The 72089-nt window shown below is 40.0% G+C and overlaps 2 protein-coding genes across 9 annotated transcripts in view; both read left to right on the top strand.

Moving 5' to 3' along the window:
* The first annotated feature begins 17759 nt into the window (after positions 1-17759).
* ppfibp2a (PPFIA binding protein 2a) lies at positions 17760-69680 on the top strand. Of its 8 annotated transcripts, none has more exons than XM_064336142.1 (27): positions 17760-17940; positions 29753-29857; positions 33793-34001; positions 42508-42599; positions 43980-44088; positions 48956-49087; positions 53151-53339; positions 54285-54377; positions 57120-57231; positions 58989-59050; positions 59938-60013; positions 60494-60540; positions 60637-60704; positions 61194-61265; positions 61567-61627; positions 62622-62663; positions 63229-63370; positions 64279-64311; positions 65072-65207; positions 65856-65984; positions 66693-66843; positions 67011-67122; positions 67219-67307; positions 67448-67570; positions 67823-67948; positions 68194-68382; positions 68860-69680. In XM_064336142.1, exons 2-27 carry the CDS (start codon positions 29794-29796, stop codon positions 69085-69087), a joined length of 2886 nt encoding a protein of 961 aa, XP_064192212.1. In that variant the 5' UTR covers positions 17760-17940; positions 29753-29793; the 3' UTR covers positions 69088-69680. The 8 variants fall into 8 exon arrangements, with proteins under 8 accessions (XP_064192212.1, XP_064192216.1, XP_064192213.1 ...); XM_064336143.1 differs by having other exon boundaries at positions 17761-17922; XM_064336146.1 differs by lacking the exon at positions 53151-53339.
* Positions 69681-71966: 2286 nt separating this feature from the next.
* The window catches only part of LOC135255245 (rab15 effector protein-like), a 3175-nt gene continuing 3052 nt past the window's right edge, over positions 71967-72089 (top strand). Inside the window, exon 1 of the mRNA XM_064336141.1 lies at positions 71967-72089. This exon is cut by the window's right edge and continues 430 nt beyond it. The gene's annotated coding sequence lies outside the window, so the exon portion shown is untranslated.

The raw sequence follows: 72089 nt of genomic DNA, 5'->3' as shown, positions 1-72089 counted from the left end.
TTTCGCATGGCAGCACATCTTTTGAGACACATTAAATGTGACAGGAACAGCATGATGTACGGTGCATGTAGGTGCTCCAGAAAACCGCTTCAGATTGCACTGTCGGAAGCCCAAATGAATCATCTGGTGAATTCTACTGACCAGAATCCTCACTTCACACATTTTAGCATAACCTGAAAAATATTACTCAACCATTTAAAAAAAAAATACACAGAGTAATGCCACTAGGATGAATCAACTTTTGCTTGAACGAGATACAGAATGGTGGACTGCAATTCTGAGTAATACCAGCCCATCTAAAATAAACTGCTGAAAACATAAGGAATAAACTGGAGGTTATCCTTTGTTTGTGAAGTGGCTTTATTAAAACATACTTTATCAATGAAACGTTTGCTTTACACCATTTTTTGCTTTTGCTTTACACTAGGGCCAAAAATAACAAAATGGCTCCACATCCTAAGTTGATAAATGCGAAATGTCTATTTTGCGGTTTCCTAAAATAAATGTCAGTGTTCTGGTGGATAAATGGTGAATTTCTCATTAACGGTAGTGATTAATCTGCTTCCCTGATGGGCTCCTACTTGCCAGCCTACAGTCAACCTATACTCCCTCGAGTGCAGTGAACAGCCACACTTGGCAACACCACCCTGACCCTGGCAGGCTTTTTGGCATGTTGTCAGTTTCTGCAGCTCTGGCTTGTTAGTGACAGGGAGGAAGGGGAGGGGCTTAAGGGGGCTCTCCACTATATACACCACATTTGAAAGCTAATGCTTTTTGAGTTTTGTTGTATCACCCAATGGATGGGAGAGATATTGAAACCATTCAGCTGACACATTCTGTAGCACTTAGTTTACCTAGATGAGATGAATGATAGTCACTTAACCACCATCGTTCATCAAATGATTCCACAGGTTAGCTTTCTGATGATAGTTGCCTTGAAGAGCATCATTTCAGCTGTGTTCCCAAGGTTAATATCCATGTATGAAAGTATGGCTGTTTGTGTGGCACTTTTTGCAATATTGAATGTAGCAGAATAAAATATATATGTCGAATATGGCACTTAATAGAGCACATACCTCAGCGAACACAATGGAATTGTTAAACTGTGAACACTATGAAAGATATGCCAGTTCTGCATGTTGGATATTCACTAGAAGTTAATCATTTCTTTGTTTCCCTTCATATCAGGAGATACATGGATGTTTGTTATTGTATCTCAAATTGGGCATATGCCTGTTTAAATTCTAGTCACTCTTAAGCATTTTAATTGGTTATTGCAACACCACGTGTCCAATCAGCATTATATGTGTTCAGTGAATCCGCTCAGAAGTTATATGTGTTTTTGTGAAAAGCCACACTCACTGCCATGCTCCCCTTTCATGGCAAATCGGAGTGAAACGTTAATCGGGTCTCCCTTGCCCCATGACCAGGCTTTTCATAAATATAATTTTCAGAGACATGAGGCTAACAGGCAGACAGACAAAAAGATGGACAGAAGGAATAGGGCAAAAACATTTCCCTCGACAACTCAGTGAGAGGAGGTAATAATTAAATTACCCCTGAAAGCAATAATTTAAAAGTTTTTTAAGAGCTGAAAAAGCTGGTTGTGGCATTTTCTCAGAAATCTTCACCATAATATAAAAATATGTTTCTGCTATACCATCTGACAGATGCATGTAAATCAGGCAGCAGATGTGCTCTGGATTTATGATGAGGGAAATTTAATTCAATCGTTTTAGAAAAGGTCCTTGCAAGGAGAAGATCCTTGGGGTAAGGGCTAATTTAACATGAACTGTGAAGTCCGCCAATATGAAGTTGGTCCCCCCTTTACTGCTATTACTGCTATAACAACCTCCACTCTTCTAGGAATGCTTTATACTAGATGTTGGAGCATTGCTGCAGGTATCAGCCAGAAGACATTTATCCTGATTGGGTAAATGGTAAATTGACTGCATTTATATAGCGCTTTTATCTATATATTTATATATCCAAAGCGCTTTACAAATGCCTCTCATTCACACACACACTCACACGTCAAATGTGAAAGGCTGCCATGCAAGGCGCCAATCAACTAGTTGTGAGCAATTAGCAGTTAGGTGTCTTGCTCAGGGACACTTCGACACTCCCAGGGCGGGGGATCGAACAACCCTCCGACTGCCAGACAACCTCTCTTACCTCCTGAGCTATGTCGCCCCCTGACAAGACCTTGCTCGCAATCGGTTTTGCAATGATCCCAAATGTGTTGGATGGAGTTGAAGTTCTTTCCCACTGTTCTTGACAAAGACACAGGGAGGGCCATATGGAAAAAAACTGTTGGGGAAGCACAGAATCATCTAGAATGTGATTGTATGCTGTTGCATTAAGATTTTCCTCACTGAACCTAGGGGGCCTAGCCTAAACTATGAAAAACAGCCCCAGGCCAAGGGGTGTCCAGATACATTTGGTCATATAGTATATGATAAAACAACTCTGTGCAGTCATTACTGTTTCTGGGCGTGACCATTTTTTCATTGTGGGCTGAAACACATGTGGCCAATAGAAGAAGGAGAAGAAGCGTGTGTATCTGGCTGGGATGGTGCATTTTCAGCTGGGTTAGTGCTATTTACATTACATTACATTACAGGCATTTAGCAGACGCTCTTATCCAGAGCGACTTACACAACTTTTTTTTACTTAGCACTTTACATTGTATCCATTTATACAGCTGGATATATACTGAAGCAATGCAGGTTAAGTACCTTGCTCAAGGGTACAACGGCAGTGTCCTTACCCGGGATTCGAACCTGCGACCTTTCGGTTACAAGCGCAGTTCCTTACCCACTGCGCCACACTCCGTCCTTTTTAGATATGGGGCGACATAGCTCAGGAGGTAAGATCGATTGTCTGGCAGTCGGAGGGTTGCCGGTTCAAACCCCGCCCTGGGCATGTCGAAGTGTCCTTGAGCAAGACACCTAACCCCTAACTGCTCTGGCGAATGAGAGGCATCAATTGTAAAGCGCTTTGGATAAAAGTGCTATATAAATGCAGTCCATTTACCATTTACCATTTAGATATGGCCGCAGTGTTCCCCAGGACAGCCTGGAGCTTGTAGCAGTGGCCCAGAGAGGGTGTCCCTGAAAAAATTCCCAGCTCTCACAGGACGAAAGACATGAATAATTCAGGTCTGTCTGCCTTCTTCATTAACATAGTGTCTAGTGGCTCTGGGATAACCCAATCTGAATTCCCATTTTTAGCACTTCAAAACTATTCCTCCCAGTCCTTTAGACATCTAATGAGGAATAACGGGAATATGGTTAGACAAGGGCCGGTATAATTGTTCGGGAACTCTTCAATTTCTTCATAATTCTATTACGGCAAGATTCACAGATTCACAGTTCACAGATCTAAGGGAAATAGCTGTTGGATCAGCAAAATACACAGCGAGTTGTTTTATGTCTGTTATGAAAAAGGACTATATGATATCCGAATAAATACTAATTAAAGAAAGGCAGTTGAAATACATGTATTTCAAACATCACAGCTCAAAGTAACATGCCCAGCATTTCTCAGTATAAAGGGATATCAAACTTCTTTGAGAAAATGGTTGGCAGACAATGATCACTGCTCCCTAATTTGTTCCACTTGACAAATGAAGTCTGGTATTCACTATTTGCCTCAGAGTTAAAAAAAATATAAAATAAAAGTACAGCTCTAAAGAATAGCTTCTCTTCACCATGGCGACCCCCTGTTGTGCCTCAAGGTACGCACCCAATCCCATTTATTAGGGCTTAGCAAATGATGTTCTTTATTCGCTCCAATGGCCCATCTTCAGTGAGGCACTGTACTGATGTTTCTCTGAGCTCTAAAGATAGGCCTTTCAAAGGCTGTAGGGTTGTTTACTTGAAATGAAGCTCAATAGAAGCAGGCTGAAAATGAAAAATAAAAAAGGGCTTTATTTGCATGTCGATCATAAGTTCCTGTCTGCCCCATTGATTCTTCATAGGTAGAAAGCAGGGGAGGTAGAGGCTGGGTGATTTTGTATCTGGGTGAGGGCTTTATTCTGAGAAGGATTAAAGCTTCTACTCATTAGCGCTGCTTTTGTTGGCTCTCAGGATTAGAGAAAGGGGGAAGAAGGCAGCATGGAAGAGCAATAAATCAATACTTCCACCCATATTCTAATCATCCTTTTAACAGCAGCCCTAGTCAACAGTTTGGCGTGGGGGTGTGATTTGTGATTGTGATTGAGGGGCTTTACTGTGGATGCTGTCTTGCTTCATTGCCTGTTGAACGTGTGTTTTTTTTTTCTTTCATGTGAAATCCGAACTTTTGGAAAAGAGTAAAACTGTGTCAGAATTGGTCTGTTGATGTAATGCTCTCAGATGTCCTCAAAGATAGAATGAATAAATAAACGTTGCTTGCAGGAAGCACAGATGGAGTTTTGGGGACTATAAAAAGCAGAAATAGTGTCATAAATAATATAGAAGTTACTTTTCTGTAAATAGAGGTTGGGGAACATCAGGGACAACATATTTTACAACCAGATTTGACGCCATGTTGACACAGAATTTAAACGGGAGCATTATGTGTCATCATCGTGTCTAATAATGGTCTGCATATGCTTTGCTTTGCCCACAAACAGGGTCAGCTCTTAACTATTGGAGTCCCAAGGCAAAATCTTCATTGGACCCCTCCACCCCCTTGTGAGGTCTTGTGATTGTAGAGGGGAAGGGGGGCAGGGGAATGTCCAAGACAATGACCTATTTTGGCTATGCCCAGAACCGCCTGTGCCCTCAGACACTGATGCCAATTCTGTAGTCACTGTCCTGTGGTTCTGGTTTCTGTCTTTCAAGTCACTTTTATTCAGCGCATGCAATTACTGTAAGCTGAGTCCCAGCAACACACTTGGAATCTGTGTGAGCCTATTATCTGACTTGCAATGACAAGAAACCGGCTGTGACTTAAAATCAACAAAGCTGAATTTAAAAGTGTGAAGTGACATTTGTGTGTGTGTTCACTGCGTTTAAAGACCTGGCTTAATCGGTTGTATAATTGTACTTGAAGCGCTTTGTCAAAGCTCCTTTCTACACGCAGCATTTGTAATTGATAGAGGCCTGTGTGTGGATGCAGTGCATGCTTACAAGTTGGGATTAGTCCTGCTTTGTAGGCCTAATGGAGTAATTACCAGGCTGATGGGAACAAAGCATGGATTTGTAATCAAGTGACATGAGACACGGATAATGCCTTGTGTTAAGTGGTTACATGAAACTACCCGGGGAAAAACAATCTAATGTAGTTGTTTCATTCATTGCTTTAATTTACAGTTTTTCTTTTATGTACCCTGTAGTGCATTGTGTGATTACTATGGTGGTTGTTTGAGTGTATTGGTTTTGCATGGAAAATTCAACCCCATGTGTTCATCAATCAACTTGTAGTGAGATATGTAGCAACTGTTGGAATTTAGTATGTGCAATCTGGACATTTCTAGCTTGAATCAATTGGCTATAGGCCTATAGTTTGTTTCTCATTCTATAAGAATTCTCCAGTGTCATCTTTGCCTTTTTTACATATCACTTTAGTACAGTTGATATCTCAATGCAACAGAGGTCACTCGGTCAGACTAATAATTGCTGGCCAATTATTAGTCTGTTGAATTAGCCTATTTCCCCTGCCTGTAATTAATAAAAGATTACACCATGTGTTCCTAAGAAGTACACTGTGTTTCACCCTTCCACACATACGCCTGCTTTCTCTCACTTTGTTTCACAGTCAGCAATGAGCAATGTAACGGGAAGTCTCTTTGCATGGCAAGATCTTACAGACTAGCACTATCACATTGTAAAGGGTGCAGCAGCACTCAATTAGCATTCCTTGATCATGCTCCCCTTCTGTGTGTCCTTTTGTGTGTTCTGCCAATGAGGAGAGAGAGAACATACAGGAAGCACTACACAGATTTATTGAGAACAGACGAGTGGAACGGTAATGCTGGTGGCATATAAGGAGGGGGAGTATAGGGGTGCGTATGGGAATTGGCTGTGTCCTTACTGGGATAGTCCAGAAAGCATCCCAAGGTCACAGCTAATTTCAGTTTGATATTATTCCAGTTTTAATGTAGGCTTTAGATTGACCCAGACAATTTTTGTGTGTGGTGAAAGAGATTTTAAAGAGTTTTCTCATGACTTGTGAGCTTTCTAATTGCTGGTATAGGGGTCCTTGTAAGTTTATGGTTCAAAGCAGGAAAGTACAAACTACTTTGGAAGTAAGTACAATGAAAAACTCCTCCATTTTCAACCCTGCCTACAACCCCAAGATGACAACACTCATGCACCATCAAAACAATTAGATATAGCTCTGGATAGCTATATCAGTACCTTTTTAACGTTTCGTGTTGCCGGCTAATCAAATCTTGTCTCTTTCAGAATTATAACAAAATGTGCATTGAAAGCAGTCAGGCATTCACGAGTATGCCAAATTGCTCCACTGACATATCCGATGGCAAAAACGTCCACTTTGCTGCCATATGCTGCTTTGGCTGACTGACCTCCCTATGACCAATTAAATAATTATGGAAGGCTATGTTTGAATAACACCACTACAATTTTTGTCAAATATGAAATGCCTCGCATTCCAATTTATACATGAAACAAATGAACGAATAAAGTTTATTATATTTTCTGCATCATCGACAGCATATAAAAATGTGCAGGTGAAACAAAGGGGAGCCCAATACAGTGTCTGTATCATTGTTAGGGCTCGCTTCAAGTTGTGCACTCCTATTAATTGTTGAAGGTAGCAACTGAATCGGTAGCGCTCATAAAGATAATCCTCCAAATGCCTCAAAGGATCTTGTCGGTCTCTTATCCCATTTTAAATGCTCTTCTTAAAATGATGGCTTGTTTATTGACAAGAACCTCTTACAAACAGAGTGGTTTAAAGGCTATGTTCACATTATCCAGCTAACTTGCTTAAATGGCAGTTTCCCAGGTTTACTGAATTATGCTGGTAAAAATGATATTACTTGACCTCCCCTATTGAAAATAATCCTGTCCAGACAGGGCTTTAGATGCATATATCGCTCCACAGAGATTTTTGTATAGAAAATATCCTTTAATTCAGCTCTGACTAAAACATCCAAATTCAAAGATCTCCTGCTTTTTGTTTACAGGATATGTCCTAACCTAAGAAATATACTGGCACATACTAACATCACCTCAGACAACCCCAGACAGATGCTACTTGGTCTCCTTAGAGATGGTAACTACCCCTGTGGAAATTGCGTTCAATCCAATAACTCCATTAAAACCTCTCAGTTCAGACATCCTACAGTGTAGGTCTGGTTTAAAAAAAAAAAAAACATCCTGCAAAAGGTTTTATTACCTGCTATATAAAAATGTTCTTTATTTCTGTGCCCTCGTGAAAAGGACTATGGTGGCAAAACTACTAGAAGTCTTGAGCAAAGAATTAATGAACACAAGAGCAACATTAGACATTAAGATGAAAACTATCCTTTTGCATGTCATTTCAGTTGCTGCTCCCATAGTGTCTCTTCTCTCCCGTTTTGTGTATAGAGCCTATTCATCTATAAGGAAGGCCTAATATTGACAAAAAACTATCTGAGAGAATTGTTTTGGCTCTTGACACTCTGCAGCTCAGAGGTCTCAATGATGAATTCAATATGAAAGTGATCGTTATCTATTTTTCTGTTTCCTATTTTGTATTGCACCTCCTTTTCTATTTAGACAATGCATGGTCCTGCATTTCATGATGGATTAGCCTGATATCCTATTCAGGTCTTTAAGTTGCTAGTCTAGGATCAAGTTTTTTTCATTTTTTCAAAAAGTTTTCATTTTTGTCATTTTTGGGGATGACTTTTGTGGGATATTGAAATGTGAATGCATATTTTTCTTTTGTATAAATGTGAATCACTTTGAACAACCTTCAAGTGCAGACTAAAGACTCATCTCTTCAGGCTGCCTCCCTAGCCTCTAGTTTAGCTCTACTCTATTTACCTCAATGTACCTAGTTAGGCTAATGCGATCTCGTTAGTTTTGCATTTGGTAGGATTGTTTTGTTTGATTCTGATTAGACAAATGTGATTTCAGTGCTAGTTTTGTACTTGGCAGGATTGTTTTGTTTATTTGCTGAACAGGTTACCTTACAGGGTTGGAGTCCTGATCTATGTGGTCACTTCTGGCACTACGATCTTTACTTCACTCTAGTGTGTTTATCTGCACCTCTGCACTTTGAACTGATGCACTTGTTGTACGTCGCTCTGGATAAGAGCGTCTGCTAAATGCCTGTAATGTAATGTAATGTAATGAAATGAAGGAACAACAGGCTATGTTTTGTGTATCTGTGTGTTTTATTCTCTGATGAGGGTATTTGACCAAGCTCAGCACTAGCCCTTAATGAACTTTGAAACTAGCAATAGAGAAAATGTACAGAAGTTGTTGAACGTATAGTTTTGCTTCCAGCACTTTTCCTGAACTTTCGAACTTGTGAGTGCACAGTATGCACTTACTTTCAGCACATACAAATGATACACCACTCTGTTAGCTACCCTGATAGCCTTTATTGTAGGTTGTGCTGAAAGTAATCTAACAAAACCTGTGCTTCAAGATAATTTAAATTACAAAATCTGCACATGGCACATCTTTGCCATAAATATTTCTCAGAGTGTGGACAGCGAAGAGTACATGTATCCACAATTTTAAATTATGTTAAAATAATTGCAATGTAAATAGCAATAATCGCATTACTCACCTAAAAGCCCAATTGAGGAGAGCTCACAATATCTGATAGTATTTTATGAATTAATCATTGTATTAATAATCAAATGAAATACAATGTTTGAAAATAGGTCAAGATCAATGATCAGTTTGACGGGAGGTCTTCCATGCCACCAATTTTCAGCTTTCCCGTGGCCATGGCAATGCATTATAAAAAGACCAATGTGTACAATATGCTAACAAGGGCAAAAAACAACATATAAAAGTCTAATAAAAATATCTTACAGATGCAGCAGCCACATTCTCTCAGGCCTTGTGTGCCTCTGCGCCACGCTTTGTCAGCAATTGCCTTACAGCCTCATTGTTATCGAAGAAATTTGTTATTCATCACTTGCAGACTAAAATGCGTAAAAATTAGACTGAGAGGGCTCTAGATACAGACCAAGTAGTTGGTGATGTGGCTTAAATTCCCCATCAGCACAGCTTATTTGGTGAGACAGATTCTAAACACTGCAGAGTACCTACAGCATGTCATATCACTGCTACACAATCAAAGCCAGCAATTCTCTTGCGCTCGAAGGTACAGCAATCACATCCCTTCATTGCGTGGATAGCTGTCAAAACAGAGATGAGAAAAGACACAATATGTTCTACACTCACAAGCTCGGAAAATCAGCTATCCACGACAAGCTTTAACATTCCAGGCAGATAGCTCACATTTGGGAGTATAACTAACAAGTAATTGCAGCATATTAAAAAAAAGAAATAATAAAAATTTGATGACAACGCCATCGCATTTTTCATTGTCAAGGCCCAATTCATAAACCCGCAGGGCTCAGCTGGGTATTGTTAGAGTCCTTGTTTTACTTCCTTTTGTACCCTGTATATATATGGAATATAAAAGATATTTGGAAGAAAAAAAATTAAGAGACAAATGCACATGCAGAAGGAAAAAAATAAATAATCAAATTTGCAATTTGCTGCAGTTTGATGTAACGAGTCAGGTGCAAAGATCTGATCTGCCAGTTGCTGCGTGTATTACTGTTATTCCTCCCCTGGAGGGTGATGGTAACATATAGATATACCAGCAGTATCCCTTTTTGCATCTCACTCTACATACTCTGAAGAATGAGAAAGGTGTCACACTGATCTGTCTGAATTTTCCTTACAGTCAAACAGAAATCATTGTGTATATGCCAAAGAGGGGTGATATGACATCAAGAGTCATGGCTGGCCTAATAAAATTTTCTTTCTGACTCCCATCTTAATGAACAAACCTATTTGTGGCGAATGGAGGCATACACGGATGGAAAAAAAGTGTTCATGAGACTTAAAAAAATATATAAGGCTTATACTCAGTTGCTCTGACTGTCATCAGCACTGATTTAAGTGTTTAGTCGATTCTGCAGTCTCTTTGGTTCAATCCCGCTCTTTGCGTCAAACAGTGTAAAGGGATACATTTCCACAGGGGATTGGGCTAACGGCCTTTGAAGTTCCTGACAATACCATTAGACAGCGCTCTGCGCATATACGTAGTAGTGGCCCAGAGACGTGGGCCGTGGGAAAACAAAGATATGAAAATACAGGAGAGGGCTGAGCCAGTTCAGAAGATAGGCTAATGGAGGAATCCCTAATGCCCAATTGCTGTTGGTTGAAAAAAGATATAAGCCCTTACAGTAAGCTTCACTATTGCCAACAAATCCACAACACAGTTTAAATGGTCACAGAATAAATTTCCACTTTTCCCCCAAATAGCTTCAATTGTGTTTTTTTCCCGTATCTTCATTTTTTATATTACCTCTTTTCAAATGTCAATTGTGAAGCAATGTACGCCATAAATGGCTCAACATAAACATCTTCCATCCATCCATTAGCGTGCACTGGGCGAGAGGCAGGAATACACCATAGACAGGTCACCAGTCCATAACATCCAGCTGAATGTTTTGCTATGTTGAAGCAAGAATGTTAATCTGCGATTCAATCCAATGGGACCCAAGTAGTTATCTCTGGCGTATACCTCATTTTAGAAACCATTCATGTTTAACAGCCTCTCCCAACCAAATACACGTCAACTTTACAGGGAATTCAAGTGAATTGCACAGGTAATGCTGTGGCTGCATCATTTCTACTCTATGTCTACTTTATATCCAGGACCAAGATCTCACATATAATTTCCTCATTTATAGAAAAATGTATTAAACGGCTTTAACCGCCTGCAGGGGTTGCGTGTCACTGGTTCTCAATGCCTACATTACAAACACATTTCTCAGCTTGACTGACTTTGAACTAGGAGCTTCAATCTTCAAAGATACCCAACAAAAGGTGACAAAACATAGATATTGAAAGATGACCAGACGGTTCTGGTCCAATAAACAAATCCTCTTCAGCCATTCAGCTGTGGACCACATGTGATTTAAACAGGTTAAACTGCATGGAGACAGGGATCACAACCGCCTTCGAAATGGATGGCAAACTCATTCCCTGCACAATGGGGGCATATCATTTTCTTTCAGAAGGCAAAAAACACCACCCATTGTCTTGCAAAACAATGAGAACTTGCTGAATCTCACAAATACCACACCACCACTATAGACATTGCACACGCACACCCAACTCAAGAATGATGATTTCCATGATTTTAAGTAGCAACAGAATACAACCAAGCTACAATTTCCTGACTGGCTTTGCCTGCTTACTTCACAACCACACAGAAAGCTGCACAGCAGAGAAAATGAGCACCGGGGAGAAGGTCACCGATATCAAAAGGAATGAATATCAAATACGGAATCGGCACGCCGGCTAACCCGTGGTGGGGAAGGGGCTGGCCGATACTGGGGAAATCACAGCAGCCCCGGCTCTCACGGCCCCGCTCCCCATTGTGCTGATGTGCAGCGAAACGGAGAAATGATCGGGGTAAGTCAGGAGTGAGGAACAATCAGCCTGCTTTGCTTTTACCTCCCTCATAAAGCATTAAATGGAAGCCGTCGTTATGTGGTCCCCTGTGCCCCCGCGAGCACGCATCCCCTGCATTACGACGCGCACAGAGAACAGCACGTCTTCATATTACCGCGTTTAAGCTCCACGGTGGCATGGCAATGAGAAGGAAATGAGAATGTGGTTTAAGCTTTGTAGGCAGCACAGAAGGCTACTGACTGCAGATTCTCATTTGTGGAGAGCTCTAGGTCAAGGCCTCAAAGGTTGGATGGTTTTTCTACACTCCAGGCTTCCCTGAATGAAGCAGTTACATTATTATAAGTATAAAGTACACTAAACTGTGCATTGTTTGTATATTTTTTGTATATTGTTTGTATATATCGTATCTATTATATTTTCACTCTTCTTGCTATTGTGCTATCCCCTTTGCTGCTGTAACACTGCAAATTTCCCCACTGTGGGACTAATAAAGGATTATCTTTTCTCATTGGATCAATTAAACTTCCCCACCCTGTACAGCACGGCTTCCTTTTTGAATTCACTTTATCGCTACTTCACATCATACCATGCAAAGTTCAAGGTAGATGCTAAAATTGCAGTCACAACCAGTGTCGATGTCTACTATGTCTTCCTAATGCTTCTAATTAACTGAAATGAAGCCTATACAGATACAGTGTTATGTGTTGGACACAGTGCCTAAAAGGCCAGGTGTCCCATTTTACAGTTCTAATTCTGTATTCCTGTACCATGAAAATAGGAATGAATTTTCAATATTGCCTTTCAACAAGAGGCAAAGGGATGCTACTGCCTGAACCTACGTACCAAGTGGGCTTCAATTGACAAGATATCAGGCCATCACACATTCATTGCAAAATAAAAAATAAGCCCTCTGACGAATAATGTTTGAATAATGAATCTTGTTTCAGGGTTTCAGCATGGCTGAATCCTGCTTACGACCGCAAGCACTATACACCTTTTCTAGCACTTTCCACTGTGAGCACATCTGAAGAAATGGCAGGCATCTGACTCTTTTCAAAATCAGTCTCAGCCTGAAAACCCTGGCATTTACATTTTTTTTTTCCAGGAAAGGCCAACGTCTATCTATCTCTATTACCCATGAGACAGAGGACTCAGCTGGGCGGATTAACTAAAAATGACCTTTTAGGCCGTTATCAGAAAGCTCAAGAACTCTGTATGAGAGGAAAACTTAATTAATCTGAAAGTGAAACATGAAATGGAATGCAGAGTAGAAGTCTGAATATAAGATATATTGATTGTATTCCTCCGAATAAAAAGGTATCACTTGTTCTTTTTAATGTTTCATACTAGGAATGCGGGTTTTTAATACTAATATTTCACATTATTGATGTAAATGGCTAGTATTAATAAATACAGTACACAATCAACTTACTTTGCAGATATGGATGCTGCTTGGGATTCAAGTTTCAAATCTATAACCCCACCAGCTTTGATCAGCCCCAATGCTTTCAAACCTATGGTTATGTAATATTCTCAAACAATATGATAACAGGTCAATGCCATTTATTTTTAATACAATTTGTTCAAGGTCCCCGCTGAATAGAACTGAATTAAATTGAATCTTAGCTCTATGCTGCCTCTTAGTGGAGGTGCTGCACTTGTAATAATAATAATACATTTATTTTATATAGCGCTTTCCATGAACTCAAAGACGCTTTACAATAAGTGGTACATACATACATATATACATACATACAATGAAACATACATACTTACATACATACATACTTGTAGCGTTACATTGGCGCTACAAAACATAAATAAAGAAAGGTAGGGCCAAAAGCATTTCAAGTGTTTCTATAATAATTTGGGGCAGATATTAAATGTTTTTTGACTATGACTCATCATTTTCAAAAAGAAGGAAATGTTCAATGCAACTGCAGAATGAATCATTAGTTTTTGCAAACAACCACCTTATATTTTTGGGTTTTCATTGGCACAAAAAAAAACCAAAACAAAACAAAATACACTTTTAAAATGGAATGCTGTTCAATTGCACATACAAAACACCATTGAATTCCTTGCAGGATGATGCACTCCAGCTTAGAGGTACCTACTGCTCACATTTCTTACTTTGTGAACTGTGAAAACATTATGTTGAAACATGCCAAAGCCACATTTCATCTCATTCTACAATATTCCTTGTGCTACTGAATACAGCATGTCTTCTAAGACAGCCTGAGCATATGAAGACATACACATACAACTGAAGTATACAGCACTACAAGACCATGGAGAACAGAGATAGAGAAGAATTTGGAATAGGATATAAATAAATCAAGCACTCAAGAATATCTCAGCCAGTGCAGTCACCCCACAGAACCAACAGAAGTGTATTTCCTTAATTTAAAAAAAATGCCTTAATGCAACTGCTGCAAGTGCTGGCAAATTGTGTCAAAGAACAACAATAAAAACATTAAAATAAAGGAATAAAATGTGTGTTTTCAGGCCATAAATTGATGTGTTATGCACCCCAGTTGCTGCATAAATCCTTTATGGCCATTACAAGCCAAGTTAAACCACATAAGCTTTCAATTGCATTGCACAATACATAATTGGTAATTCACTGTCTAAATGTAATTTTACTTAAACTTACTCACAAAGCTTGTTCAAATGCCATTTTAAATAGATATACTCATAATGTACTTATATTTTTCAAATTTAAACTGCAGGAGGAAATTTCACAAATTCTCAGAATGGCAAAGATTCTGAACCTATTACTTAACACTTTGCAAAAACACTGCTGAATTGGGTTCAAAATGCAGGCTAATGTTAAGAGTATAATTCAGTAGTAAAGTGCTAAAACAATATTCTAAATGCACTTACATTTGGGTTTATACATTTAGCAGACACATACCAGATCAACTTACGGAATAGTGCATACAATAAATAAATAAATAAATAAACCAGTGTAGATACTAAAATGACTATAACACCGTCATACAAGATGGCTGTTGAATAATATTGCAAAATAATTTGTCAGGCATAAGTGCCATAATAAATGTGATTGATTAATACTACCCTGTTGTAAAAGTGCAATAGCATAAATTAAGTGCACCTGAAGTCAAAAATGGCTCAGCAGACCTTAGGTAGTCCTAGGGAACCTAGATGCAGTTTCAGTTTGAATAAAATGACAGCCTGTGACTTGGATGTTCTGAATGACTAGACTATACACAGATGGTACAAGGGAACATTGTCGTTCGTCCATAAATTCTGTTATGTCATATGGCTCCATCTGCTGGACATGTAACTAACAGGAAATAAATGTATTGCTTGACACTACTTTCTCTGCCAGCATCACGCCTGCATGCCTATCTATCAATGACAAGTTTGTCTGCCAGTACCACACCTGTCTATCTGGTAATGGCATGGCATTAAATTTCTGTCTGTATTCCATCCTGAAGTACCTGTGCCATGCTCTCCTGCCTGCCTACTTACCTGCTAGCAGTGTGTCACTGTGAAGGCTGTCTATATGTCTGTTCTATGCCTAGATTCCTAAGCCAATCTACCTTTCTGCCAGTGCCATTTTTTTATTTATTTTGACTTTAGTCTCAATGAGATTTACAATCTTTTTTGCAAAAGAGGCATGGCCAAAAAAAGCAGCACATACAGTTTCAGACAATGACAACATAAGGCATCAGGATATTACAATAGCAAAAGTTATTTAAAAAATAACCATTTTTAAATATCAATTTATACATTTGTAAAGCATCAAATTTTAACATTGCTCACTCCCTTCCTGTCGTTATCTTTTCCTGAATGTCTGTCTGCCCACTTTGCATCTCTAATGATGCCATGCTCTGCCAGTCTTCCTGCTTATATACCTGTTGATATTGTACCTGCCCATGCACAAATGCAATGTCTGTTTGCTTCTCACCCAACTTGTCACAATGTCTACCTGCCTACTGGACTGTGCCAAACCCACATGCTAACCCTATAGCACCAGTTAAGTTAATTAGAATGATTATTTTATTTTTCTTATATAGGACATTCATGTACTTACATGTGTGTGAAAGAGAGAGAGAGAGAGAGAGAGAGAGAGAGAGAGAGAGAGAGAGATGTAATACATTTAAAAACAAAACATAGGCTTGATTCGAACAAAACTGTTTCGACTGAAAATGAGACTAAGGTGAAATTCAATAGAAGGTACTCAGTTACCTTGTACTAATCAATGGAGCCAGAGATCTGGTCACAACATCTGGACAGGAGCTGATAGCTATGCAGTACTAACTAGTACTGGAAGAGATTAAGATAGGAATGTCTTACCATTCGAAATCAATTTGTTTCTGGCACATACTGTACATGTTTGCCATGGGGTTTGGATGTAGCATGTGTTTTGGAAGAATACTAGGCCAGGCTTTTGATGAGACTTGCTTGTTTTGTTGTGCTCTGTTTACCTTGCCCAGGCCACCAGGAGGCAAACCAGTCAGGGCTGTGTGCGCTACTCAAATAGCGGAATAATCGGAACTGCCGGTTTACATCTACAACAAATGAACATAACAAAAACCTAAAGATATTCATATAATCAACAAGAAATGTCAACAGTCAATAAATAATGTTATCAACAGCACACAATGCTACTGCAATTATGAAAGTAAATTATTATTTTTCTGAAATAAATGTTTAGATTTCTAAACAACAGCATTCCTCATATGGAAGGCATACAAACCGTAAATTCTTGGAATTCTAAGAGAAACAAAGTGGGGAGTTTTCTGTGTTGGACACTTTTTTAATCTTGAAGATGTGATCCATATGTGTGCCCCTCCGATACCATTTTCCCAACAACTAAGAACTGTGACTTCTATGAGTAAACAGCTATCAACATTACTAAATATATGGGAGCTAATTAAAACGTTTGAAATTGTTGTTTTACAACAGCATTTAGGTAGCTTCCCGAAACGGATTTCTTTCATGGGTGCTCTGGGGTTAAGTAGATGTAGCTAGCTCTACATGGTAGGCCTATGGTTGAGATGAAAGCTGGCATCTGGATGATGAAAACAACAACAACAGGGCCAGGTTGAAACCTAGTATATGGCTGGACCTAACACACGTGATCCACCAGACCAATGGTGTAACTTCATCACTCACTCACTCAGTCACTCACTCAGTCACAGACATTCGCGTTTGTAGGGCTGTCACCCCCCGGTCCAGTCAAAAACACGCCTGAACACCGCCACTTTGATGCACAGTGAAAAACTTTATTCCCAAAGAGGGGGCACCACGGCCAAACATATATTTGCTGTACAGTTAGGTATTTTGAAAGACTATAACAAAAGTTGGTGAAAGTTCATTTCAGTTAGGACAACTCACGTATTTAGATTAAATATATTAAGGAATATGCAAAGCAGCCTAACTATTTTTTTGGTTTGGTGCTGAATGGATCTGCTTTAGGTAGGCTACGTCTGTGCATGCACCAGCGAGCACTACCTATGAAGGGATCACAATACAAATCCCCGGATCCCTACTAAACTGGAGAAATACCAAAACCCCAGTACCTGCAAGCAGAACCAAACAACAGGTGGGAAGCTGGGCTGGTGGCTGGTGGGTGACCGCAATTCTGTGAGCTGCAGCAAGCGTACCACGTAAAGACCAGCATTAGACTTTTTTATTTTTTATTTTGCACACTCGCCAGATGGCACTGTGGCTTTTGCGCTGGCCCGCTAATTTTGCCAGTTCACATCAACGCACATCATTCGACGCTTAGGCAATTCTATCGAAACAATTTTTATAAAAGCTCACCGTATTAGGATTTATCATTGCGAATACATATTTCAGGCAACGTAATACATTATAATTCATATCTGAGACAAATATCATTTGAAAAAAAAGTAATTTTTGATGTTCAACTATATATATTTGTTTTTACAAAATGACAGTGTAACATTTTTGTGAAATTGTTGGAATTCTCAAATTTGTCCTTTTATTCAGACAACCCAATCCCTGATCCTTGATGTGAAAGCTGCATAGTTCTATCGAGGAAGAAGCGAATATAGTACACAGAGTATACCCCGGCACGCCTCTGGAATCACATGACAGGTGATTGGAAGACTTAAGAATTGGAGTATGGCGACAGTAACATAGCGTACAGTGCAATAGCGTACAGTGCAATGACTCTCATACAGCGAAGTGTCCAAACGCCGTCTCCGTGAGAGAGTGCACACGTAGAAGTAAATAAAACGGTTTTAATTTAAAGTTGCTTGTCTGTTCTGGTATTTTACAATTGGAGAACTGGAAGACAGCAAACGTGAGTTTTAATTATAAGGTAAGTGAAAATTTTGTTTGATTAGTTTTTGTAAAATGATCTGAAATACATTTTAATTTGGTGTACAGTTTTAGTTGTTTGTGGTTTGGTGATAATGATACTTCGCATACGTCTCACTCTAGCCTATACCTTTGCGACCTCACGCCACGGTGTCTTTTGCGTATTTGATTAGATAACATTTCTCATACAAATTAAATGTTTCTTGTTTTCTTAAACAGAAAGAAATCCAGTCTGTTTACATATGCCGGTTTACGTATGCCGGTATCTTTCTAGTATTTGAAAGTTCGATGTACAGTACAGCATGTTTACTTTTTGGGCTGTTCATAGTATGCTTGACGATGAGTGATTAGCATGGCGAACAGGTGGATTTGAAGAGGTGCATCATCAGTTTAATTGCATTTCTACCTGTGGAACAGTTCCACACATGGAGAGGTCAGAATAGCGTTCTTTTTGACGTTTTGTAAAAAATGGGTTAGGAACTGTTCAACGATCTTGGTTTAATCTTTTTGCTATAAGATTGTTCAAACCCCTGAAATGACTTTTTAAGGGACGTGAAGTTCTGTATGTATGCCCCGAATTATATTATCTTCAGACAGAACCCTGTAATTCTAAGCTCTGGCTACATAAATATTTTCTTGAAGCGTAACCATCTCTCCATGTCCAGAAATGCATGCTCTAAGATGAACACAGTTGATTACAATAACATGAAATTATATGAAGATTGTAGCATAGTATGTTATAGTCTCCTGTCAGTGTTACGTAAGAAGAAGAAAAAATATCTGGAGTTTGCTTCATTGGCCATGTGGCTGGAGTGATAGAAGGTGGTGTGTTGGTAGCCCAGAGACTTGGGGCTAATTGAAGAGTGCTGTTTACAAACACCACAAGAAAAACCGCTTGGACAGGATGTGTGTTGAAACTATCATGGCTCTCAGTGTTCACAGCTACTACCTACAAACCACTTCACTGTGAAGGGAGTGGACATGTTCAGAATTTGCAGGATGCAGATTGTGGATCTGATAATGGTAGGCATTTGTCTATTCTGACTAACTGACCATTTGCCTTGGACTTGCCAGTAGATCAATCCATCAATCAGTCATGCTTTATTTCATTTTTCTCAATTTTCACTCAGGTTGTTGCTCAGTATTTTAAAGTGGTCATTTTCCAGAATTAAATAGGCTTCACCCAAAATAATAATAAAGAAACTAGTCAGTGAGAAAAACGACTAAATGAATCCTGATTAGGCTTAATGGGCAATACACACTGAAGAACTGCTAATGTACGCCTTAAACGCAAATAGATGGATCCTAAACAGACACTGAAATGTGCTCACACAACTTATCAATCGCAGAACACATTACTCCAGGGGCCAAATAAAATTTGACTGAATATGCTTACAAGACATGCATTTTTGAGTTTTTGGTTTGTGTTGGGCAAGTTCCATGCACTTGGACTCATTGATTGATGGAATAAATCAGCTGCGAGGGATGGCTAGCACTTGAGAACAGCGATTGCTGGCTGGGGCTTGAGAGCAGTGATGGCTCCCTGGAATCATGGGCAAGAAGGGCCCTCTGGTAGAGGGTGAGGCACTGCGGAGTACCACAACCCGCTGTCAGAGCTGGAGCTGGACCTCATAACAATACATCAGATATGCACTGCAGCACAGTGCTGGGGCCCTCCAGTTTAAGTGACCAGCCCTTTTCCAGCTGGGATTATGGATCTATACCTTGTTCGCTAGCTAGAACACACAGCTGGTGCAGTGGGTGTCGTAGTTGCATTTATGCCGAGTCCCTCCACCAGGGAAGTGCTCCCAGGTCAGCAGCTCCTTCCTCTTCACACAGTAATTGCATTCTTACTTGCTCAGCGACTGGCTGAAGTAGGTGACTACCATCATCCCCTGTTCAGTCAGCTGTGACCGGACTGCTCCAAGGTCTATGTTGTTTGTATCGGTGTCCAGGACGAAGGGTTTTGTGGGGTCAACCAGGGAGAGGACAGGGGCAGGGACCTCGGCTTCATGGAGTTGGTCCACCCTTTGCTGGTATAACAACCTCCACTCTTACGGGAAGGCTTTATACTAGATGTTGGAGCATTACTGCAAGGATTTTCTTCCATTCAGCCAGAAGAGCAATAGTGAAGTTGGGCACTGATTGGGCAATTATGCTTCCAGTTGGCTTTCCAATTGATCCCAAAGGTGTTGGATATGGTTGAGGTTAGGACTCTGTGCAGGTCAGACAAGTTCTTCCACACTGCTCTCAACAAAACCATTTCTATATGGAACCTGCTGTGTGCCAAGGGGCACTGTCTTGCTAAAACAGGAAAGGGTCTTCCCCAAACTGTTGGGGAAGCACAGAATAGTGTAGAATGTGATTGTATGCTGTAGCATTAAGATTTGCCTTCACTGGAACTAGGGAGCCTAGACCAAATCACGGAAAACAGCCCCAGACCAAGAGGAGTCCAGATTATATTGGTCAGATAGTGTAGTTAGGGTAAAAAGAGCAACAGCCCTGTATAGAGCAAGAGCCTTTCCTGGATCGTTGCCTTGTCATGGCAGAAGGAATTGTGCAAATTAATGATTCCCAGAGCTATGTTGTCCTTGGGATATATGGTAGCATCACCCAAGATGAACAGGTCTGGGGTGATAACCCAGATGAGCATAATCATCCAATTAGATCCCTACTATGGTAAACAAGGAAAAGAGGCTCCAGCACGCCCCACGACCCTGCTCAGGATAAGCGGTTATAGATAATGGATGAATGGATGGATGATTGGATTGCGGAGAAAAAAGCTTGGATTGTGGAGTGAGATTGCCATAGATTATGTTAGTAATTCTGATATCGCAGCCCTTCGCAATGTGTTTATTGTGGAAATTCATGTGACCAAAAAAAAAAAAGAAAACGTATATCGTGCAGCCCTTGTTGACACAATACAGTATATGTCACCAGCATAGAGAAGCTACCCGGTTTTCCATGATGAAGCCTTGTGTGACACCCATTATGTGTCTTAGTTTTATTCTAATTAAACTACTGTAAAATATGCAGCTTTCTCTCTTTGGTAGTGACTTGAGTCCAACTTATAGTAGCAACCTTTCATCTTCACAGAACATCTTGGTGAGGTTGCAAATAAGCCTGATCTTGGTTGTTTCTTCAGAGTAGAATAGTACAATGCACATGAGCATATTCAGTCTGCATATAGTTTCTGTTTGCATTGATTTAAATGGTTTAGTTGCTGATATGATGTAAGCATATGATGTACTGTAAGCATTTAATTAGTATGTGACATGCACGGCATGTCATGCTTGTGTGAGTAGATACTGTGCACTGAACTACTCACCTGTTCACATGAAGCCTAAATAAAGAGCATGGGAAGCCTGGCACAATCTTCTGTTGGAGAGGATACCTCAATTCTAGTGCTATAAGTGATTATTTTCTATGTAGGGGTGGAAACGTGTACCATTCCTATACTGTACCGTGTTACGCTGTAACATTATGAGTGGTTCACTTGTTTACACATTTACTAAATTTACAAATGAAAAATGAAAGACTCTGTACATGTATAGTATAGAGCATGCAGTCATATAGCAAAGCGTTATGAAGTCCGGCCATATCAAGAAAGCACTCAGCTAGGATTATTGGCAACAATATGTGCCTTCTTCTACTTGGACTGATAGGAATGGATGTCTATTGGATTCCAGCTAATTTTAGACATAGTATACCACACCGTCAGAGAAGACCAATGGTTATAACATAACATAACGACAAGAACAGGCCATTAAGTCTAACAATGCTTGACATTTTCCTACCACTCAGGGTACCTAATGCTCACCATTTACCTGCAAACTAGATAGCATATAGCACTGTATAAAGCCTAGTCTTTAATAGTAGAGTTTCTGCCTCTACTACATGACCTGGGAAGCTGTTCCACACAGTGACTACTCTCTGTGTGAAAAAAAAAAAAACTTCCCAATGTTTGTGTGGAATTTACATTTTGCTAATTTCCATTTATTCCCCCTCATTCAGTTTTCTCTAGAACAATTTAAATTGTACATTGCCATATGGGAGAATGTTGAATTAACACAGCATTTCCTTGAGGCGTACAGAAAAGGAAGGCTCTTATGGAGAAGGCCAGAATGCACCGTGTGATTTAGATGTTTTCATTACCAGCACAAGAACTTGGACATCTCTGCCAGTTGCTGTGTTCCCTGCTTGCCATTTTCAGTTCAGGATGAGGTTTTTTTTGAGAACAATTCTTTTTATTTTCATAAAAGTAAGGAGGGTGAGGCATTTTAATGACTACTTCCATTAGGATCAAGGGCTTCAAATTAACATTGTGGCATGTGATGCGGGGGCATCTGCAGCAATCGTTGTATTTGGTACCACTAACTCACCGCTTGCCTTGTACATTTTCAAAACTGATTCAGCTTGATTGCTGATGCAGCAGTTACAGTGCCAGATAACATCCCCTTTCCAGAGTAATTACACTCAGCTCAGTTGATGCTGACATGTTGTGTTGCTAACAATGACAAAGTTGAGCGGTAAACCAGGGCTGACAGAGAATAGCAAGCTCAAGGTTACAGGAACACTTCAGCAAGTCATATACAGTATACAGCTGGCAGTGGGAAGCCAAATAATTGGTTGTCATGAACAAATTTAAGATTTAAAAATGAAGTACCAGCTTTCCCTTAATGTATTATGCTGTGGACATAAAAATAAATGATCAAGTCATTTTGAACAGTGGCGTATTAATTTGTTTTATTGTTGAAAATAATAGTAAGGCAAGTATTTGGCCAGTCATTTTAAAAAGTTTACAAATATTTTATTACCTTTTAACAGCAAAACTTTAGCATTCCTTTAAGGCATACTCTTCAGGATTTTTTATTTGAAAATATTATAAAATAACTGTGCTAAGGCATATCTATGATGCACTGGCAATCTGGAGTCTTTACATACTCTAGCCAAATTTGTGCACCTTCTACCTGTATTTGTAATTCAAAAATGTGTTAGGGACATTTCTGAGCATGGCACTCTTTCCTGTTTTGGGAGGGGTGAGCCTGGCTACAGTGCCTGTGGTTTTGGATCAGATTCCAATGAAGTGTTTGTTGCTAGTTTGCTGCAATGGCAGATGCTAAGAAGTCTTGATGCCGCAAAGCAAAAGGACAAGCCAACAGGGCTTTCACAAACTAGAGCCAACCTTGGAATTACTTTTCTTCAGTGGCAAGTTTGCCAAGGGGATGAAAAGCCACCCTGAGTTGGCCTGTTTTCTGTTGGACCTCTAAGTGACGTTACTTTTAGCTAGATACCATAACGCAAAATTGTTCAAAACAATTTATCATTCAGGGGGTGTTAAGATATTACACGACTGCAAAAACCATAAACCATCTCAGAGCTCTTATACACTGTGACCATACAAGCAACTGAATAAGGAAAGTGCTTGAGAAAGCATGTACACTGGGGTGATCTGTGAGTTCAAAGCAATCTAGGGAAGGTTCTTTCTGTGTCAGAAAGACATGGTATCAGTGAGGTTTTTAAGGGCAGTAGCAGTCTGCGGATGCCCAGCTCAAATCATAACTGCATCTACCATGTTTCATTAAAAGCATCTGTCACTGTGCTGAGAAACACACTAAAGTGTGTTTTATTGAGCAGGAGAAGGTGCTGCTGTTTTATCTGAAAAGGACTGGTGTGGGTGCAGGTTTTTGTTTTAGCCCAGCTCTAAGACACCTGATTCTACATGTTTTCTCTACTTGAATTTAAAATGCGAGTGTTACTTTTAAATATTGCTGTCAATCATCATCTGTGCTTAATTAGTGGCAATAACTTTATCATCTTAGGTTACTGAGGTGATACAACTGGGATAATTATTTGAGAAGGGGCTTGACAAAGAGGCTTTTGCGATGTCTAGGACTGAAGTACCATGCGAGAAACAAGGGGAGATAAATAGTGGTCCTACCCATAGTGAATGACAGTGCATACTAGACAGGAAAAAAATAGGCTGGTGTGGCCTGTGGTGCAGTCCTGTTTGTTAGTTCCCGACATAAAAAAAGTGAATGGTTTTAGAAAAAATAAAACAGTTACTATCCTTCCCCATAGACCTTTGTCTGTACACCACCAGGAGGGGAAGTACTGTAAGCAGCCATTGCATAGCGGCATCCTGCCCTCAGGTTTTTTTTAATCCGGCGAGTGAAATTTGTAAACATGCCACGTGTAAACATGCCATGTCGGTTACTTGAAGAATGCATTTTAATTAAATAAGCAAGTGCTCACAGGCATTGTTACAATGAGCTGGAGGGAAGCTGCTTATTAATCTGAACTTCCTGAATGCGCAGGTCATAGAAATATTCGCTTAGAAGTTCCATGTATAGCACATATTAATGCAGTTCAGACTGGAACACTACACGGAAATAATCTGGAGTTCATTTTGTCATGTGTCCAAAAAGCAAAGTAATGTTTTTTTTTTTTTTTTGAGATTAAGAATTAAGGCCATGGTGTGTGTGTGTGTGTGTGTGTGTGTGTGTGCACGTGTGTGCATGTGTGTCAGGGGAAGGGGGGGTGGTATATATATAAATACTGCAACATATAATTCACAAGCCATAAAGGCTGGGTTCTTAGATAGACAAAACAATACCTTGAATGACCTCAAGAAACAAAAATAAAATTCATGTTTGTATACTTTGTGAATTTCCAGTTAAAATGAGTTTGCAACATGAAACACTTATTGTGAAAATAAGTTGCTTGAGAGGGTATTGCAGGATTATGGAGTGTTGGGGCTTAAAACCGCAGAGCTTGCACCACGCTGCAAAATATGTGCTGGGAACTCTATTTAGATCCTCTTGTGGTTCTTTGAAAACAATTCAGCACATTCAACTTTGATACGGCCCTAGGAGTTGGAGACCTACCTTGTGTGCATCAGGAAAGCTCCACTGTTGGAGCATGGACTTTCTGAAGGTCCCCTCGCATGTTTCTACTGCACTTAGCTGAGGACAACTCGTAATCCAGTGGTGAGCACAGGAATTTATTTGAATGGAAAGAAAATCTGTGAGGAGCTGACCAGTGACATTTCTTTTGAGACCATATGACCAGTTTGACAGAAATCAGGTGCTAGAATTCAGAAAAATGCGGTATGATTCAAGTGTGACATTAATCCACTTTTATTACCTTGGTGCTGTACCACCAAAATCAATTCTGAAAGATAGACTTTTTGTCAATAATGTGTGCTGCAGGAAGCACTTTCGTCTGCATGCTGATTGGTGTGCTGGGGGGCATTGATATGCTTCATCGTTGATTGTGTTGCATTTTGTTCTGGCTGAGTTTGAGCTTTTTGCTGAATATGGTGGGAATGGAATGACTTGAGCACTAAAGTTGTTCTTCTGAAGCACGATGTTGAAGGGAATATAGCTACATGGGAAAGGACATGTTTTTGCCGAACAGGTTTGACAAGACACTTATGTCCCTGTGTAATGATAAATTAATCACAGAAAGTAGGTGTGGTGTCTTTTCAGGTGATGACTAGAAAATTACTTAGAACAGAAAAGGCTGTACTGGAAAATCACAATATCTTTGTGTGCATGTATAGCCTATATTCTTCTGTATATACTGTGCAGTATATACTGTAATCTGGATAGTGACACAATTTTTGTTGTTTTGTCTCTGTACTACAGCACATTGGCTTTGAAATGAAACATTGAATTTGGGGTTAAAGTGCAGACAGCTTTTATTTAAGGGTATTTGCATACATATCCAGTGATCCATCCCAGAGAGCAAAATCATGTCCATTTGAGGTTGATGGGATGTTGCTGTGTTGTCTGTGTCCACCGAGTAGCCAGAATTAAAGTTTTTAAGATGTTGCATCCGGGTGTCGCCTCACTGCACATTTGTACACCTCATTCTTAATTGTGATTCAGGGTAAGTCAGAAGGTATCGTGTGGCATTTAACAACATTTTAAAGTTCAGCTATTGTCTTAGTCAAGATCGACAGATACATTTTTTAATGGGGATGTCCAATGGGCGTTGACAGGAGAGCCAAAAACTAGTGACTCGTTTAGACTTGCAGTAAACTGCTTGTCCATGCAACATCACTATATGTCACCTGCTCAGCATACCAAAATTCATCGTATTCAATAGATTTATTGTATTTCAAATTCAATATATGCTTTGTATATATTTGTCTGCCTTACTTATTTGACAAATGTATGACAGACAGGGTACAGAGGGTACTGGACATTGGAGAATGATAGATTTTTCCTGCACCCCATTGCTACCCTGTACCAGAGTGTGCTGATTGTGATATTTAACTGAGGTTTAATTTGCAATCTATTATTAGAGCTTTGATTACATTCTCGTGGTGTCCTTTGTTAACTGTTTAAAGAAGAGCTATTTATAGCCATAAATGAAGCCATTACACTCACTGGTATCAAACTTTAGCTATATAATTAGGACTACTAATGTTTCCTTTTATACCAGGGTTGTACACAGCTATGTCATTAGACACCCTGGATTGTCCTGTCTGTTTCCACCAGGAAAGATGGCAGCCTTTGGTCCGCTGTGTAATTTGATGATAAGCAGCAGATGCCCATCTCGGTTCTCACTAGTTGAAGACTTGTGATTCTTAGAGAATGGTTATGCACAACTTGTCACAACCGTAGGCACAAATGACACCCACATTTTCTAATTTTATTAGTCACTTTCAACCAGTCAGAGATCAGCTGGAAAGTTGATTAAATTCTACAAGGCAGAGGATAAAATAATCAGTGACATCTCTTATTTCTCAGAATGGTTCAACTGTGCGCTTATTCGAGGCAGTCAACATATCTAACAAATAGCCTAGTGCATTTGTATGGCAGGATTTCACTGCCTCGGGGCTACAAGGTAGTGCTGTGACACAAACAGGAATTCACACTATCAAAATGATAGTGTGGAATCCTTCTGTGTTTTGTTTCTTGGCATTGCTCTAACAACCATGGAAAGGGATGTAAAATATGAATCTTTACTACAGCTACTGGTCTTCAACATTACATGAAATTGGTGAGACCTGTATTGCTACAAGCATGGCAGATTTTGGATATGTTTTCGAATGTCTTATAATGCAGTTTGTAGTAGGCTGTACTGTAGGTAGTCATTTTCAAGACTGGCCTTGGCACAAAGCTGGAAGAAAATGTCAAACCTCCTTCAGCTCTTATGTAAGATTTATGGATAATTGCAGCTGTTTAACCATATCATATTGAAAGAGGTCACAAGAAAAAAACATTAATATTAATAACTAGTATTAATAACTTGAAAATATCAGCCTGTCATATTATGCTGTCAAACACAGATTCAAATGTGAAGAAAAACAGTGGTATCAGTAAAAAATATATTATCAATATAAAATTTCACAGTCTGCAACCAATGTTTTGGCACATCACACATGGCTGATTCAGCACCTTGGGGTTTATGGAGACTTATGAACTTTTCCGAGGCAAAGCATAAGCACCTACTGAACTTTCAGTCACAAAACGTCCCATTCCAATCCCACTGGAAATAGAAACCATGATTCAGGAGAATGAAGGCGAAATTATAGGTTAAATGCTACAGGCAACCTCCCAAGCCCCATGGAAATATTCCACTCAAAACATGTGTGAAGGAATTTAACTTCAAGTATTGAGAAGATGGCACATTGCAAACAATATAAATTGTAGCAGTACTTGTGACAGAACAAGGGGAGGTCAGGTTTTCTAGTTGTTCTTATTTCCTTCTAATTTATTCCAAATTTGGGATGGTGTAAAAACAACCCGAGTCCCATCCCATATCAGCAAAATAATCCATCATTTTGGGTGGGCAACAGGATCAATGTCAATTCCATTGTCATTTTAGCCAATTCACACCATGAAAAATACTCTTAGAAAAGTGTATAATTTTTCAGTTCATAAAATGAATTGTTTAATTTACTGAATTGACTGAATTGAGACTGGAATTTTACTCCGCATTTAAGTGGAAGGATTAGTGCGCACATGTCTGAAATGTGTGAAGTTAGCTTGTTTTCCACTCTGCAATTCAACAGTTATAGCTACTGCAAGGGGAGGCTGCAGATTGTGCTACTGACACACAGATATCAGCCACTGTTCTATCAGAAGGGATAATATTCAGTGGCACGGTGGCTAAGGGGCGGGGGTGGGGTTCACCTGGCTGGATTAACCGCTCCCTCCCCTGGCCAACATATTTTCAAAATATGCATTAACATGAATAACTACTGATTAAAGTTAGCACCAAGTACATTATCTCTACAGCAAGTCCTGGGCTTTCTATCCCATTGATGATAATGTGTGCAGTGATTTTGTGCAGTTGCTCTTTATGGCCTACTGTTTCCGTACTGAACAGATTAGCTCTGAGGCAGCTGTCAGAGGCAGCCAGTAACATCTCAGTTGGTAAATAGTAGATGGCAAGGGAAGCCCTGAACAGTCTTTGGGCAATCTAAAACCGTAGCGCATCTTGGCAGATGGAATGACTTACACTGGTCCTGTGGGTGATTTCAATGTGCCTGTGGTGTCTTTTGCTAATTATGAGTTGCAATTACTGAATAATTGCTTTAATAATTATTATTTTTTTACATTTATATTTTTAGTCATCATTCATGTTTATCTTTCCATAATTCCCTTCGGCTCTAAAAGGGCTCTTCATAGTTTCGCCTTTGTTAGCATATGCAATATGCCGAATTGACGTTGGCAGCTACAGTAAGTAAGAACCGGCTAGACTGCAATTAAATCGTTCTTTTTATTTATTTATTTCTTAATTTGGAGATTAGGGTTAGGTTAAATCAAATCCAATCATTAATTAATTTCTTAGGTGGTATGACATTTTAACTCAAACTGACTGGCTAGCTTGCTAACTAGGATTGTCTCTCAAACTAGGGCTTGTTTCACAAAAGCAATATGCACCCACTTTCACTTGGAAAGCAAGTTACTGTCAAAAGGGATTTTAGAAATTTTATGGATTGATATACTACTACAGAAAGCCACATAATAATTGCATTTTGCAGATATTTGCTCACTTGAAACAATCTATAACTGTTGTGGATACTGTTGCATTACATTATATTACTGAAATTTGGCAGCCATTGTTATTCAGGGCAACTGACATGACTTGATTTTTAACATTGTATCTTAAAACTAATTGAGAACATAAAATAAAACATAAAAATTAAAAAAAATCAGAGAGAACTTCAGAATTGTAATTATGCTTTTAACATCTAGGTACAAGAATGACCTCTTTCTACAAACGATTGTATTCCCCTCTGGCGGAAAATACCAAGAGAAAAAGCTGTGATTAAGTAACCACTGGGTAGGAAGTGTGCTATCACTATCAATAACATGATGCAGCATGTGCTGTGATGTGCTTGGGAACATCAAGGACATTGTGGTGCCTCCCTTCCATACAGATATCTCTTGGGCAACCTAACATCATGTTTATTTATCTTGCTATTTCAAGGGCAGTATATTTAGTGAGCAGAAGCTAAGAGAACAGCGTGCAACACAAATGTCCCCTAGAAGTTTTGGAAATGCAGATATCCTGAAATATCAATATCAGTATCAATATCAATATAATGTCTATAATAAAAAGTCTATAAAAAATAAATGAATTCACTGTAATGTAAATTCTAATACAATAATATCTGACTCCAAATTACATCTATGCTGAATTTGTAGTGGCAATATTTCAACTGTTCTAATTGTTGTACTAGATCTGTGCTTCAACATTTATTTGAAACAACACAACCACTTGGTGTACTGTATAATCTGGCTTTGTACATTGTGACTGAATGTGTTTTTGTATTTTGTTACTGTTGGCAGGACTAAGCGAACTAGAGCAGCAGATACACTAGCTGGTCACCATGTCATCAGATGCAAGCCACATGCTGGAGGCTGCCTTGGAGCAAATGGATGACATCATTGCTGGTAATGGTGACCTTTGACCCTTTGATGTTGATCCTTTACATTGCTTTTTCAGTCCACTTCTGCTTTTTCATACCTTATTTAACAATGCAATAACTACATACCTGTAAGCTATCTCAAGTTTAAAATGTTGTTTCTTAGTACATAAACTGAAGCACTAAACAAACCAGGTACAGTACTACTGTTCATCAAAGATGAAGTAAATAACTTAAATATGAATCATACAGTGTGTTCAATTCTTGTCACTAAGGACTGTTTACTTTTCAGTGATATGACAAGATATGTTGTTTTGTTTCTGTTCTTATTTTTTTAAACATCTAGATTCAGGTTTGGTTTCTTACATGATAATTGTGTAGTTCCAGACCTGACTCTTGACAAGTGCACTTGTGACATGTTTACAGAAGTTCAAGTAAAACCAGACTAACCAAATGCTCAGTAGGGCTAATGTTACAGGAACAGCGTCATCTCATTAAGTCTCACACACTATGTGTTGCACAATCCTCCTGTACAATTCAACACACTGAATGCACATCAAGTAATGCACACAATGTGAAATGCGTGAAAGTGCAGTGATAGCAGCTGATTTATGTATAAATAAAGCAGTGGCAGCTACCTCCTGATTCTTGCTGCTTTTCTTTTTGTACTCCTTGACTGCATTTTATATAATAACAGTGAAACAATTACACAGTCTGTTCTCTGGTTGTGTAGCTCACTTATTATCTTGTGTTCACAGCACACATCGTTACAATAATTATTGATAATTGATAAGTTATAATTGGGATCACCATTTTGAACAAAGGAGGGCAAAATGTCATATTTTTCACTTGTACATGCATATCACTCTGTCAGCCATTTTGTTTCATGTTTAAAACTAAGACGTGTGAGGAGCCTGCATGGTTTTCATTAAAGCAATTCAGTCTCTCGTCTTGAGACTCTTAAGTCTTAAGCTGATTTTGTTTCAGTGTCTATAATATAATGTCTCTGTGGTTGTGCAGTTGTGTCACTGCTCCTCTGATATTCTATGAGAGTGATACATTTCAGACTGCACTGTTTATCAATCCACATGTGGATATCAAATAGCACTGTAGGGCTGTCCTGAGGAAGAAACAAGGAAGTGTGCTATGGATTTGTGAAGGCTCAAAGCACTGGTTTGACAGGAATGACATCACCACTGAGAGCTGGGAGATTGGGTACTGAGGGGCATTTTACATGACTGCTGATCGGACTACCATGCTGACAGTAATAGTGTTTCTGTATGAGCTCACACACACAGCTTAGTAAGACAAACATAATTAACAGAATTATTAATTAAAATGCATCCCGTTTGATAATCAGAGTTGGAGTTAAAGAGGACACTGTCTACACATGGGAAAGGAAATTCATACACGTGCTGGAAATTCATTCTGATTTTTTTAAACAAGATAAACCATTTTGGTAATGGATGTGAACATATCTAACATGGCTCGCCTGTAAGTCCCGCAGCTGTAAAAGGGTTTAACATCCAGTGAAAAGCAATGGGAAGTCATGTAGAGTATTAAATACAATGTTTGCTGACAGCAATGGTTACTAGCCTTTCTTGAGGGAACAGTGGCAGATTTTAACCTACAGTATAGCCTTCTGAATGGTACAGTAGGTACGAATTTCCCTAGTCACCATGCCACATTACTGCCTTGGTCCACGGTTTAGGATGGTTTCCTCTGTGATGATTGTCGTTTCTTCAGGGCTCTTGCAATGTCACAGATGGCAGATAAAGGCATGTTGTGTTTTTATATTGTGTATATAATAACCTCCATAATAACCAAAAGGTTGCTCATCTAGTTGACATTTCACAGTGCTGTAATATGCAGTGTGCATACAGGTCCATAAGCTCTGTATTTCTTACATGAATGTGAGCATGTCTGATTAATAGAATGGGGTTCTTTTTTTGTTCTCATTGCTGTAAAATAACTCACTCCATTAAACAGGAATATAATTAGACTGTAAACATTTAAAATACATTTATCAAGGAACCTCTATTTCTCAGTGAGCCATTTGACTAATTTATTATTTTCATGTCATATAATTAGCATTTACTTATCATTTCTTCATACATGAATACATTATGAGGATGATTAATGGTTACAGTGTACTTTGTTTTGTCAATTGAACATAATTTATAGTAATTTAAAAATGTCCTTTCAAAAATAACTGAATACAACATTAGTTGATATGATTAAACACAAGGATGTCAAAAATATGAAATTAAAAGTGAGTTCTTTGTGAGCAGTGTGCGCACTCATTAAACAATGATTATAGTATTATTAGAAGAATCCTTTGTTAAAAAGCCTTTGCTGCATTTACAAGCTGATTCCTTCATTGACGTGAATTATAGAATAGATCAGCTAAAATGATTTAGCGCCATCTACTGGTTATTTTTGAACCTGCTGCTCAAATGAAATTGTGCTTTGTTGTAATTTCTGTGTACCCAATATCATTGAAAAGTCTTCCTTATTAGCGTTGTGGTCAGTTATAAATGAATAAGAATGTTCCCATCGACTTCACCATGTCAGCAAATGACAATTGAACTGGAATTTCCTGCAACTCAAAAGTTCTGGTGCTCAAGATTTCATGCTCAAATCCCATGTTCAAAAGGAGTGATGATGGTGCGGGAACCTGAAAGTGGTTCTGGAAATTCTTTGTAGTCAGGATTTGTATGATGGTGGTTCAGATCAGGAGTCTGCTTATTAAATAAATTACAAGATGTGAATAATATTTTTTTTTTTTTTTGGGGGGGGGGGGGGTGGGTTTCTAAGCAGAAAAGCCCAGGCACATTCAAGAATATGTGGTATTTTACAAATCTGTTCAGCTTTCTTTTTCGGTTTTGCATTGCGTTTATAGAGATGTAAGCACAGTATCACTTTTAGAATGCATTAGTCTTAGATCTACTAAGGAGAATGTGTTTTAAAATGTGGTTCAAAGCACATTTGAATTAAATGTGTTTGAAAAGCCTGTAGAAGGAGATACATTTTGCCGTGGTTTTGTAAAATAATTCATTTATAGGGTATTTTCTACCTGGTGGAGAGCTATTTCCTTGGTTTATTCTGCCAGTGACCAGCTGCATGCATATTTGACAGCAAACCTGAGGCACATCTTGCTGGCTGAAGATGCTCACAAGCCCTGAGGGCTCTGGACTTAAAGAAACAGGCTGCTCTTCACTCAGCTGTACAAAGTTCTTTGCCGTTCATTCAATTCCACAATTCTGCTTGGCCGGATAGGTCACATGACCCACCCACTAACATCCGCAGTATCCCGCCAGAGTGTCCACATGTAACTATGCACTGAGGAGGCTGTTCCTTAAATAGTGTTTACACTGTCCCAGTGCTAGCCACTTCTGGACAGTGAGTCAGTGAGGAAGAGGATGAGGCAATCCAAGGATGAGTTCAGTTGTTTTAATGTGTCAGAAGGAATATCACTTCTATGCCCCGTTCTGATGTGCCTTGTCAAGTTTCAGTTGCACTTGATTTTAAAATGTCCCCATGGTGTGTTTTCCCTTACTACTGAACAGACTTCTCCCAGTAACCTCATCAAGGGCTAGACAATTTTTATAACATCGCTTGTCCTGACCAGTATTACTGGATAACATATGAGAGCAGTGGTTTAATCACAGGTTTTTGACTCGTTTGTACTATTTTCGTCTCTTCCAAAAATTACATATGTTCTATTAAAAAAAAACAAAAAAACATTTGCAGTGGAAATGGCTGGCAGGCGGCACTGTGGCAGTGCCATGTTCTCCAGATGTCCGTGCGTGTGTGGCACAGCCATTAACCCTCACCACAGCTCCGAGACGCAACTGTTCAGTTCGCTTACACCGGAGACAAGAGGACGCCGGTAACAGTGGGAGTGCAGCAGGACAGGGAGACATTTGCCTCTCTCCTTAAAGATGTCCCTCTGTGGCGCAGGGTCCAAGGCTGCGGCGGAGTTTGGCGGCGGCGGCCTGTTCGACTTGGGCTCCCCGGCGTACCCCGGACCCCAGAAGGTGCTGCAGCTCGCGGAGGACCTACGGGCTGCCATAGAGATGCAGGCCGTTGATGGGGACCGGGTGCTGGTGCGGAAACACCTCCCCAACAACACCGCCGAGATCCTCATGCAGTGGCTGGAGAGGGGCATGGTGAGTTACTTACAGTATAGTCCTTCTGGTGAGGGTACTGACACTGTATGTGCCAAACAGTGTTGCCAATTCACATTCTGAGTAGGATTTGGCAGTTATACGTACACTTCTGCCAGGTAATGAAAATGGATTCCTTCTTTAAAAATCTAGCTACAGTATTTAAATGGGTCTGTGTAATGTGTTTGTGAGTTAATCTTAATAAGGACTTATGCTGAGACAATAAAGCAATGAAGGTTCTCATTTTCTCTTCTGCTGTCTCCAGGGCAAGTATTCAAAACACCACTGAATGACAGAATTATTTACCTCTATTAAATGAAAGACATTTTTAAAGAGTCATATTCAGTATGGTGTTTTATTAGTTTTTAAAGTAGACCTATAAAGTAGTTTTATGAAAATAGGACTATACAAATACAATAGCTTGTCATTTTTAAGGTGTTCCTGATGTTTCATCATCATTTACAGGATGCGAGTCCCTTTGGAGAGGAAGCCTAAATGTAATGTAAATTGAACATGTCTAGTGAAAAACAGTTGTGGAAACAGCTAGCTTTCAGTTTGATGGATGCCGGTAAAGAAATCAGCAATTATAGGTTACAATACGTGTGTGCTAGTGGATTGGCTTGTGCTTTGCTACAGCAGAGCGTTGATGCCTTTGAAGTGTGTAACACATAGATAAGCAGGTCAGAGCTCACATAACTTATAAACAAGTTGAGAATGACAGTCATATTAATGAGAAAAGCATGCAAAATATGCTGAGTCATCATTTCAGACAGTTTTCTCTGTGGCCGCGTGCAGTGACAAGTGACATACCCTCCTTATCAAAAGTCACAGGAACTATATTAAGTGTGTAAAACGATGTCTGACTGAATGTTTGCTGAGACAGTTGGGTGACACACTGCCTCCCGAGTGCCCGTAAAATAAAACCGTTTGTATTATTGAACTGGGTTGTGCATATTTTGTCCGGCTCAGATGCTCTAGGACCTAACAAGGTCACCCTTGGCTTTTTAATTTCTCTTACCCTTAGAATGGAAATAATCAGGGCGTACCCAGGACAGAGTCATAAAGAACTGGTGCCATTGATAAGCCCTGTGTCATTTTAATCGTATAACTCACAAAGAGTATTCTGTGTACCAGAAAGGCATTTGGGTATTTCTGGGTCCCAGATCCTGGATTGCCTAAGACTGGAGCTTATTTTGGCTTCCTATGAATTGGGGAAGGCTGGATGTAGTAAATAGTCGGAGTCTGAGTCCTTTGAGGCTCCGACGGGGTTGAGCTCAACTTCCTGTTCCACCGCCTCCGTTCTCTGTCACTCCACCTTTTCCCTCTGCCTCTTTCCCGAACCACGCTCAGAGCTGCTGAAACATCCCTGGGTGCGAGGAGGTAAGTCAGAACCCAGCCGAAACCTGGAGAAGCTCAGATTCGAAGGTCTAGTTCGGAGAACTACAGAGTGCCAGTGAGTTGTGGCTAATTTTGGGGCAGCCCCCACTGCATGCGTCCGTAATGCGGGGAAAGGGACCTCTCTGTGCACGGCTGCTTGCGCTTCAGCAACGTTTGAGACCGCGCTAGTTCATCACTGCAGGTCTTTGATATCAGACATGTGGTAAACACCCAGGCAGGATGTATATAATTACACATATGGCTTTTTCATCCAGCTCTCCAGTACTCTCTCTCTATTCTGTGATCCGTCCTCAGCAGTGGAAAATCTGTTGCTAATTAACAGCATTGTAAGGAGAGCTTACTATCGCTTTGGCTGATGGGGGGCAGTTTGAAGTTGCTCAGACCACTTGTTCGTATTGTTTGTCAAAGATGAGTACTCTCACGAAGGCTATAATTAGCTTAAGCGTTTTTTGCTTATTTAGTCGTTTGCGGTTCTGTGTCTCTCAGCGCAAGCGTTGACATGGGCTGCTGTCGGGAGCATTTGGGAATCACTACTGAGAACGCAAAGTCAGCTTGTCGGTGGGTTGTAATTGGCATGTTGTTTGTGAAGAAAGACCACGATTGAATATGTAGCCGGTTACCAAAACGAGCAAGGCTCATTTTAATCGGTGTTCTGACAGCGCCGAGCAGCCAATGAGGTGAATCCACAGCTGGAGTGCGTCTACCAAGGATTACCGCATTCTGTACTCCAGGGGTCTCTAGTGCCACACCACACAGGAACACAGAGCCCTGTGGCCCGATGCTGGATAAGGCACACATGCTCCCAAATTAAAGACAGGGCTCTGTCTTTCAAAGGGGGGGGGGGGGCACACTATGGACAGGACATCTGAAGAGCATGTGTTGCTCTTTTTTCACGTGAGGCCACATGATTGAAGCAGGAATTGATTATGTGACAGTGTCTGCCAGGAGTAGATGAGCAAAAGCTGGGTAGTCCTGGTCTGTCAGAGAGAAGACTCTGAGCCTGTTGTTTGTGAGTTCAAATCCTGGATGTGTCCATTGCTGAGGGTGATGCTGCTGTCCAGTTTCCCCTGTAGGAACACTGAGATATCTATAGCCCCTTCAGTGTAATGCTTTCCATTTAAAGTTGCTTTGCAAGCTTCTCTGAAAAAGTAGGGATTCAGATTTAATGTTCGTGTACAGCTGGGAGTGTGGTGAGTAAATATGTGTGTGTGTCTGTGCATATATGTGTGTTTGTATGACTTTGTGCATGCATGGATGTGTTTGTGCTTGTTCTGTGTGTTCATGCCTACATGCTTGTGAATTTGCATGCACGTGTATGTATGTTGTCATGTCCGTGCATGTTAGAAGAGTGACCGTGCATGCGTATGTGAGGGTGTGCTTATGTGCACGCAGGTATCTGCGCATGTATGATTTCATGTGTACACACGTGTGTGCGTGCATACAGTATATGCATGCATGTGTGTATTTGTGTGTTTTTCAGCATGCATCCAGTCCCATAGCTGTGTGGATCAGAGTAATAACCAGGTGCTGGGTCTGTAGGAATATGAGGGAGCAGAACTGACAACCACTTCCATAGGCAAACAGGGCAGGATGATGATCTGTAAACGACAGGGGAATTCAGTCTCTAGCCGCACATTTGATTATACATATAGACCTTAACTGTGCTGTCTTCATTAGTATAGTTAAATTTAAGTTAGGCTCACCTGAATAGTTCAGTTCTTGTGATGTAAGTGAAATCACCCAGCCTTATACTAGTTATTTTGTTATAATAATCGTATTATAATTACATTAAAAACCTCAATTTTATCCCTTGTAGCATCCTTACAAGGTCTCCCAATTCCAAATCATTACAACATTAATTTGCCTGATCCCATCAAAGAGAATATGCAAAATATTATTTTTGGATTAAAGCCAAGACATAAATACCCTAATACTAATGGCTATTTTGTTGTGCATATATATCTGACACCAGAGCACAGAATCATATGTGGCAGTTCACTCTAACGGTCCCAGTGGCAGCTCACTCTAGTGGTCCCTCCTCACAGTTTCCAGTCCGAGGCGCAACATTTCCACAATCCCATGTGACGTAAACAGGAAATGCCCCCGCAAGCAGGGATGTGAGAATGTCACAGAGATTGAAGCAGACAGGGAGATCCCAGAAATCCCTGCTGTTCGCCTGCAAGCACTGTGATGCCAGCTGAAACCCCCCCACCACCACCATGCTCCGCTACTCTTGCATCACCAGCAGTAGTGCTGGGCAGGAGCTTTGGCAGTGTTTCAGCAGGCACAGTCTGAAGGGGGGTATCTGTATTCTGCTGCATAAGGAACACCAGGTGTAGCGCTGTTTTTGGTTCTGGTACCATTTTTACGTTTCAAGGGGAGTCATACGTTCTTGCTCAGGAATGCTCAGTGAGCCACAGGAAGGAGGACCCTGGGGGGAATGCTCTCCAGTCTGTGTTTAAGCACACAGCAGGGACACACCCCCTCACCACAATCTCCCAATCGCTTCATCTTTCTGAAGGAACTGTTCTTCTGAGAATGTTTTTGTACTCCTCCGTCCCCACCAAAGAGCACCCAAAAGGCTTCTAATTTTGGATTTACACCAAGCACTGTGGAGACCTTCAGTTAATAAAAGCAGCCGAGAGAGAGAGAGGAGGAAAGGGGGGGGGGTAGAAAGACAGGAGAGAGAGTCAGAGAGAAAACAAGGTAGGAGAGAGAGTGAGATAGAGATAGAGAGTGAGAGAAAGAGCAAAAGAGAGCGAGAGAGAGAGAGAGAGGGCTAGGCCAGTTGTAACGATTCCAAAGATTGCAGCCTGATATTAGAGCACGTTGCTCTGCCTGGCGCTCTTTGCTCCCGACCTGATGCTTTGGGAGCTGAATCAGAAGTGATTGCTGGTTGCTGGGTTCTCACAGTCGCTGCTACTGTGCATCAGGACAGAGAGTGGGGGGGGGGGAGCTGGAGCATGGGGGAGCTCCTCTGTCCTCACATCCCTACGCTGTATCTGACCTGGCTGTGCAGTGTGTGATCATCTGCCAGTGAGAGTTACTTCAAAAAATGACTAAAAGCTAAAGCAACAATGGGAATACAGCATGGAGAGTGATATAGATTTTTACAAGCATTTCACTTGGCTTAAAAAGGTAAGCATGGTTTTTCTGAGATATATTAGTGTTGTCCCCCAGATATTTTTAGTGATGGTTACTTTTTGTTTTTGCAAGACATTATGTTAGACACTTTCCCACATGGTTTTTTATAGTTCTCATGAGAATATCATTTTGTGGTTAGTACAGGGGGTCAAAGTTCAGCTGGTTTTCCTCAAAGATTTGCTGGTATCTGGATTTAAAAAGAGCTTTGTTCTCACACAGTGTTTACTGTGCTCCACTTCCAGGCAGATATTTATGAAGCTTTATTTGCAATGGGGTAAGTCATCATCCAGTCCAGTTAGTTTTTGCTCCTGACACCAAATTATAATTTAAAAAGTAATTGCTAATGTTACATGTTTTTTTTTCTTCAACGGACTCTTTTCAACTGAAATTCTTGTGCTGTAGCCTCTGTGTTCACTATCTTGTGATACTGATACTACATGAAAACAACAAGGTTCATTGTGCTGTGCTGGGAAAAGCTGCTGTAGAACGCGTGAACTTCAGTCCATAAATATATTAGGAGAGAGGCACTAAAACACTGTATGGTGTATCCATGATTATTGGAAAACCAAAGGAAAAACAGAATAAATGTCACACCTGTACCTGTTGAGAATTCTCCAGAAATGTGATTGATTCATCGCTCTTTGTGGTTAATGTTTTGACAAGGAACACGCTGAATAGGAATGAGAAGGCTGTGTTCAAACTAGCATGGGTGACAGGTTAGAGCAAGCCAAACGGTGGGAGATCTACGTTCAGAGAAAGCTGTAACTGTAGACATACTGCTGGAATATTACAGGATGGAAATATTTTTGAAATTGTTTTATTGTGGTTACGCAGCTGACTTTATGACATGGAGAATGCTGGCGAACCCAAGTGGGGGAGATAACCCTGTACCCCTTGAAACGGAAAATTGCCTTTTGCCTACGAATGCTGTTTAAGTTTAATAAATTAACTTTAATAATGGGCTACTTGACCTGAAATGAAATGCACAGGTAAAGCTCTCCAGTTGAAAAGGGGGTACAGCTCACAGTCACAGGGCCACCAGATGTTGCCTCCCAATTATTGTGAAATAGTGCTTGCCTCACCCATTTATTACTTCACATTCTTGGCTGTGACACCTGTAATAATTGCCATGTGAATCATTGTTATTCCCTGTGCGAATGCACAGCTCTAAGGGTCTTCTGGGCATTTTGTTAGGGCCAAAATAAGGGCATTCCAGCGTTCCCGAGTCTCCATGAATCAGAGAATGGGGCCTCTGTGGTTTCTGCTAATTGTTTCGGTTAACGGTCTGTGTCACAGTCCACAGTGTGCTTTAAAAGCGGTGTATTGTTTCTTGAACATCGCAATGGGAGAGAGAAAATCAGAATTCCTTCATGTGGTTTTGCAACATAGGCTCAGACCAACTGTGATTTTTGCTTTTGTGAATGATAACCAGTATTAATGCAATATTGAGGGTTTTATAATTGTATTTTCATACATTGGAAATTCCAAGGTCAAGTGGCATTAATAGTGTGATCGCTGCACAGTAAATGGAATTGAAGTGTATATACATTTGCTTATTGTGGCACCGTATATTGTAATTTCAATCTCATTTTAACTTCTAGTCAACTTTTGCACATTTGTGAGTGCTCTACTGAATGGTACCAATGCTGTGGTAAGGGCACTCATGCCAGTACTTGGAACAAGTTCATTTTCCAATAATAAATAATAAAAAAATTAAGGAAAAAAAAACTTTTGGTCAATGCGGAACTTAACTTTGAAGTGTTGACTGCATTTCTGCTTTGATTGATTGAATATTTTGAAAGAAAATATTTTCCCCATATGCTATAGCAGGAGAAAGCCTGAACCATGTCTGGTTCCTTTTTTAATATAACAGCCCACAGTAGTGGTCACCTCTGTGCCCAGTAAAGACCACTGTGGATTTTCTTTTTCCCTCTATTTCCTAACTAACTTTGAGTCAGGACTACTTATAGTAACCTCCGATGGGTCTATATTTTCTTTTGCTGCCTTTTTAGTTAATTGCCATTCCAAACAAAATACAACATGTCTTATGTGGTGACCAGCAAAGGTTCAATGGATTTCTTAAATGCCTATACATAACTGTTAACTGTCTTGCCGTGCACGGAAGACATCGGGTTCTGGTGAGTAGCCTGGCTCTATGACAATTTCAAAAACGCCTTTCACGCTGCTGTCACATTAAACTAGTTTCCCAGAAATACAGACAGAAAAAAAGCCCATGAGAGGTCCACCAGCAGGATAAAGCCCAGGCATGACAAGTGACATTTTTAATCTTTCCAGCTGTTCCCACTCTTAAAAGGGATGATCATGTATGACAAGCAGCATTCTGTTGATGCTACGAAGAAAACCCCTGACAGGCTATGCTTATTTACATGATAAGACCCTTCTGTATTTTACTCAACAGTTATTTTGCATTGACAAATCCAAGACCCTGCTAAGAAATCTGGATATTAACATCCTTTAAAGAGCTTTAAGTGCTCTGCCATATCATGTAATTTCTACAACTGCATGTCCCTTTGCTTCTGAAGTAGCAGAAATCTGCATTTTGTGGAAGTTTTCACTTTGAATTTTTTTAGTGTGAACTGACGACAGTAAGCTGGGCATGGCTTTATGCTTCAGTGATGATGACCCCTACTTAAGTCAACCATAACATAAACGGCCTTTTTTCACTTTTATCACTTTCATTGACATCACATAAATGTATCACTTTTTGGAGGTTAATCCATGTTTGCTGTCAGTGTAGTTACGTTGCTGCGTTGTCACAAAAAAAAAAAAAACAGCACAAATGTTGCAAATAAAGTTTGATTAACTGGAATGGAGCGCATGGTTTGCAGTTTTCTGGTTAAAATTTTGAAAGCTACTGCCGAGAAAACGCGTTGAGTTTGCTGTCATTTATGATTAGTCATGGTTGGTAAAGTGAAGTATTTGATTGCAAATGAGTGTCTGTCACAGACAAGTCAGTGAGCAGATGTTGACAAAAAAATTGTTGTGGGAAACACTGGAGACCTTTGTGGCCAACAAGCAAATGAGGGAAATGTTTCACAGGTCACCGTTAAAGCAATCAGACTGGAACTTAATGCAGCTCGTGTCGCATTTAGTTAACATTCCAGCTATTTTTGTGCGCAAAATTGTACCTATAGGCTCCTCAGGACACACTATGTAGTTATGTTCCAGTGCAAAAGTTTGCATTGAGTGGTAGTTCCATCTTTGTTTCTGTAATATGCATGATATTTTGGTTCTATTAATGTTGCACGGCATAACTGCGGAACTGTGTTAGTGCAGCTCAACCCTCCTGTTGAGCACTAATTTCTTTGGTATCAGTTCTAAATTTACTACACACAGCTTTTCATAGTAGATTGTTGACCTGTTGGATCAGCTAAGTTCCTGCCTGCAGTTTGGGCAGGCTTATCCTCAAAAACAGTGCTTTTCTGGTCAGATTTTATATTGGTGAGGATACAGAAAAACCTAGAAAGAGCAAGGCTACTTCAGCCTTAACTGAGCAGTTTCTCGAATAAAAAATAATGATGTGTCAAAATGTATTAATGTGTCAACAGATCGTATCGCCACAAGTTGCTGTGCAAGTTATTCTCAGTTTCGAATTGCCCCTGGACATGAGAGCATTAAGTAAAGCCAGATTTTTTTTCTTATTTTTTTTTCTCAGCAGCACACTACACAGCACTAAGCATATGGAGAGCCCTGTTTTTCAGCTAAAAGACATTCAAGACTCCAAAGATTATAAAATACAGAACTGAAGTAATTCAGGCTTAACTGCTACCTTTGTTGAATTGCAAAGATCAGTATTCTTGTTTTTCCTCTGTGTGTCTGCTCTCTTTTTTAAATATATTGTACTCCTGGCATAAATGCCGTTTGCAGAATCTCTCAGTGTACACAGTGAATGGGGCTCGTTGATTCTCTTTTTTGATGGTTGTACTCTGCCTTTGTTTCTCTGCAGGTAAACCTCCAGGTGCCAGTGAACAATGAGACATATCAAGACCGCCTGTCACGTTTAGAGGGTGACAAAGAGTCGCTGGTGCTTCAGGTGAGGTGTTTCCGGCTGTTTGTCCTCTGCTATGTTGTTCATTGTGTGTGTGGAGAGTCTGGACACTCTGAAACCTCCACAAAATATTACACACCTCCCAAAAAAGCATTTACGTATGACAGTTTCTTTAATGGTAACCACGGCTAACACATTATTTGCCCAAAATAAAACACTGTGAAGAACAAGGACGAGACACATACAGCACCAGTCAAAGCCTCCTGAGTACTTAATATCAAAACAAAGAACGTCAAACAGCACAAACATACAAAACTGGGGACAGGTACAAAGGCTGCTTTTATGTGGTATGTGCAGTGACAGTGAAAGGCTCCATTTTACTCTTGCACATTGTAATTGTGAATCAAACATATCTGGGCAAGTATGAGTCCTGCGATTTATCATAAGAATCTGAGCCATGCAATTTGGCAGGTGTCTCACAGTTTTATCTGTGCATATTTGTAATAGCTGGGGCAGTATTATGTTACAGCAGAGGTGGGAAATTCCGATTCTGGTGGGCCGGTGTGTATACTAGTTTTTGTTTCCACCTAGTTGCACCTAGTACTTTACACACCGACACTGGTAGGTAAAAGCCTACTTCTACATGACAGATGTGGCTGGGCACCAGGTAAAATGAAATAAGCTTTTCACCTTTGGGTGGCAGTGCATGGCTTTTTTTGTGGTGGCACAGCTTAATTGGATATTTGTTTTTCTTTACTGTAGGACTAATGTGATATATCAAATGGAGACAGGATACTCAGCTTTAGAACACACAAAAAATATTATTTAGTGTTTGCCCTTTAAGGCCATAAGTTGGCATGAAAACTAGAAACAGATATGGCCCTCATTGCCCACCTCTGCTCTACAGTTACTGTAATCTGAATGACACGTATCTATTTGGCTTATGCTGTTTTGACTTCTATTGAGAGGTTGTACAAGATTTTTGGATTTTGGGCAAAAGCTTGTTGTCCTTATTCACTCAGCAGCACATTACTCCAGCCTTTCTTAAAACCTCTCCAGATTGGTGGGGCCAGCTATGTGCTGAGTAAGTCATAAGATGATTGGTTATGGCTTCCCTGCAGGTGGTTTGGTTTACCTTTTGACCTGCTTTACACCACATTGACCTGAACCAACTGGAATCTCAGAGCATGACACAAATTCAATTAATTTTTTTCCAGTGAATAGTGTGTCCTCATCAGAAGTACAGTGGAAAAGTTAGTGCAACAAAGAGCCAGTGTGAAACTATGCTCGGGCAGTTGGGTGAGCTTCTCTATGAAGGTGCGGCATATTGGCACGTTTCCCAAGACAGGACCGTGGGACAGGATGGGAGGGGAGGAGAGGGGGGGTGGCTATCTGGTCGTTGAGCCTGTCCTTCTTGCCCGGCAGGTGAGCGTGCTCACAGAGCAGGTGGAGGCTCAGGGGGAGAAGATTCGGGACCTGGAGAGCTCTCTGGGTGAGCACCAACACAAGCTCAGCTCCACTGAGGAAATGCTACAGCAGGTAAGGGCTTTACTCCACTTTTATGTCACATGAAATGAACTTGATCTGTAAATGACAACAGGCCTGTATTTCTGTCCTTGTTAGTATTGTTATTTTTGTATGTGTATGTACTTACTGTTGTAGAATAGGGAGACGTGGGGAAAAATAAGGTGGAACCATACATTCCCACTCACTGTGAGAACATGAATGAAATGAAATCAGCTGAATTTTGCATGAAATAAGAGTATACACGGAGTCACTGATAAACTAAGGTGTGGTTTCCTTCATAATGGCGCTGTTGTAATTTAGCACCATGCCCTTAGACTTGACTTTGTGTCCTGTTTTTACTGTGCCATATTGACATTGACATTGTGCTGGTGTTTACAGCATACTGGCTGTGTATTCACATATCCTTAACGTAGAGAACTTGCATGTGGACAAGTGCCTGTGTGCGGTGTACGTGATCATGTGCTGCAGACAAGAGGAAGTTCAATTATGAAACACGTGCACAGAGTAGTTTCACTTTTCTTTCTCACAAGGTTACTCTAAACCTAAAGTCTGTGAGGTTTTTGCAGAGAGAAAAGCAAGACTTTTCCCTTTCTTCCCTGGCTGAATTCAGACCTCATAAATGAAACCGATAATCATCCCATAAACAACCTCAGAAGTTTTCTTCAGGTTAATGAATGCCTAGATTTGTAACATTTGTCCTTAACTTTGGAAAGGTAAATGAAAACAAGTGATTTTTTTTTCATGCTTCAATAAAAAAATAAGAAACTTGTACTTGGTCACATCTTTTCAATGCTATAGATGAACTGTCAGAAGAGCAGTGCAGAGACATCAACAGCATTGTCTGTCACCGTGTCTTGACCTGGATGTGAAATAAGGGATCACACATTTGCACCACATTTAGAATCAAACACATTCTGTGTCTTGATTTTGAGAAAGTTCAGCTCCTTTTTCCCAACCAAAAGGAGCTTAAGGCTCTGCCTTTTTCACTGAGGAACACTAGAGTTGTGGTGCCAAATTGTTGTCTGATTGTTGAATTTCAGCTTAGAGATCTGTTCAGGATCCTAATGCTGGGCTAAGTCAGTTTGATGAAGTTATCTGTACTGGCTTCAGACACATCACTGAGGAATGTACCATGCGGGTTGGTCCCACAACAGCGGGGTAGAATTTACGGTGCAAGGGTGTATAAAACACACTATATGATCTGGATACCCCTTGGTCTGGGGCTGTTTTTTGTGGTTTGGGCTAGGCCCCGTAGTTTCAGTGAAGGCATATCTTAATGCCACAGCATACAATCACCATCTAGACGATTCTGTGCTTTCCCAACAGCTTGGGGGAGGTCCTTTCCTGTTTCAGCATGACAGTGCCCCTGAGCACACAATGAGGTCTATATAGAAATGGTTTTGGAGAGAGCAGTGTGGAACACCTTGCCTGGCCTGCACAGAGCCCTCAACCGCATCCAGCATCTTTGGGATCAGTTGGAATGCCAACTGAAGGCAAGGTCTACAGGCCTAATGCTCACAAATAAAGATTTCATTTTGAATATAAATATATAGTGAATATTTGAATATTAAGTATAAATTAAAATTAACTTAAGTTCTTATGTCTTCAGTTAGAAGACAGGATGCATTAATCTGCAATAAAAAAAATCCCTTGCTACCTCAATAAATCTCAGTTTAAGAAGATTTGAATAACACGGGCACTGCAAACCTCAACATATTCTTGTTTTACAGTAAAATATTTCAGTAGACACAACAGGAAAATGATAAAAAGGACATATTCTAAATGGGAAACAAAGGCAGTTCTGTTTTCCTGTGGAAGCTGCTTGTTAGATTTCACATTACAGGCCTCCGGCATATGTACAGCAGAGGGTTTCTTATACGGCTACAAATAACTGTATTTGTTTTCCCAGTGTAGGTTTATTTCTTTGGCAGGCTCGTGGCCAGACTTTGCCCTTTGTCCACGTCCACACTGAGAACTATATTTGTGCACCACAACATCACTGTGTTGTTTTCTTACATAAGTTTGCCCCATGATTATCTGTTTAGCTGGTTTTTTTTGTTTGTTTTTTTTTGGCCTAAACCAAGCATGAACAGTTTAGTGGCCTATCTATGGGTTTCTGCAGGAGTTAACAGGGGAAAAATTATAATATTAGCTTTAATAACTGTACAAAGTAAAGCCTCTTACACCCAGGTTTGAAAGAAATCCTGAACACAACTGGTTGTTTGATTCAGTATTCAAGGAGGAAGTCCAGGGCAATGGGTTCCAGGTTTCCATGACAGCCAACATACTTGGTGGCATAGTCATGTGTCAGTATTTCAGAGTAGTGTAATATATGTACATATATAGTGCAGTCTGTAAGTATTTTGACAGTGACACAAATGTAGTTCTTTTTTTCTGTATTCCAGCATGTTGGATTTGAAATGAAACAATGATGAGATCAAAGTGCAGACTTGGATTTAATTTGCACCCACATTAGGTGAACCTTGTGGGAATTTCAGCTGTGTTTTATACATAGTCCACCATTTTGGAGGCCACAAGTAATTGGACAATTAGTGCTGCTCAGCTGTTTCTTGGCCAGTTGAGTGTTTTTGCATCATTAGTTCATGCACAAGAAAGTTATTCTAGGTGTGGAATTATTATTTGGAGTCTGTTACTGTTATCTGTGCATGAGGGCCAAAGAAGTCCCAGTGCCAGTAAAGCAGGCCATCATGGAGTGGAAAAATATGAATAAATCCATCAGAGACAGAGCCAAAACTCAGGATTGTTAGAACCCACTGTTTGGTACATTGTTAAGAAGCAAAAACTGATGAGCTCAGCAATAGCAAACAACCTGGTAGACAACGGAAGACCATATAAGTGGATGACCGAAGAATACTTTCAAAAAAAGGAAGGAAAACCATTTTTAACTGTTAAACAGATCAAGAACACTCTCCAGGATGTACACATAGATGTGTGAAAGACTAAAATGAAGAGAAGACTACACCAGCATAACCAGCGTTCTGGTTCACTACAAGATACAAACCACTGGTAAGCATCAAGAACTGAAAGACCAGATTAGAGTTTGCTAAAAACATTAAAAACCTTTAGAGTTTTGCAACAAAGTCGTATGGACAGATGAGATGAGTATTAACCTGTACCAACATGTTCTTGACTGGCTATGTCAATCACCGGACCTGAATCCAACTGAACATGTGTTTTACTTGCTGCAGACAAGACTGAAGGCAAAAACGAAATGAACAGGAAATGGCTGTAGTACAGGCCTGACAAAGAATCACTAGGGAAGATACCCAGCGTCTGGTGTTATCATGTTTCACAGACTTCAGGAAGTCATTGAATGCAAATGATTTGCAACCAAATACTAAGTACAATGGCTTTGTTTAAAATGATTTTCAATTGGCCAGTTACTTTTGGTGGGTGGGGGGGGGGGGGTGGCTATGTATAAAAAGGGCTGTAATTCCTACATGGATGGCTGAGTATGGATGTAAATACCCTTAAAATAAAACTGACATCCTGCACTTTAACCTCATATTCATTGTTTTGTTTCAAATTCAATGAGTACAGCCAAAACAACAAAAATAGTGTTACTGTCAAAATACTTACGGACGGCACTATGTGTATACACGCACACACCCACGCAATTTTTAAATCATTTTTGGAATGTGGGTGGTTTGTGATACGCTGGGCTTTGGGCACAGTGCCCCTTCCTGGTTCTCTGCCCGCGTGAACAGGTGGAATCAATCCCAGAATTCCACCTGCAATTGTTCAGCGTGGTCGGACACGCCTCTGGCTCCAGAAAGATTCCTATTTCAAAAGCACGAGATGCCTGACCGAATTCTCCCCTCACCACACAACACTATGAGCAAGCTGTGAGCCATCTCTCACTGTTTGATGTGCGCTGCAAGTATAGGATCCTGTGGCATACGGCCAGATGCATAGCCTAGGCAAGCGAAATGATTACTGCTATACTACTCTGACTGCAAAATAAGGTAGGATATATCCTCTTAGCATCCATATCTATTTGTTCACTCAAATTCAAAGAAGGATTCTTTTCTGATTGATGTTCATTGAAAGAATTCTATCAAATGCTTGACTCAACACTTCTACAGTATTACTTTAACTGGAAATAATGTTACTGCCACGTAGCAAATTGAATGGCAATCCGTGGCAATGCTGAAGAATCGCAGTTTACTGTTCCCTTGAAGTAATCATGTTTTCAGCTGTTTTTCTTTTTCTGATGACATGGCTTATATTTTCCCCTTGCAATCTCTACGATGCTCAGATAATGTCTTGTTTTAAAACTGGTAAGCTGGATGTGGCTCTTCCAAATATGGATTTATGCCAAAGAAATCCTTCCCTGCGAGCAATATTCTAAATTCATAACTGATAATCATTAATAGCTGTTTTAGTAAAGTGACATACCTCTAACCCTGAGTTCAGATAAAGAAAGCCTGCAAGAAGCTTGTGCTACTGGCAAGTCAGTGAGAGTTTTTGGCTTGACAGGACTTCAGTGTGTCTGATGTATAGGCCTTGTGCAAAACAAAAGCCACCTGTTCTACCTTGGACACACGTTCCCTCTCCTGGGATTTCTCACCCTGTTGCAGTATCTTGCCACTGGCCTCGGAATCTGGGGCGTGCCCTGCAGGCTCCGCCTCCCCCATTCCCGTGTCGACCAGTGACCGAAAGCATAAAAATAGAGCACGTATCTGTATATATTTAGCAGTGGCAGATCCGGCTGAAAACACTGGGTCAGGGGAAGGGGGGAGGGGGGTGGTTTGTGGCAACCAGCAGTATGTGACATCACTTGGTCACTTTGTTTTTGTGTGTGTGCATGTGTGTGTGTGTGCGCACATATGATTGTGTGTGTGTGTGTGTGCCCCAGGAGCTGTTTAGTCGGACGTCACTGGAGACCGAGAAGCTGGATCTTATGGATGAGGTTTCCCATCTGAAGTTGAAGCTTGTAGGCATGGAGGATCAACCCAGCGAAGGGGACAGCAAGCAGCACAAAGCTGAGGTGCGGATCAGGGGTTGGGCTGGGGGCAGTGTCATTCAGCCGCTAAGGGTAAACACCCAGAAGGCTTCGCTTCCACGGGAACGGAACCTCGCCATTTGCTGGATAGGGTAAACAGGCACCAGAAAGGGAGAGAGGGAACTTGTGTTCTTTTAAGGTCTGGAGGGAAGGGCCTGGTGTGGCCCCAAGCCCAGGGTCCCGCTTCTGGTAGGATCTGACTTTAATGTGTGTCTTGTGTAAGATAAAACCAGCCTAGAACGACCGAGGGCGGCCGACGCATACAAAAATAACATTACAACAGCCACAGACCTGCCATCAGAAGCTAACCACATTGACCAGATAAAACACTCCATTGTCCTATTTGTTAAGTTGTTTTCTTGGAAAGCAAGAGGATGTAGGACATGCTGTTTTGTGTATTTAGACAGAAGTTGTATATGAAGTAGTGCATGTAAACAGTCAGTCACGCACAGTTCCCCTTGTCTGGACACCCAAGCTCATTGCGCAATAGGCAATATATATATGTCTCGTAGCAATGAAAACAGAGTTAGATCAGTGAGCATTACACCATACAGTAGTACAGTTACAGCATAAGCTGTACTGGTGAAAACACCAAACTCTACTGGTGTGAGTGAATGAATATGTTGAAAGAGGGATTTGCGCTCACTACATTCAGAATGTTACAAGTTTACGTTTTCATTGGATTTTCATACAGCACATATCTGCGAATAGATTGCACTGTGATTCAAATTTAATGCAGCCCTGCTGTCACACATTTCTGAATGGGGGAGGCACCACTAATCAAGCTCTCTACACAAGGTATTATATTATAGGACAAATAGGATCAGGTGACCACTAAGGCAAATCACCTCCAGTTATTATCTGATTTATTGTGCTTTTATTAACTCTTAACAAAACCCTTAAACCCTTATTACTGGTCCTATCTGCTTATTCTTTTGGATTTCTTTTGTCTGTAATACTATGTGTGATCTGAATATGTGATAAATACAGTATTTGATGACAATAGGTATAGTGTAGCATATTCTTGAAAAGACTTTGCACTTCTGATCAAGCTTCTCTAAATATCCAGCCCAATACATTAATTATATGATAATGGTCTGGTATATAAATTGCTATGGTAAAGGAGCAATATGAAAATTATTATTTTGTTTACAAAATAACAATATTTTTGTGACCATTTCTGATAGCAGATGCAGGTTTAACACTCAGTTAATAGGGTTAAACAACTAGGAGAATAATATGCTGTAAGAACCTTCCGATGAAGCACTTAATCTAAGTATCTAGAAATGGGAATTGCCTTGTATATAATTAGCTGCTTCGTATATATTCAATATTCCCATGTGTAAGGATTGTTGTTATTAGCGATTAATGTCCTGCTATTTGTATTTGGCAACAAAATAACTTGTAGACATCTTAATGAGATGTAATCATAGGGCCTAATTATTGTCATAGGGCCTAAATATGCAACACAGTTACTCAGTTCTGATCAATTCTTAACAAACACTCTTCCCATTTCCACATCAGCTCCAACTCTATCACTGAAAGAGCCCATTGTGCGGTTTTATAAATGTGTTTAAAATCAACTGTTCTGAACGGGCTCTGTTATGTGTAATTTTTATGTATAAAAAGATTATTTGCAGCTCTGTCGGCCTTTAACTTTGTCAACAAGGCATTGGATTTATCTGTCAGTCTGGTTACCATTACCATCCAAAATTGGCACTGTATTGTTTAAGTATTCAGCAGGGCCAAAGTCAGAACAATACTATTTTAATTTTGAAACTTTAGCTCCACATACCCTCCCTAATACTCAGAAGTTTGCAATGTTATTATTTGCTGTGAATTTTCTGAGAAATTTATTCATGCCTCAAAATGGTTTGTGGACATTTGGTTTGTAAAAATTATGATTTTACTCTTGACAAATGAAAAACATCGCCTTGTCAACCCATTCTCCTAATTTCTATTATTGATTAGTCAAGATGTTTTACTTGTTTTCTGTAAAACCACGAACACTGGCCAGGGTTTATCAAGCAATATTACAAAGAATCATGGGCAGAGGCATGTTAGGATGTTTGTTTACTGAGTGTGATCGTCTGTTCAGCTCACAACAACTCTTAATGACAGCTTTTTTATATCCTAGCGTGCTTCCAAGTATTTTATTTGGTTTGACAAATTGAGAGTAGTGAAAAGACTAAGGTGGCATAGCTGTAATTTAAAAGCAGCACATATTCCATATAATACCCAGACAGGCAAATGAGAATTAGATGAGTGTCTTCTTTGGGTTTACATTACAATATGTCATGAAAGATATTTGATCGATTTAACTCATTGTGTTCCAATAATCCCTTTTGTCAGCTCTGTCAGTTTGTATGTGGCATGTGAACCCCATCAGAATGTAATGGAAACAGCCTTGCTTTACAGGCTGTGGATATACAGACAGCCTTCTTACAGTAACTTTGCAAGGTTAGATTGGGAATTCAAGAAGGAATCAGGAAATTTCCTGTTCATACTTGATGGAGCTGAATTGACAGTTACTGGAAGGCAGCTTCCTATATGAAAAATGAGCACAATTAAAACCTTTCCGTTGACTATCCTCATCAACATTCAGTTTCATAAAAGAGAAGTCACATTTAAAAACAATGATATTTCTTATTTTGTAATTTAATATGCAGATATTTAATATGTTTAATATGGAGTGCACAGAAATCCCTGGTCCCCCTGTCCTCGTACTGTAAATCCAAACGGCCTTCAAAGACATAACACGCATTATGGTATGGTACTATGATATCTGAGCCCTCTCTCTGCATTGTTTCATTCACAAACACTGCTCCATTGCTTAACAGCTGCAGAGATCCCTTTGAGGTTAAAGAGAAACAGGAATTTGTTATGAACATTCCATACATAAACTTACTTTCACCAAAGAAATAACCTTTGCTTAGAACCACTAAACAGTCAGCTATATATATATAGGTGTGGACGTGTTCCTGGTCATCTGGCATAACATTTGCGGTGAATTCCATTGGAGTTTGCTTAGCCCACCGTCACACAGGCATTTCAGGCATTTCAGCTAAAACATGTATACACAGATGGACTATTGTTCACTTAAATATATGATTCATTGATGTTAATTATATGGCATTTTTTATATACAGGCATGTGCTGCATTAACTGTAAGTGAAACAATTCATTACAATATGTCTATTGTTTTGAACATAATAAATGTATGGAGAAACCCCTATTCATGCAATGTGGATGTAATGCATAACACCATTTCTCCGATAAAGGCAGTTTGCCAAAATGTTTAAAATATTTGCCTTAAAGTTGAGTAGGGACATTTTTGTTTTGTTGCTACTGAATAATTTTGATCTTGTAATCCTTTAAACTTAAAGAAGCACAACCCACTTCTTTTAAAAATGTATTACAAACAAGCCTACATAATATGCAACACATTTTTGCAGTTGTGAAGATTTTACACTGCTTAGACACATGTGTCTAAGCTCCTGCTTAGACACATTTTGCCCTGAAATTACCCAGCAAGAGTCAAGCTCTACTTTAGCTGAAAGACAAATGTGCGCACAGCAGAACTTCTCAAACTGGATTAGAAGGCCAGCGGCTTATTACCTCGGTGTTTGTTTCTCAGGTGCAACATTTTATTGAGCGCAGATTAGTGGGAGCAGCACTGGCATCCATCATCCTTGTGTCTGTTTTTCTGATGCATAAACATGACATAAAATATGACATTCACATGCTACTGCATGTCAGAGTATATCTTGGGAATGATGAGAAACGAAAAAATAGTGTTGGAGGCGTGCACGCACGCATACGTAAACACAAACACGCACATTCCCACGCATGCACACATACCCATGCACCACATACCCTCACACACACACAGTCAGAGACACATACAGTACACACTCTCTCACACACACACACATCACCACCCAGACATGTCTCTACTTGCATTATTTCCAGTGAATTCACATTATACCCCCTTTTTCTCTTTGAGGTGATCTGATATTTATGTAATCTGTGTCTTTCCCTCCCCCAGTGCGTAGTCAATCTGATCAGTGAGCTCCAGGAGCAGATGTGTAAGTTTCAGCTGGAGATCAGTAGCAGGATCCAGGAGAAAAGGGCCCTGGAAAAGCAGGCAACTGACAGTAGCCTGCAGGAAGCCCACCAGAGCCCAAGCCCTGACCTCGGCGGCTCTGAGGACCACTGTCGCTGTAGAGGAGAGAACGTAGGCTTACAACCAAACGCTTGCTTCTCCTCTAACCCTAACAATACTTCACCCCCTTCTGGAAACTAACACGCTTACCCTAAGTCACGCTCCCATGTGGCACCCAAACAGCAGGAGATGAAGAAAGGGTTTTTCGGTGTTGGAGTCGAATTTGTCTTGGTCTGCTTGGTCTGAGTGTTTTGTTTGCTTTCTTAGCCAGAGCAGTTTTCTGTGTCAGTGTGGTGTTGCCTGCATGTCAGCCGGGGTGGAATTTTTTCATGACTGACTTTTGCTGTATTACGCTATTCTTGTGTCATGCGACACAGATTTGACCAAATAAATAGTGAGTTGGAACCTCACCTCGCCAGCAGAGGCTGTGGAGTTGAAGCACATGTGCACATGAGCCTCATGGTCTGACTGTTCTGACTGTTGTTCACTATTTATTGTGTTCTTTGTTGGGTTCAATAGCTTTTTATTGATGGCTTAAGCCATCAATTGAAGCTTAAGCCATCAATGGCTGCGACTGATCACTGTGTGTGTCACATCTCTCGGGGTGAAGGTGGAGGTGTTTACTTGATGTCTCAGCACTTATGCTTTCTATTCTCTGCATCTTTTGAAAAACTGTCATATTACATTTAGTTTCCACCTTTCCCTTCAAAAGTCTTAAAAATGGCCAAATACCCCCAGCCTCTGAAAGGTTTCCTTTTTTAAAAGTAGTATCTTGTATTGGCTGAGTCTCACAGCAAGCATCGCAATCTCCAGGCAACACGTGCCCAGCAACCACAGCTTAACATAATGCATAAAGTGCTTTCCTTTTCAGACAGCAACACATTTGTATTGAACTTAATCTGGATGGTGGAACTAGGCTGTGTTTAAGGCATCCACAGTGTTCTGTTTGCAGACTTGATTTGAAAATTGGATACTGTACATTAAGGTTGTGTCTCACTTGTGTTTTTCTATTAACAGGGCCTTTTGACAGAGTTAAAAGTGCTGAAGTGTAAAGTTAATGAACTGCAAGAGGAGAAATGTCAGTATGAAAAGAAATTGAAGGCAACAAAGGTAAACAAAAAATAATGCTTTTGGATTTTTCAACTATTTTAGCCTCGTTTAGAATTTTGTCACTTAACTCTGCATATTTGCACCTATCCAGTGTACTAATTATTCACTGTCTTTCTGTTTGCTTGGCTGAATCAGTCATCAACAATACCCATGCTTACCTGTTCTGCCTTTTGTCTTCCAATTTATTTTTGTTTAAGAAAGCCTGTCACTCTGGTCTTTTCTCTGAGTGAAATAGGTCAGAGGTAACCTTTCCTGCTCTCTTTTCAGCCTGCACGCCCACTGCTTTTTCACGCTCTGTTTCCTTCTAGCTCTCTATCTCTTCCTCTCTCCACGTGTGCTACCAGTCGCTAATGACCAAGCTTTCTAGCCTGAAGCTTACCGTAGAGCACACGCAGGTAGAGAGGCAGCACTGGGAGGAACAGTGCAGGACAGCTCAGGTGCATCACTCACTCTGACCCCTCAGTCCCTCTGACCACCAGCCACCACCAGCTCCATCCCTGCCCCTGCTGCCATAACCCCCACCCTGAGGATTTAGGCCAAAAATCCTTCACTTAAACTGATCGTGCCTCTCAGCTGGATTTGTTTTTCGGTTTTCTTGAATAAGAGGAAATTGTTAAACATCCGTCAGGAAGTCATTCTCTCTGGCCTAATTGTATCTCATGTGGCACTGTGTTTTTGTGTTCACATCATATTAGACCTTTGCAATGTTAAGACTTTATTCGATTCTACCCAGGTAGTTCCATCATTGTATACACAAGGCTTCAAATTTTAACTATTGAATAAACTCCATTCGTAAAATCATCGGGGCATTAAGTTGAGTCACAGATTGTATATAATCTTTACATCACAAACATGTCCTGGTTGCAAACATGATTATAATGATTACATGATCTGTGAATCCATAAAATTACATTCTTATATATTTTTGCACTGTGAGAAAAACATCACCATGACAAAAAATAAAAAAATAAAAACATCACCCTGACAAAATGATACTCGTTATTAAGGTTGCCTAATTCATGGCTTGATTTACATGAGAGAAATGATCAGATTAATGGGAAGAATTTGACATTTGCTATTTGAGTCTCACAAACTATCACTGCTCATAAAGTTAAACCTGCTGTAATGGAATCTTGTTCACCCAATCCTATCCAGCATTATTAATTATGTAGCATAATCGCAATACACACAGGCTACTCTGTATATCTGGCTAGTTTTCTGTATATCCAGATCATTCTGCCTTGAATAATTGTATATCTACAGTGTAGTTACCATTCAGTATAATATAAACATGTTTGTTGTATATTTGAACTTAAAATAAATATTTTAATCAGCAAATTGTATGCAACCTTTTTTTCAAATATCATATATATTTCCTATATTCAGAAGTATGTTTTTACCATATTTGACTTATATTACAACTACATATGATCTGGTATGTTACAATATAATGAATGTTCAGCTGCTTCAAATATGAAAACCATTGATCATAAATGCAATGGCTTCTAGTGCATGTAAATAGGACAAAAGAAAACTGCAAAGAAAATATGCAGTTGATGTTCATTGGGCGAGACAGTTCACTCTAACCTCCACTGCTTCCAGACATAGAACCAATAAAGGAACTGGGCATGCCTGAGTAGATATCTGTACATTCAGATAATTTCCTCAGGAATAGGGGTCAGTCGTGCAAACAGAGGAAGGCTACAGGTTCAGATCCCTTTTGAGGAACCACTGTTTTCCTGAAATTAAGTATCTAGTTTGTATCCATGATTTATATATTAGTATACTGTTCATGGTATATACACTATGTGGTGAATGCAAGTCACTTATGGGGGCCACATGGGTCTGTTGAGTAACCAAAATGGATTACTGTAGATAATCAGTATTTATTTTGCATTCATCAATAATGGGCAATCTTCTCATAAATATGGATATCAAAATATAGTGAAAAGCAGTAACAGAGATGAGAGTTTCTTGGCCAGTGTATGACTCTTGCCTTTCCTCAGCATAAACTAATCTTCACTACTCTTAGCTATGTTGCATTTTCCTCAGACTGTGAGCATTGCCCACATGCATAACACAGAATAATACAATTCATAGAATGCAGTGTCTAAACAGGCAAATTCCATGTCCAGCTTTTACGCAAAGTTTCACAGGACAGATTGCTTGAATGAGATTCCTTGCTATGCATGTGTACCATTTCATCTAATGTAGTGTACCTTTCCCATTCCACTTTCTAGAGTGCTTTTGCATGCCTCATTTAAAGTTGATGTGCAATGTGATTGTGAGCTATGTTACTGTATATGCATCTGGTATAGGCAAAGGCAGTCCTGCTTCTTCCGTAAACCTGAATAAATAAGGTGGTCCAAGTTTAAATGTTGGCCAAGATGGTCATTTAAAGTAGTTTAACTAAGGAATTCCCTGCAAATCAAATGGAATGGCATTGGTCACCTCTGAAAACACTCTGTGGCCCCGTAGCATAACAATAAGGGCAGACTTTAATGTGAAAGCACTCTGAGTTTTTAATCCTTTTATCCATACCGTACATTCTACTTTTAAGAGGAACATTATCTTTGTTTTTGTGTTTTGTTGAAAGTAATAGTTTGTGAAAATTGATCTCCTCATAGAAGGGATATTTGAATAAGATCGATTCAGATATTCGGACATTTTGGATGAGTCTCTGTTGTTTAGTATCTCTGACAGATGATGCAGAATAAAAAGTAATTCTGAGCTCGTTCACAGGCAGAAATCTCAGACCTGCAGCAGCTTCTTGCAGAAAAAGATGCCGAAATCGACTGTTTGCAGAGGCAGCTCACAACAGGAGGCCCTGCAACTGCCACCGGTGCGGATAAAGGTAAAATGACCATTTTGTGAATCTGTGTATGTCTCTGATATCCTCTCACACTGGACTGTGCGGTTTGTGGTTTTTAATAACCAAGTGAGAATTTCCCCATCCCTCTAGGGGTCTTTAATAAACCAAGCGACGCCCCCACATTTTGTGATTAGAGCACAGGAAGAATGTTCCACTGTCACATGATCCACTCCGTGGAACAATTCTATCTCACCTAGCAATCTCCCAATGATTCCTGTTGCAATGATTTGCCGTTGTGTCAGGTAAGTATAGTTGAATGAGACAGTATTAACAGTGGAGGCTAAATATTTAATGCAAACACAGATGTGCTCCCAGAAGGCTGCTCATCACTCTCCTGGATTCCGTGAATATTTATTCTGAACCTCTGAAGTGCTAAGCCAAATTTGGCAATTAAACATTTTAATTCAAAATATTCAAACTTACATTTACATTTTTATTGCATCATGTCTCATTTAATGAGCATTCGGAAAAGCACACTTTACTACCTAATTTGTGTGTTGTCTTTTAATTCCTCAAAGCCCTCACGATAGATGAGGTGTTTAAGAGAAGACTGAAAGACAAATGTAAGGCTTCACATTCTCCAGCTGCTTCACACAGAGCTTCCATCGCACCATCACACTTGCTAATCTGTCTGAGTACTCTGTCCTGTCCATCACACCCCTTCAATGTGCCTTTACTGGAGAAATTGAAATGGAGGGGGTTTGACTTTAATCTCACTCTAATTTGTATGAATTAAAAATTCCCTTCCCACCTAGTTAGTACCATACAACATTTAGTCTCACACTGTCCAATGAGTTCTGTGAACTTATATGTACAGTAACTGTGCAGTGTCTGGAAGGAAGTTGATTGGTTCCCCAGTGCCTGACATGGATACGGGTACTTTTTTACTGTACAGCTGGAATATGCTTAGCATAATGCACCATGTAATTTTCTGATTCTCATCTACTGTCTCTGATACTGGCTTACTTACTGTGCACATGAGTTGGTAAGGTGTGTAACAACCTTGCCTCCATAGGTGTTGCCACTTTAAACCAAGGAGGTTAACATGGAAGAGAGTAGGGAGCAATCCACCATCTATGATCACAGCAGTCAGAGAGAGATAGTCATAAAATTCTGTCTGTATATTTTTTGGGAAAATGTCTGATGACTGATGTACAGGGCAGTAATCTCAATCCAGACTGTTAATTTAGCAAATAGCTCATTATGAGCTACTGCTTTGGTTATGAGCAATGAAGTTGAAAAGCAATTGTGCTCCAGTGGGTTACCATCTTTAGTTTCAGTTAAATCCATTCTAAGCCTAGTTCCAGCTCTACAGTCATAATCAAATGGCTGTGAGAGAACGTAACCACGGTGTGATCACCTCTCGTACCTCAACCTCAACACAAACAGGAGCCTTGTAGCTGTAGTGTTCCATTGTGTGACCATGCGTCAAAGCAGCACTCTGAGATGTGGAGGAACCGTGCAACCGGGCCCATTATGTCTTGTGTCTGTCAATGAAGATATTGTGTCCTCATATCCTTTTATGTTAATGCCATTAGATTCCTGTCCTCTTGCACCAGCGACGTGTCATTTATTGCATGACTTCCATACGCATGACTCCAGTCTGTGTAATTCCACATGTAATTCAGTCAGGCTTCAGTCAGCCTCAGAATGTCATGTTTAATGTATGTCATTAAGAGACGGGGCGATGATTCAACAGTTATTTACCAGCAGCTATAGTAACAGACATTTCTTTTCAGATCAGGAATTGCAAAGGCTGAAAACAGGAATGGAGACATTGTTAGCAGAAAATGAAGAAAAGGTATGGAAACATTACTTAACATTATGTATAACGTCAATGTCCTGGTAATATAAAGGCCACATTTCTATGGATGAATCTGGCAAAGGCTATGCAATATATAATACTCCAATTGAGTTGAATGGATTCTATTTTTTTTTTTTTTTAATGGATATGCAACCACAGGACAGAATGTATGTATGCTGTCTTGATGAAAGCCTTATAGACACAAAGGAAATGACAGTGTCAACTATTTCATATCAAATTCATCTCCTACCAGTGACCTACGTTGGCATACTGGGATCATTTGCAACATACAAGCCAAGCATTCATGGCTGTTTTGCTCAAAATAAACTGAGGAAATTTACACTAACCACATACAGAGCCTGTCCATTGCCAAACTAATATGAAATTATTGTAAATTAAGCCTGGCCAGATCCAGGCAGGCACCTATTGAAAAACCTTCTTTGATCTGACCAGAATTCAGCTTTGGATGTAGAGCCTTCCAAGACCCAGATGCCCTCGTCATCACGATTGTTATCTGGTTGCTGCTGCTAATGTGCAGATAACAAATAAATGCAATGATCTAAACCATATGCTCAAGATCAAACTGAAAAATCTGTCTTTTTTCAATTGAAAATTCCCACAAAAGCTATTTATAGGGTTCTTGTGACAGAAAAATAGAAACAAAAGGACTTTTTGTACTTGACTTATTCCTGAATATTCCACAGGTTTCAGTGAAACATTCAAAAAGTAGTGTTGTAAAGGTTCAGAGTTTTAAGAGTATTAGCTATGATTAATTCAGGTAATTGTTGAACTTACCAAACTGTGAATAAAAAACAACATTTTGGATGTCAAATTTTAGGAAAAATGTAGATTGAAACCAGGCCAAGAATATTTCTGTGTTGCAGGGTCGCCGTATTGAAGAGCTTACATTCCTTTTAAACCAGTACAGAAAGACAAAAGAAGTCATCTCATCTATTCAAGGTAAGACACCATAATATGAGGATCAAAAAAGGAAATCAACTTAACTTTCTATTCATGCGAAACTAATATTGCTTTTTATTGAGTGTATAATTGTATATTGAATAATAGTTTAATTTTGAAGAAGTTTTAAATTTTACCTTACTGAATCATATGACTTTAGTGTCCATCCCAGAACTTGAGCCAGTGACCTTCTGGGTCCCTAGACCATTCCCAACCATGACCTCAGACTGGGGCTGGGATTCAACTAACAATCCTCTTTACCTTTCTTATGGTCAACTGTTCAGGAATGAACTTACCAGATTGTGTTGGTGAAGAAAAAAAGTGACCCTTGCATTTATTTTTAAATCGACTTTAATGATAAATGTTACCCGAATCTAAGCCAAGTAGTCTAACTGCACAGGTAACAGTGTGCATTAAACATAATAATCTGGTGTGAAGCAGAAATGAAGTGTGCTAGACTTTGCTTCTTTGCATTTCCAGTCTCGGGTGCAAGGATTCTCTCCAACCCCAACACGCCACAATCAGAGGTGGGGCCAACTTCTCTCTGTCCTGAATTGTTGAGGTAGACCTGCTCTGTATCTGGGTCTAGATAATTCTCCTGTGTGTCACATTTCCCCCTGTAGATGTCCTCCTGTGGTTCTTCACCTTTAATGGTCTCCTCATCATCCTTTCAGAAGGAGTTAGACTTTAGGTAAGTGTGGAATTGGACTGGCCTATGAGCCACAGTACACATTAAAATCGCCACGCGTCCAGAAGCCCAGATCAGGGATGTAGAATATTCATTCTCGTTGAAATAATGCGAAATGAATTGCAAGTACTTAATTGATTTCCATAAAATCCGTGTTCTTATGGAATTTTGTGGCCTATGCTATAACTATTGTTTGATACACTAAAAATGAAGATGTTACACCGCCTGAACACAAGAGGGTAACATTTGACAAATAGACTGGGGATCTGAGGTTAACAAAGTTGTTAGTTTGTCTGTAAGCTGGCTGATATCAAATCCAGTTATCAAACTATTAATTGTTTACATCCGTAGCATAATTTATTTTGGCCGTAGTTTAGCATTTCAGAGAGTAACACTCAAGCACTTGTGAAAATCAAACGTATGTTAGAATATCTCACACGTGTGCTGTGTGCAGATTTGAAATAAGCACTGCTGCTCTCTCACCCATCCCAGCTGCAGGAGTGCACAGATGTCCCCTGAGTCTGCGGTCTCCCCTAGCAACACCAGCGTCCAGAACGGACAAAGGTAAGTTTAGCTGATGTTTGTTTATCTTATTTTGCTTGGGCTTTGAGACCCACAAAAGGGGCCCTGGACCGATCACTCTGATGTTGCTGCCTCATTAGAACATTGCCTGTCTTACTTAGTGTTAAGCAATGACTGTCACGTCAAATTAGACTCGCCCTCCTGCAGATGGTGAAGCACCTTGCTGACTCTGGGGTTCTTGTGTAGACCTGCCTTTCCATGAAATCAACGCCATTAAACTACTGTAATACAAATTGTATCGTAAAATTTCTGATGTGTATTTTTTATTTTTTTTACTTTATAGGATACAACCAAATACACTATCAAGTAGTTTGGAGGATTTAAGGAGTGGATCAAAGAAGAAGGTTGGACCAGATTTTTTTCTGTTAAATTAAAAAAAGAAAACAAGTGAAAATATTTCACGTCAAACTAACCAAAATAACTCACTAGTAGTCTGTAGGTTGGGGTCACTCCTGCAAGTTAACCAGTAGTTCTCCTGTTAATCCATTATATATTGTTAGTGCAAACTTTCTATATGGTATCTAACCTAAAGGGAAAAGTGTTGCATTTCATTAACTCTCACAGAGCCATTTCAACTAATATGCCCTGACAAAATGACTAAATTCTCAAGACCTACAAAAGGTCTTGACAGAATTCCCTTAATTCCTAAGATAGTTTAGGTCCTGTTTGTACATGACAGAAATTGCAGCTCTTCACACATAAGGGTCTTATTTAATAATCTCAAACTCAGACACCCATGATTATTTGAATGGTGTTATAACTCATTTTTAGGAAAAAAATGATGGGCTTTGATAGGAGGATTTGTGGCTGAACAAACACACAGTGGTTCTGCAGCATGTTCAAACTAAAATATTAGCCAACAAAATGTCTTAGCCCAACTAGTTAGTTAACTTTTTTGAAAGTTTTATGAATGACCACCGACTTAAAGACATCGGAGAAAATTACAAGTCCCATATTATATTTAACAAACCTGAGAGGACTCCTGCTTTATTGTAGTAAAAGGGCTTAATTGAAGGTGAGAGTGTAGTATTTGTAGTATTTTGAATTTAGAATTCCCAATAATTGATGCAGTACATGAAAAAAAGTAACAATTTTATTTATTCTGAGTGCACAATAGCTATAGCCCACTTACCATTTGTTTACATATAACATATGCTGTGAAAATAATGGATAAAATATTAAAAGTGCATCAATAAGAAAAATGATTTAAGGTTATTTTTATTTAGATTTAAATAAATGAGTGTCTTAAACTTATTTTTCTATTGTTGAACTAACTTATGTGTCTGTTCTGTTTGTCACATGCTCTGTCACTTCCTTATCACTCTTTCCAACCCGTAGCATGCAGTGGAGGAACCAGTAGAACCTGTTGTGTCAGCAGAGGTACTTCCACTGGATGACATCACCTTAAAATCTAACCTTTAACCTTTAACCCCTTACTTACTGAATAATCCAATCACTTAATTTGCTTGCCTCAGATAATACAAGTGTTTTATGTACAGAAGTATTGCTTTCACAGGTTTTCATGTCAGATTTTTCAGCATATTGCTTCAGGCGCAACCAGGGTGGTTTTTCATTTATATACTGGAAATAGGCCTTTGGGGTTTATGGTGTATTTTATCCTTGACTGTTTTAAATGTATGTAAGGACGATATGAATGCACGCATATTTTATTACTGTGAAATAAATCAAAATCTAATGAAATTTTTGACATCTGGTTTAAAAAGATCTGAAGATTAACAGATAAAATTGTTAAATATATGCTTAGAACACGCATACCATAATTCTCTTAAAATTGTATGCTGCAATGGATTGCTTGGCTTACTGGAAATTGTCACACTTGTTAAATCACATTTGAGGTGAAAAGGAAATTGAACTGAGAAACCAACTACTGCCACCTGCTGGTAACAGTTGCCATCTCCTGTTTACAACAACTGTTTGTTTGCAGACTTCATATGCCGATGACAGCAACAAGTCCCAAACCATGCCGGGCAAGGGCTCCAGATCCTGTCCAAATGGGAAGAAAGAAAAACATTCAACACCAATTCAGAAGTCTCCAAATCAGAGTAGAGACAGTGCTTTTGCCCTAAGTATGCACCTCACTGTTATATGATTATTGTACACTTGTGAAACAGCTACATATTGAAATGTTAAAAACGAATGGCATTGTTTGCAAAAATAAATAGCAAGTTTTAAATGAAAACAAGATCAAACAAGATTATATAATTATGGATATGGTTGCAACTGCACATACAAAAACATTTTATTTATGTTTGGTATTTTAAAGAAATTAAAAAGCAAAACCCCAGCTGGATCTTCCTCATCCATAAACTTCCATTCATTTTGGAAACGAGGCATTGTGAAGGCTTTTATGGACTAATTAAATCTCCAAAAAGACTGCAGAAACTTGTCATAGGTTAGTCCAAAGGCATCTCCTGAGGTAAGAAAATGTATGAATGCCATTAATTTTGGTGAATTATAATTTAGCTTACTGCTGCATCAGTACCCTCCAGCTACATGATAGGTACCTACAGGGTACTAGTTGTCGTCAGTGAAGGAAGGTGTGTAAGGTCTTGCTCTTCTGCTGTATGCTGTGGGGCTTTTAAAGCAGCAAAATATTCACTAGCTCATGCCTCGGCGGATTGCTCACGCTTCAGGGCGTTCTACGACTGGTAAAAAAAAAAAAAGGCAAATACAATGTATATGACCGTATAGTATGAATGGTATATGAGCATATGAATGTGCCTAAATAAATTACAAAGGAAATCTATATTTTACGGAAGAGCCGGTTCCTCAATTTACAGTACATCTGATTTTAAGTAGAGGCACTGTTCACATTATTCCTCTTCTCTTCTTCATCAAGTCTTGCATGGATTCGGCCTCCTGCATCACTAACCCCTCGTCTTGCCTGACTGTGCTCTCTGACTTAATCATGTGCTGGTGTTTCTCCTGTGCTTTTCTGCCTGGCTCTCTGCTTGCTCACTTCAAACGGCCGAAGATCGGTGTAGGAGTGCCAGCGCTCCGGTTCTAGGTACCGTACTCCACGGAAACTAAAGCATGTGCCCAAAGTACCGTCACTGCATGACACCTACGGTTAAGCAGCACAGTAAGAAACAAAAACTAGGGGGAAGTCTTCAACTTTGTGTACCAGACATCTATAAATCTAAATTGCAAAGCATTCCTGGTGGGGGTTTACATGTGTCTGAGGGTCTATGGCAGCCGTTTAAATCGGTAGCAAGGCCCTGTAGTGAAAGCAGTGGTGGGCAGAGACGCCCAATATTATTCCTGTCTCCTTCACATGAGCCGCACACACCCCACCCTGTCATGAACTCAGATTATGGCGGCTTTCAAGTGTAACTGGTACCATGTGTGGGCAGTGTGTTGCATGCACATGGATGGCTCCGGCTGGAAATTTAACCCTGTACCCTTAACTTAAGCAAAAAAAGGCTTCTGACACGACTGACTGCTGATACTGCTGGCATTGGAACTTAATTCCATTAACATTTTAAAGTTTTTGGGACAGATAAATATACCAGGGCTTTTTTTTAGTCTCATTAAGGTTCACTGGCAGCCCTACCTTGGGTACATCAGTACATATATCATTTTCAGCTTTATATAAAACTGCCCTTTTGGACCAGATTCAAGGAAAATTAGATATTTTTAGAGCCTGTGGGTTACACCTGAATCCTGCATTCTTTCTGCATGACTTAGAGACACAGGCACTAATTTAACCAGCCTGTTGAAAAGGCACATATGAAAGTAACTGGAAACTTCTGTTTTTATGTGCACAGGAAAAGCAGAGAAGAAGGACGGGACCACATTCGCAGAGCTCTCACTGCCATCGTCTGGCACTGATTCGAAGCAGCAGTCTCCCGCCTCTCCAGACAACCGGAAGAACCAAAAGGCCATCCACAGGTTCTGGGGGAGGTAAGTTTATACATTACCAAATCAGAGCACAAAGCAGTTACAATCATCATTACATGTGTCAACCTGCTCTGGAAAAAAAAAGAAACAAGAACTAAAAATACAGATAATGGTAAATTAATCTGTCTCATTTGCTTCCTGTTTAAAGGGTAAGCACCACATAACAGCATACCCCAAAGATATTAGGCTAATTCATTTTATTCTAGAAGTTTCATTAAATTAAGCTGAAAGTGTTCTTACTATGGGTTCAAATTTGACAAACCGATCACTCCCAACGCAAACACCCAAATTCACGCTGGAAAATTACTTATGTGATGCACGATGCAATAGGTGGAAGACAAACAGCTCTGCTAATATAATTTTGAAAAAGATGACAGAATGTGACAGCATTTGCTTTAAAAGATGACAGAAATTGTGCATTGAAATATTTGATTCTGAATAAAAGGACATTATCAGTGACTCGGATGAGTCTGTAGAAGACATTAATCGCTGATTCTGACACCACAATACAGCCATTCAGGTTTGAGCCAGACGTGATTGGATTTGGGGCCTCAGATTACTTTTGGGGAAAATTATCTTTTTAGCTATCTTACCCAAGTCTCATAGGCAACCCTAACCCCCCCCCCGACCCCCCGTTTCTCCTTCATCCAGGGTAAGGAAGAGTCAATCAGGATTCCTGCCGGTGGATGACCTGGATACCGCAGAGTTCCGGAGAGGGGGTGTACGAGCCACAGCTGGCCCACGATTGGCCCAAACCGACGACTCAGCGAGTTCAATCCGGTATGAATCCTAGGGTGTCAGATCCATTATATGTTGCACATGATGAAAATCAGGAAACACAGAAATCAGAATTTCAGAACAAGGGTGAAACCCTTGTTGGAACCATGGGTAATACCAGTCATGGAAATTCATGCAAAACCCTTTTCTCTACTCTGGCCCCACAGTGGTGGAATGAGCTCCCCACTGCTATCAGGACAGACCAAAAATACTTATTTAAATTGCATCTAGGCTTGCCATGAACATTTGCCCCACCTATGCTACATCTGTAACTATATCCGCAGATCAATTTGCAACTTGAAGCACTTAATTGTCTCTCTTGCACCTACTAGTCTTAACTTTATGTTGTAGGTTTATGTATTTTGGCTGGGACCCTAATGTCTTGGCATTAGCTCTTTGTTGCCTACATGTTTTGTGCGCACTTATGTCAGTTACTCTGGATAAGAGCAACTACCAAATGGCTCCTACCTATTGTTAGGATTTCAGGCTTTATAAAGAATAATGGATTCCTTATTGTATAAGAAATCATGAAAGCAGTAAATAATTTGCTTGTTGATGTACTAAAAACTTGAATAAAAGTGAAACTGTTATTTGCACAGCAGGGCTACAGAGTGGCCCAGTTAATTAAATATAGGTTTCAATAATATATATGTATTTCATGCTTCAGTGCTACTGTAATATTAATTATCTGTACTGAATTCTCTTCTCCAGAGACATGAACACTCCCTTCTGCAATTGGACCAAGGAGCAGGTGTGTGGCTGGCTAGAGGACTATGGTCTGGGACAGTATGTGAACCTGGCCAGGCAGTGGGTCAACACTGGACAAACACTTCTTTCAGCCACTCCTCAGCAATTAGAGAAGGTATAAGAAAGCAAGAGGGTATCACCCAAAACTTTTCCATTTATGTGTTTTTTTTCATTTATGTAAGTTTTTTCCTAAAATGTTTTTGGGCATTTGCTTGGACTAAATCAATTATTTACCTTAATTTGTTATACAGTTTGATAATGTTTCTCATTTATTACCCACAGGAAATTGGAATTAAGAATTCCCTGCACAGGAAGAAGCTACAGCTAGCCCTCCGGTCATTCAACACAAAAGTTATTGAGAAGTCATCAGAGCTGGACCATATCTGGGTAACCCGTATGTATCAGATCTTGATGATATCAACCTTCAAGGCCTAGTATTTTAGTGCCTGATGTACAGAGGGTATAGAAACGGCATGGTTTGTGTTTACAGGCTGGCTCGATGATATTGGCTTGCCTCAGTACAAAGACCAGTTCAATGACGGAAGAGTCGATGGGAGAATGATTCAGTATCTGACAGTGGTAAGACAGTGCTGTGCGATTCCTGTGGGGTGGGTGGAAAACATTTAGTTGTGGCTTAAAATGGTTTCTTCTTTCACTGCCATCAGTAGCACAGTGTTGCACAAAGATAAACTGACTTGGGTTTTGGCCAATTTTTTCAGAATGACCTCCTGTTCCTCAAAGTCACCAGCCAGCTCCACCATCTCAGCATCAAGTGCGCCATCCATGTCCTCCATATCAACAAATTCAACCCCCACTGCCTGAGACGCAGACCTGGGGATGAGGTGAGAGGGACAGGGTTCTGCTATTAGCATTTCTGTTGTTAGCTTTCCCTAATATTCATGGTAGGCTAACATACAGAACAGGAAGCAGGGAAGATGGCTCTTTGTTTTCAGAGAAATAGTAGCCACAAGAAACTGTAGTCATACAGGTGAGATAACAAAAGGGATTTCAATAGTTAACTTCTAAATCAATTTGTAATACATATTGTTTACTGTTTATATGTGTTCTTGTGTATTTGTGTGTCAATTTTTCAGAATAAGACATCCCCCTCAGAGGTGATGCAGTGGTCTAACCACCGCGTTATGGAGTGGCTGCGCTCGGTGGATCTGGCGGAGTACGCCCCAAACCTGAGGGGCAGCGGCGTTCACGGCGGGCTGATCGTAAGTGTCCTCGCCCCATCCCCCTTTTTTAAACGATCTTCTGTGGAAAGAGCAGCTTTGCCATGACAGCGTGGAGACGTGGGTGCGATATAACGACCTTTCAGCTTACCGCTTCACTTTTTCCAGTTTAAATGTATCACTGGGAAACAGTAAAAATGTACCGAGAATGCAAGGACCCTTCTCTAAACGTGAATCACACTCAGCTATCCCTGCTTGTTCGGTTTGCTCTGAATATTGTGTTGCAGATCCTGGAGCCGCGCTTTAACTCGGACACCCTGGCCATGCTCCTGAACATCCCCCCGCAGAAGACGCTCCTTCGACGCCACCTGGCCACCAACTTCAGCTCGCTGGTGGGCCCTCAGGCCCAGCAGGAGAAGCGCGAGTGCATGTGCAGCTCCGGCTACAACCCTCTCACCACGACGGCCAAAGTCCGGGTAGGAGCCTGTGCCTCTAACATCGCTGTCCGTCTCTCCCTCCCTCTCTCTCGCTCTCTTGGAAAAGTACGTGAAATCTGAAGTGAATTATGGGATAGCCAGCACGGCGCGTGGTCTCGTAGGGCCACTGAAAGCTTGAGCTCATTGCTCTGTGGAGAGAAAATGAAAACCATAATCCCTGCCTGGGATGTCATGCTTGCATCAGCTTAATCCCAGAGGTGCTCCATTTCTGGGATTTGCGTGTGGACTTTGTAGTGTAAGCACCCAGCTATTTAAGACCCTTTTAAGACTGTTTTTTCTTAGGCTTGCTTAAATGTGCAAGCTTAAATGAACAGAAGCATAATTTAGATTTTCTTTACTTATGTGGTATATGCACATTTTTAGATTGGGTGCTGAACTCTTTTGAAGATTGGCACTGGGAATGGTTTGAAGAATGTCAGTTTGAGAGAGTGACGCTTTCTCAAATGTCATTTTCAGCCGAAGAAGCTGGGGTTCACCACCTTCGGACATCTGAGGAGAAAGAAGCTGGATGACTCCACGGACTACATTTGCCCCCTGGACACGCCTCCTCCGCCCATAAATGGGGGCGTCCAGCCCTACTCGGGGTTCAGGGGACTGAGCCCCATCTTAGACAGGGACCGTGAGAAAAAGGACCAGGTGGGGCAAAAGAGCGGAAGCCACCAAGCCTCAACCCATCGTAGCTGAGCTCGCAGCCCATAACCCCACCCCCTCCCCATTATGCCATTGTTTAACCACGCCGCTCCATGAGCCAAGGGCTGCACAGGTGGCATTCATGGACACTCTAAAATGGATGCTTGTGGATGTCTGTGTTCCAGCAGCATGCTGTCTCTGTGGACTTGACATTTTAGTACTGACTTGTTACACCTCTTTCATGGCTTTAATATATATAATGATTATGCCACTCCAGGTAGTGTGGCAAACAACAATTCAGCCAATTGTATATATTTTTTGTAACGCCTAACTCATAATTGTACTGTTTTTATACAGTTGTGTTTTAAGTTTGTGCAATATTTGCACAATAAGGGAGAAGGGACATACTGTATATATAATGTTTATGTTAGTTGAATGGTTATATGATGGCACAGATATTTAAAAAAAATTCAATTGTGCTCATGATTGAAAGAAAATATGATTTTTCAGTTATTTGGCATGCTATAAACTGCATATTTTATAGTTAACTATGCTTTCTTATAATATTTTGCTCTCATGGCATTGTAAGTAATGGTATTCCCAAAAATGCATTGGGGTGTGGTGCATAATAAACCTCATCAAATTAGTATTGGATAGTGTTTTCTTGTACTGTGATTTAATTATTGCAGTATATGCAAATTGTTTAACCAACATGACATCTAGGATCATACTCCAAAAAATGAATGCATCTTCTGGTATGCTCCTGGTCTTAGAAATAATATTTAAAACAAAGGATTCGACAAGTCTGTTGAAATGCAGTGGAAGAACACATTATCATGCATGATAACACACAGTACATAATCATCTAACCTGCTTACATCCTGTTTTTTTTTAACCCAGCTATGTCCATGTTTTGGGAAGACTGAAAAGAGCACATTGGCACAGTAATATCCTATCATGCATGTTTGCCTCAGCATGTTCTTGCTATTCTTTTGTTTTTAGCTCTGATCAGTCTAAGATGACGCCAAGTAGAAAGTGGTGCACTGAAGCTGTGCAAAACTTTGTGGGCAGAGAAGTGTTTTTACAACATAATACTGCTAATACACTGAGCATTGAAATGAATACATAATTGATAAATTCACATACTGTACTGAAAAACAAATGTAAGCACTCTGATATTTTATTATGCTCACCCAACACTAGGCAACAAAGTCTATTGTGAAAGTAGGACATCCATAGCATAACCGTCACAATTTTGTGTATGAATGCCATTGCTCAAAAAGAAACACATGGATATGCCCAGGGCTGCTGGAATGTTCTAACAGGATCTAGCACGTAGGAAAGGCACCAACAGGTAAAAACAATCACTTTTATATGTGCAGAATTCCAACAGAGACAGGTGTTTCCAAACTGCTACATGATGAGGAACTTTAAGTATTGTTCAGACAGACCAAACCAAATAAATATCCATGGGCCTTTGCACCTGAAGTGTGTTAGCTGTGAAATGCTGCCCTCCCATAAATTACCTAGCGAACACGTGTATGTTTGTTCAAGTGCCTGCTTGATACTAATAACCACAGGCCTCAAAATGCATTGGATGGTGATTCACACTGTAGTCTGGTCTGTCTAGCTAGCTCATACTTCATTCTTTTATTTTATTGGACACAAATTTTGTGTATGTAAAATAGCCCAATTGAAACCAGTTATGGATGGTATGGGCTGTTCTGGTGAATATATCACATTGACCTCACACATTGTTCCCCCAAATTGAACGATTACTTCTGGTTTTCCACAGCACATATAACATTTATAGCATCGTACTTTGCAAGCATATTAATTAATTTCTGTATTTTTCTTGAGAGTAGAGTGATACATTTCTTTCAATGCTCAGGGTTTGTGCGTTGGTCTTGATATCTGTGTGTAACCGCAGGCATGACATTTCAAGTGGTGGTGATCGAAGGATCAGTTCTTAAGATAGAAGCGCTCTCACGTGGAATAAATAGTCTCACAGGAAATATGCCCAAATTTATTCATCATAGATTAAATAACAGCTTCAATAGGAAATAATGGGTTCATACATTCCATATGTTTCAATACTTTATCTGTGCATTAAATATTTAATTCATTTTACTGACCATACCATTGCTGTTTACACAGCTTGCTGCTAAATTTAACATGAATTTAACTGACGTGAAAAGCCAGCAAATAAAATTCAGTAAAAAATGTGTTTATACACGATGTGTAGTACTCAACCGATAATTAGCGAGCTAATTACCCCAGTAACCCCAGCCTTGCCAACCCCAAACCCCTCACACCTCTTGCATGAAGAAATTGCTAAACCATGGGGAAATGCTGGAAAAACTCAGAAGGGGAAAAATGGCTGCACTCTGAGAACACACCTGGAAATTAAACACACTGCCTTGGCCAAGGGCTGCATCCACTAATCTCCTTCATTCCAAAGCCTGTTCAGCAGTTTTTTTTTCTTTTTTTCTAAAATAAGGGCTGTGTGCAATCTCTGATCTTGCCTATATTAGCCGGGTTATCGCGCTGATGTACAGCCTCTCTTTAAGATACAGGTGACGACCTTGATTCAACTTAGCTCATTGCTTTTCCGGCGTGTGCAAAAGCGATGGCTCCGATTTGGACCTAAGAAAGACCTACAACAAGGGGAACAGTCGTGTTGCTGTTTTTTGTTCCACAGACAGCAGAATTCTTATCTAAATAAGTTATCGTTTTAGAATATATTTTAGAAGTTGTAGAGATTGGAGAGATGTCAATAAACAAGGACTTGATAATTGATAAAGGATCTGATAATTGTGTTATTTATTCAAATGATTCGCACATAATTCATGTAATGATCATAGGATGTTTTTCCTCATATAAGCTACAACAGATTAATCATGGGAGGCCCCCATGACCCCAATGGGGTACGCTGTATCGTGTTATTAGTCGATCATTAATTTTAACCAATCACAATATAGTTCTTTAGGGAGCAAAGTATTTTTATTTGTACTAACAGGTTGCTTACTGGCAGCACATAATATTTTTTACGCCAA

This window comes from Anguilla rostrata, chromosome 5 (assembly GCF_018555375.3).
Source record: "Anguilla rostrata isolate EN2019 chromosome 5, ASM1855537v3, whole genome shotgun sequence".
NCBI lineage: Eukaryota > Metazoa > Chordata > Actinopteri > Anguilliformes > Anguillidae > Anguilla > Anguilla rostrata.
The sequence above is the reverse complement of the archived record's forward strand: the minus strand, read 5'-3'. Positions and strand labels throughout refer to the sequence as shown.

Coding starts and splice junctions, on each gene's coding strand:
- ppfibp2a (XM_064336142.1), top strand. CDS start 29,794: ATGTCATCAGATGCAAGCCACATGCTGGAGGCTGCCTTGGAGCAAATG. Junction 59,051..59,937: donor TAGCAGAAAATGAAGAAAAG/GTATGGAAACAT, acceptor TCTGTGTTGCAG/GGTCGCCGTATTGAAGAGCT. Junction 65,208..65,855: donor ATCCACAGGTTCTGGGGGAG/GTAAGTTTATAC, acceptor TCCTTCATCCAG/GGTAAGGAAGAGTCAATCAG.